Raw genomic sequence first — 72,089 nt, forward strand, 5'->3', positions numbered from 1 at the left:
AGTGATTGTGTGTGTGGTGCAGGTGTTTGAATTGTATTGGCGGGTTATATGGACGGGAGCTAGGAGCTAGCATAACAAACACCCAGGTGTTTGTTATGCGGGATTCATTTGTGGCATATTAAATATAAGCCTGGTTGTGTTGTGGCTAATAGAGTCTTGTGTTTATTTACTGTTGCAGTCATTCCCAACTGAATATCAGGTCCCACCCGCCTCTCACAGCATCTTCCCTATCTGAATCGCTTCCACTCCCCACTAGTCCTTCACTTGCACTTTCCTCATCCACAAATATTTCATCCTCGCTCAAATTAATGGGGAAATCGTAGCTTTCTCGGTCCGAATCGCTCTCACTTCTGGCCGCCATCACTGTAAACAATAGGGAACTTTGCGGAAATGTTCAACTGACTACGTCACGCTACTTTCGGTAGGGGCAAGGCTTTTTTTTGTCAGATACCAAAAGTTGCGATCTTTATCGTCGTCGTTCTCTACTAAATCCTTTCAGCAAAAATATGGCAATATCGCAAAATGATCAAGTATGACACATAGAATAGATCTGCTATCCCCGTTTAAATAAATACAAATCATTTCAGTAGGCATTTAATGCACTGCATTATTGCATAGTTAAAAAGTAATTGATTTTATCTGATGAAAACAAAATTAGCTACAATTAGATTACTACTCGTGCAGGTGAAAGCCACACTTGATAACACACAATACATTTGCCAGAAGCACATGAAAATAAAGACATGTTTGGACATTACTGACCGGTCACAAGAGCAGGCAACAAGGACGCTGAGCAGGTTGTAGATGATGAAGGTGAAGATGACAGCGGTGATGGTGCCACGTGGAATGGAGTAGCTTGGATTTTTTAGATCGCCTAGTATGGGTCAACAGGTCAGTTAGTACGCACATAATGAGTTTGTACAAACTCATGCACATGCTTCCCAAATACCTGACATGTTGGATCCAGCCATGATGCCAGTACAGCCATTAAACATCACAGCAAACACAGTGGCAAAGGTCATCAAATTTCCAGTTGTGTAATCCACAGTGTAGTCAGCTATGTGAAGAGACAATGACAGATTGGTTGTGCTTGAAGCTTCAATAATTTGAGCTAACATTCTACCATTTCAATTTGCACAAAATGTTCACGGTGCAACAGTCAACTGAGATGCAGCTGTTAGTGAAAAAAAAGGAACCTCGTTGTATACTCTGAATTTATGGCAACAAATGATGAATCAGTACACAACAATATTTAAATGATATGCGCAACACTGAATATCATTTTTACTTTTGTAATATGTAGTAGCAATTAGCAGTGACCATTCACATTCGTAGTAGACAACACGACACAAAAAATAAAGCAGTAGCAGCTTTTAACCACGCTTAGACAGAGGAGATTCCGTAAAAAATCTAATTCCACAGGAATTTGAGCAATTGAAAGTGTGAAATATGATTTTGCACATTTACGTACATTTCAGCAAAATGCCTGGTTTGGGTGACATCTGATAGAAACTTACATCTTGTGATCCTACATACATGTAGAAGATATCGTTTTCGAATTTTACAGATTATACATCATACATCATCTCTTGAGCCACCTGAAGGCTTTCCCTCCATGCTGTTCAAATGGCTCTCCGCCTCTTCTCGCCTGTGATGCAGTGTGAAGTGTAGGCTTTGTACAGAGACTGCCCTACAAAACATCTGCACCCTCCTTTTACAGGTAAGCACCTTCCATCCTTCCATCTTTGCTTGTTGCAGTCATTAACTCGGGCCTCATACATCTCCCTCTTCCATTTATATGCCTCCTCCATTTGATCCTCATAGAGCACAGTAAACTCCAGCATGACGGCATCTTTTGTCTTCTCAGAGACCAAGACAATATTAGGTCTGACAGTGGTTTTCACTATGTGTTGAGGTCGCTTGAGTTGCCTGCTCACATTCACAAGCAGCTGCCAATCCTGCAGTGTTGATGAGCCCTGATATAGCATGACATTTTTCTACGCGTCTCTCCTGCTTTGATGAAGCTGATATTGTGCTTCACTGGTTTGGATGTAAATGGCGATGGCACTGAACATGCTCTCTGTGATGGTCTTCAGCACCTTGTTATGCTGTCTGTATCAAGAGCCAAGAGCTTTTGGGCAGCAACTAAAGATATGCCCGAAGCTGCCTTTGCTCTGGCAAAGTGACCATGACTGAGTGTGCTCCAAGTCCCAGCTATGAAGGTTAGAAGGGCTGCGTAGGACATTGTAGACTGTATGGAACAAGAACGTGACGTGGTGTGGCTCTACCTGCTAGAGATCACGACACAAAATCTTTCTCTGCTACTTTGCCTTTACCATTTTGTCTAGGTGCCTTGCTGTTTAATCCCCCACTTCTCTGCTGGAACTCTCCTCGTTCTGGACAAGTGCTGCCTTTCCTTCACCTTTGCCTTGTCATATTGAAGGCTTGGGTTAGTTCCTACAAGGAATCAATAGTGTAGCAGTGACTGCCTGCTCTACGGCAGCCGTAGCTTGTGACTTCCTAACGGTATTCACGGCTCCTAAAAACATTTGGACCTTTTAAACAACAGCACCACTCTTGGAAGCCAGACCTTCAATTGCTCCTTTGTGGATTCAGGGAGAACTTAAGCTTGCATGTGTATGGATGGAGGGTGATGTTGCTCTCAGGTAATAGCGACTGACTCTCCTTTACAGGTTTATATTGTGGTAATAGGGCTGGACGATTATGGCAAAAATAATAATCATGATTATGTTTGATTGATATTTAAATCACGATTAAAAACACAATTATTCATTAATTTGAAAACATGAGTATTTATTGTACCATTAAACCTCAACTTACAATATAATTTAAAAGAACAGCTTTAAATAAGAAATGATAAAACGACAACAAGTAAAATAATAGTAAAAACCATAAAATAAAATAACAAAAACAATACAAAGGAACAATAGAGATCAGTTTTTCCGTTTAAATTTTATTGAATTACGATTTGTACTTTTTATATTTACCGTACAGCGTGTGCTATTTGTGCAATTAATAAAATGTTCATTATTTAAATGCAAAAATCCTCATTTATTGTTGCAATACATCTTTGGACAATCTTGACTCGTATTTTCAGTCAAGTCATAATAATTGTCTAAATGTATCAAGAAGTGTTTTAAGTACGGTACTTTTTGAAAAGTTTATTTTGTTAGCGCAGTCTGACCGGATGTTGAGCACAGCGCTGTTATTGTGAATGGGGGAAGTGTTCTGCTGTTTTGAGCTTGATGACGATTTGAGGCTGTTTAAAAAAAAAAGAAAAGGTGAGCGAAAGCCTTTTAAGCGACTGCTGTCCTGTTTGTACATTTATCTTACGTCGATGATGTCGTTCACAACAACACAACCAGATGAAATGTGTTGTGGGTGTATGGATTGTTCTTGCTAGCTTTAGCTTTGTAGTTTAGTTGCTGTTTCAAGTGGCCGTCTCGACACAGGCCGGTTCACCCCGGATTTCCACTGGATGCGTAACGGCATTAAAACGTTGCTTCCACGGAACTGCGCCGCCATCTGCCATTCTGCAATCCCCACCGTCCTTCTGTTGTTGCTCCGCCGTGCAGCAAAATAGCGCTGACTTTTGCGGGATCTTGCGAATCCGCGCGTAATCACGCGATGAGGGGTTTGTAGTAAAGCGAACACAAACTGTTTATTCTGTCCTTCCAGAGGAGCAGAAGCAAATTAAGTCAGTCCTGCTATTCAAGATACGTAGCGGCTGCTCAACTGCAAAGTGGCACTGACTTGAATGGACTTGGACTGGACTGTAAAAGACAACAGTTTTGCCTTGCAGAGCAACTACTTTTTTTTTTTTTAACAAGCCACAACACAACAGTAACATAGCATATCCCTGGCGAACGTTGTACACACACACACACACACACACACACACACACACACACACACACACACACACACACACACACATCTTATTTAACACTCACAAACCACTCCCCTGCTTTCACCGAGTGTGGGCCATTCAAATAAATTCAAGTTATACTGTACATATTTATCACCACCTGTCCTGCATGGAAATTGGTCAAAAGATATGTTGCAAAATTATCTCTTCATGAAGTAATTTGGCGCAATGCTAAAAAAAAGAGAACAGTGCTGATAAAATAGGATGAAAATTGTTGTCGACATACATACGTACATACATTACAACGTACTCCTTTGCAGTAACACATTCTATTTCAGTTTGTCTTACCCCACAGGTTCCCCAGCAGGGTGTCCAATTTGAAGCCAGTAAAGTTTGCCGTAGTCGGGCCCGTTCCATTTACCACTAGGTCTGATGTGGCAGAACCAGGTAGGATGATGGTGCGAGGACGTACTGCAAAGAAGCTGATGAAGATGGTGCCGAGGACAAAGATGACCACCAGGAAGATAAGGAACGTGGCCTTGGCATAGATGTGAGCACCGACCAGGCACACAAGCAAACAGAGCAGGGCGATAGCTGTGGCGTAAAGAAGAGACCACCAGTAGCCTGATGGCAGGACTTGGTGTGAAGATGCTGCCAGTGACCCATCTAAGGAAAGATCACATGAGAAACGTCGTAATTGAACTTTGACTCATTGTCATACTTACCGTTAATGTATTATAATCACCTAATATGAGCATCATTGTTCAGCAAATATTGTAGAGAGTTTGTGAACGCTGAATGATGGCATGATTACATTCCTGAAGAAAATCTTAAAAATGGGGCAAAAACTGACGAATATGCATTTTTTTGTGCTAATTGATTCCAACAACATTGTAAGACCATCAAAATGCAAAAAAGAAAAAACAGGAGCAGGAGACTAACAATGAAGAGTCTGCAATTTATTGAATAGTGGATTTAAATTTAAAGGCTAAAGATGACCACCAGTGTTATGGGGCGGCATGGCGTAGTGGGTAGAGCAACCGTGCCAGAAACCTGAGGGTTGCAGGTTCGCTCCCCACCTCTTACCATCCAAAAAAAATAAAAAATCGCTGCCGTTGTGACCTTGGGCGGGACACTTAACCCCAGCCACTCACACCGGTAAATTGAATGATGAATGATAGGTGGTGGTCGGAGGGGCCGTTGGCGCAAATTGCAGCCACGCTTCCGTCAGTCTACACCAGGGCAGCTGTGGCTATGAAAGTAGCTTACCACCACCAGGTGTGAATGAATGATGGGTTCTACATGTAAAGTGACTTTGGGTACTTAGAAAAGCGCTATAAAAATCCCAGGTATTATTATTATTATTAAAGGCTGTCATCGTTATGTCTGATGGCACAAGCAAGGCCTCTTGCAATGTGCCATTGCAGACAAAGTTGGACACAGAAAGACCTGGGTGTTACATTTCGTAAAATATTCTGAAGATATTGGTCAAGGGTGGGACTCCCCAAAAAAATTGCTGGTAGATCTAACGGGTTTGTCTGTGAAGACATAGGCTGATGCGCAGCTCAACCCAAATTAAGGCTCGTACTGATGCTGATTGCAGCCCAATAAGACGGCATCTGAGTAGGGCCTAAAGATGGAGCTTCTGGTTGTAAAGTGTCGTACATTGGCGATGTATAACACTCATCATCGATGCAATTACACAGTTTGGAAAAATTGCAAAATTGTCCTGATAAAAGACCCAGGAAACACTGTACAGACTATGGCCAGATGACTTCAAGGACAAACCTGTCGGAACCTCAGGTTTAGCCTAGGTACATTTCTTTGGGTCCACCACTTCACTTTTTTGTCCCATAATCCAACCACAGCAGCAATTGGTTAAAAAAAAGCCAATACCAGACATTCTTTGTCATAAACTTTTGACAGCTGATGAGAAGTCTGTTCAAGTCTTACAGAAAAGTTTCTATTTCTTGTCTTGTTTTTTTTGTTGCATTTTGATGCTGCCCATATATTCTGCTTACAATCTTACACTTTTCTTTTTTTTACCAGTTGATTGTGTATTCCAGTATCTAACATTTAAATGAGAAATGCTGACATTTTCCAACCTTTGATGACAGAACTAGACCAATTATGGCAAAACTTACCCTCTGGCACACCAAAGGTGGCAACAACGGCTTCGACCAAACCCAGGACATAAAAAGCACAAGCACACACATTAGCCAAGAAAAACATGATTCCAATACTGCCTCCGAATTCTGGACCCAACGCTCTGCTGATCATGTCTGAGCAATATTAAGGAAAGGCTGCATGAGACAATGTAAAATCTATTTTAAAACTTGCTTATTGACAGAGACAAAGTCAGGGGTCTCTTCTGCTGTCTAGTCAAGAGTAAGTTGACCATCATTTACCAGATATGGCTCTTCCTAACATTGTCAATGAACATTAAATGTGTAATATTGTATGCCTTACCTAAAAACAGACACAATCAAAAGCTGACAAGCACTGTAAGATAACTTTTACATATTGATACCTTTGACTAAGGGGTACAGATATATGAAATAGAATGGAAATATGATATGCCACTTAAATAACTTCTGCTTTGGTTATTTCTGTGTTTTAATACTTTCTCAGGACATTAATTCCTCTTTACTAATATAAGATAGAAGATAAAATACAACAAAAAAACACCAACATCTGTATTATTGAGAGGACAGACAGTCAAGTGTATGTGTCACATAACAGCATAAATCTGTAGGTGGATACAGTAGGCCCCCCCAGCATCCAGGGCGCCATTAGTGGAGATGGCACACACCGACAGCACAGTCATGCAGATTATGAAGTAGGCCACAATGAACATGGTAATTGCTTGATACAGTCCAGACTGGCCAACCAAGAAACCTGTAGACAAAGCATAGCATGCAAAATTTTATAATTGGGGCCTCAAGTCTGTCAGAGAATAAGAAGACGCAGCAGGAGGGATCAATGATGCCAACTTAGCGACTTTGTCACCATATTTAGTGAGTATTTAGGCCCCTCTAGATACTATTTTTTCCACAAGTGATGAGCAACAAATCTACAGCCTTTTTATGAACTAATTGGAGACTTTTAGTAGACTAAAAAGCACCTATCGCTCTTCTCAACAAGCAGCAGCTGCTGCTGTGGGGCTGGTTCTCCTGCTGCTGTGGGGCTGGTTCTCCCCTCCCCCTGATCCAAAAGCACTCACACTGCAACATTGAAAATACGACAAAAATAAGTGACAGAAGAATAGGGATGATGTTTGATAAGAAATTATCGAGTTCGAGCCTATTATCGAATCCTCTTATCGAACCGATTCCTTATCGTTCTCTTATCGAGTCCAATAGGTTGTTGTATATGGAAAAAAACACACTATATTTGGTTTAACAAAAGCTCACTTTTATTATATAAGAAAAAAATAAAATCTAATAAATAAATAAATATTGACTGTTACCCCCCTAAAAAAATAAAATAAAATAAATAAATATTGACTGTTGTTACCCAAAGTACAGGTATATTAAGTGGGATTTTTCAGAAAAACATATATATGCAGTAACACAAAAACAACCTGTCTCTGTGATAAGTATAGGTGTATAAATAATAATATAGTCCATCCATCCATTTTCTACCGCTTGTCCCTTTTTTGGGTTCGCGGGGGGTCGCTGGAGCCTATCTCAGCTGCATTTGGGCGGAAGGCGGGGTAAATAAAATCAGTCCCTTGGGCACAAAACTGAAAATGATACAGCTCTCCAAAAAGTGCACTTCTGCTGCTATTGGAACATACTAACTACAGCTATTACTCAGGAAAGGGCATAACAGGACTCAGCTGGACCTGCAGAACTTGCTGACACGGAGCCTGACCTTGCTGACCAAGGACTGACAGCAGTGTCCGCGTCACCTGCTGTTGAGAGATTGTCTAGACCTAAGAGACATGCTCAGCCACCTACGAGGCTGATTGAGAGTTGTTAAGAACTCTTGTTTTTTGAGTTGTTTAAAAAATTAAAAATTAAAAAAAAATTTTTAAAAAAGTTGACATAACTGTTTGTTATGATGCTTTGACATTTTTGCACTTTATTTCTTTATTGAAAGAAAATTCTGTGAAGAGAAAAGTTGTTTGCAAATGTGGTTACAATGCTAAAAAATGAAATAGACTTTATTGAGTTAACATTATTTCTTTAAAGGGGGAAAGATGTGATGTTATGAGCTAGGGATTATAACTACACTACCCAGCATGCAACGGGAGTGACGAGCATGCACGGTAGCCCCGAAAAGTGTTGTTGCATGTCGCCATGCCGGCAGCTAAGAATGAGGTTATGAGCACGCTGTGAAAGTAAACGTCAAGAACTCAGCCAACACGCCTCGTCTGCATTATTTATAATTAGACAGACAACACATATACAGTGTGATTTTGTTTTGTTTACAAGGAAAGAAAAACAAAAGTTAAAAAAGAGAGATGTCATATATGTTGTAAAAATATGTATGTGCTGTGGTTGCTTTAAGAACGTTGCGACAGCTGCCGTAAAGGAGGTGCGTTGCTAGCCTGGTTGCTGTGACAATCATTGGTACTTTAACTTTAACTTAACTTAACTATGTTTCCGGTTGGTCGTAAAAGTGTTCGTCGTCATGCGTTTGTACCCTGCTCAAATCTCTCAGTAAAGTTATTCATTGGATTATACCTTTTCTTTTGAACTTTATTACACCTTGGAGCGCTTTTTCCGGTGCATTTTTTTCCTGCTTTCCCTATCTGCGCCTTATGACTGAGCTACGTGACGTCATTATCATATTATACATATACATGTATATATATATATATATATATATATATATATATATATATATATATATATATATATATATATATATATATATATATATATATATATATATACATATATATACATGTATATATATACATATATATATATATATACATATATATATATATACATGTATATATATACATATATATATATATATATATACATATATATATATATACATATATATATATATACATATATATATATACATATATATATATATATACATATATATATATACATATATATATATATATACATATATATATATATACATATATATATATATACATGTATATATATACATATATATATATATATACATATATATATATATATATATATACATATATATATATATATATATATATATATATATATATATATATATATATATACATATATATATATATATATATATATATACATATATATATATATATATATATATACATATATATATATATATATATATATATATATATATATATATATATATACATATATATATATATATATATACATATATATATATATATATATATATATATATATATATATACACACATGTATATATATACATATATACATATACATATATATATATATATATATATATATATATATATATATATATATATATATATATATATATATATATACACACATATATACACACATATATATATATCGTATACACATACACACGCCCAATTTTTTCTCTCAATGTGGGCCCCCGAGTCAAAATAATTGCCCAGGTCTCGTATAGAATATAGCATCTTGTGATTACAAATGGGATGAACTTGTGATGTAACTTATGACCTGGTTTTGAAGGAGGACTAAGTGAATGCAGAGACCTTTGACTATCAGTTTTACATACAATTGTTTAACATTTAGGTGTGAATAGGGGAATGAAAACAAGGCAAACACATTATGTTCTTCAATAGACTCTTCATCATGGACTTTGCTGAGTCACTGATTTAATCAAATTGATCAAATCCCTGGTTAGCACTATGCTCAGACGAGACCTGTGAAGTCATCATGTCAGCAAACCGTCCCACGTGTGATGTGTGTTTTTAGGCATATTTAAATGTGCTATCATAATGTAATAAAATTAGCGTCGTTAGCATTAGCTAATATGTTTACGAGTGGCTATGTTAGTATTATTAACTTACAGTGGCATTCTTCTTGTAATGTTTCAGTTCCCCAAAATCCTCAGTAAATTCACCAAAACGTCAACGTGGAGTTATTGAGTCTGTTTAGCTGATTGGAGAGCTACCTTCCATAGCTAGGGGGTCCATGACGACGACTTTTGTTTTGATTGATCAGCCATTTTACTGCTGTGTTACAGACACCATTTGGTAACAATTAAGTTATGTAAATAAATAATTACAAAATCTTTCTGTGTAAATAACTCAATTCACCAAATATATTTATGTGGCTTATAGTCCGCTGCGGCTATTATATGGAAAAATAAATTTTCCTTCTAAAATTTAGTGGGTGCAGCATAGACTGGAACGCTCTACAGTCTGGAAAATAGGGTAATTGCATGTGATGTGATGTCAGCCATGTTCTGTGACTATGTGTAGCTATTACATGTGTGTACGTCATGACATACAGTAGTATGACTTAACTACAAAAATCTGTGGGACAGGGATGTTTAATTGAGGGTTGCATTAGGCCTTTATGATAGCACTGTATTTATATGTATGAGTGCACATGTGTTTAACTATGTATTTTGTTTAGGCATTAATAATAAAATTGTGTCATTTAGAACAGTTCATATTGCTCCTAAATTTTTTCTGTGCTGCTTAATTTTTTCATTTAGTGGCACATATGCTCCAAGTCAAAAAGCTAAGCGTACAGCCCTGAAGACATAATCTGGTCTCCTGCAACCTACCACCACAAATAGATTGCGGTCCTTTGGGAAACACTGTTATGCTAAATGTTAAATGTTTGCCTCTGTCTTTCTCCAAAGCTGGAGCTAGCTAGAGCTAATATCCGCGTCTATGACATTTATCTAGAACAGAGACGGGGGAAAAGCCAGTGTGAAATGGATCCATACACTACATTATAGATTGACATGTGTAACAATGATTTTACAACAACGAGGCCATTGTTAATTCCTGTGCAGGCCAACCTGTGACGGAATAGTCTTAAGTCGTACACAGACGCTAGTGTGTGCGCCACACAGCAGCTGACATCTCACGAGACTTGCAGTGGGGGTAAAAAATACCTTGGTGGTAGTACTAGAATACTGACACACAAGCTCAACACACACACCTTTTGTGATGGTTGTCAGAGTCCTTTTCTCTGGCTTTTACAGCAATCATGTTCAACTTTCAAGTGCGTGTCATTTAGAATCGTTTCTATCTTCATACTAGTATTTCAAGTAGAAAACCAATTCCTTACTCACTACATTGATATAAGTATATACATACTTTGCAAACTTGATCAAATATATTAAGTGAAAACATGAAGTAACCCATGTAGCAGCAGATTTGGTAGATGTCTTACACACACACACACACACACACACACACACACACACACACACACACACACACACACACACACACACACACACACACACACACACACACACACACACACACACACACACACACACACATTAAACCCAGTCATAACAGGAAGTACAGGTGTACAGTGAATATGAAATCAAATGGAGCAGATCCTCTTTCTCTATGTACTGTATATGTGACTGGCATATTACTTATAAAGAAAAACATGAAGCGAAGCAACTGACTAAATAGATTAATGGAAATTCCATTTACTTAAATATACCTACAAAGGTAGCTTTTCTTTGCTTACCTACTTTCTTCTTTTTGTATGACAGGTTTTTGCAGAGATTTTCGCAAAAACGCTGCCATTTATCTCGGTTTGTATGTGACAAAGTATTCCATTTGTCTGCGTATCATTGTGTGAAATTGAGTGCCTAAACAAAGAATCCCAAGCGCAAAGAAGATAAGGAAAGTGAGGAACACTATCAAATTAAATAACCCATAAAGCGTGGGTATCCCCGCCACCCCTCCTGCCTCTTTGCTCATCAATGTCTTTGCCAACAAGAGGCCTTAATTAATGTAAAAGTGATGTTAAATGTATATTTATCCATTTCATTCATTATTTGCATGTATTTTTCAATTTTTTCAGCATGTAAAATTATAATATAACCTGCTATCCGGCGCCAGAACGTAGTCATCTGTTCGAGTACCGTAAGCAATCATCTAGCGCTATGTAACCTTGCTCTCTCTCTCTGTGTGTTCGCCACCATCGTGTTTGATTGGTCTTGTGTCTTCCTTCCTGCAGTCTGCATTAGCTGTGCGTAGTGATGGGTTGATGAGGCCTCATGAAGTGTTTCGACACATTGCAAAACTGTATTGATACTGTGTCGATACTGTGTCACTATATACTGACATCTGCTGGACATTAAAAATCCCTACAGGCAACCTATGGACCGACTCAACTGACACTGATTTTATGACCTAGTATATACAATAATATAAACCAAGTCATTGTATTTCATTTATGATTATTTCATATCTTCATTTAAATAAAAATATATTTTTATCTTTTTTAGATACAGTCAAGTAATGTGAACATGTATCGTGACTAGGATGGTAGAAGGTGGAGATTGAACCCCAGTACCAGCAACCCTCCGATTGCTGGCACGGCCACTCCACCAACTTCGCCACGCCGTCATTCCTGTACCTTCTCTAGTAACAGTAGTGATGGGTCCCGCAACACAGATGCATCGGCGCATGCGTCGAGCTCATAGAGCGAAACCCTGTGTCGGTGCGCGTACCGCTTTTAGAAAGTCACGTGACCGATCATGAGCTGCTTTGGTCACGTGACCGATACGCAAACTGTATCGCACTGACGCCTCCTCTGTGCCCTGTGAGCAACGTTCCTTCTAAGGTGCACGCCTGCGCAATTGCGCAGTGCTCAAGTGTCCTCCGCGCACAGCAAATATATGCCGCGCACCAAATCAAACCCATCTGACTTCTAAACAAAATAAACACATTTATTCTGTGTAATTTTGAAATGCAACTTTGAGTGACAGTGACAACAAGCGGCCCTAACGGTGTTCATCAACAACACGCATTGCGCCGCTTCCTAATAAACACAGTTTGGCGCGCAGGCGTCAGTGCGATACAGTTCATGAGCGGCCACGTGACCAGAACAGTTCATGAGCGGCCACGTGACCAGAACAGCTCATGAGCGGTCACGTGACCAAAACAGCTCGTGTTCGGTCACGTGACTTTCTAAAAGCGATACGCGCACCGACACAGGGTATCGCTCTATGAGCTCGACGCATGCGCCGATGCATCGGTGTTGCCGGACCCATCACTAGCTGTGCGTCTCATCTCCCCTGTGTTACCCCTTTGGGTCTCTGGCTGCCCCTTGGATCTCGACCTCCCGCCTGGACACGGACATTCGAGCCTGCCTTTCCCCTCCGGGACTTCCGCATCTCGCTCAACACTCCCGGTAACACACAACAGTTAATTCACACATAGTCGTGCACCATACCCACTGTTGGATGAAGTCACACTCCATACCCTTGTTTATTAATATTATTATTTGTTATTTATATATATATATATAATATATATATATATATATATATATATATATATATATATATATATATATATATGACTCCCTTGTGGTCTGTGCCATCTCCTCCCCCTGTACGAAACATGTATTCTCTTAACCAACAGGGACGGCGTGGCGCGGTTGGGAGAGTGGCTGTGCCAACAACATGAGGGTTCCTGGTTTGATCCCCAGCTTCTACCAACCTAGTCACGTCCGTTGTGTAAAGACACTTCACCCTTGCTCCTGATGGGTCGTGCTTAGGGCCTTGCATGGCAGCACCCGCCATCAGTGTGTGAATGTGTGTGAATGGGTGAATGTGGAAATACTGTCAAAGCGCTTTGAGTACCTTGAAGGTAGAAAAGCGCTCTAGAAGTACAACCCATTTACCATTTGCATTCATTTATCAAAACTATTCTTAATTTACTTGCTAGTTTACTGTTAATATCGGTTTACTTTCTGTTGTAAAATGTATCCATTTACACTTTTGTTGAAATGTAATAGGCACCTATTTTTCTGTTGTCTTTATACTTACATTATTGGCCTAATTATAGACTAATAAAATAGAGCTGCGAGCCAGAAATGGCCCCAGGGTCGCACTTTGGGACCCTTAATTTTATGAAGAGTATTAATCATGAAGTTCAACAAAAATAATAGACTTACCTATTCTCAGAAATACAATCACGCTGAACATCGACAGCAAGGTGGGGACGACCACACCGAAGAAGGTGGATAGTTTCTTCGGTTGCTTCGAGTGGGAGAACCGGGCCCGGGGACCGGCCGGCGTCTTCTCCCGGGCCAGGCCGGCTGAAGGAGCCCGCCGCTCGGATTCATTGACGCTGGTCAACAGACGGTAGTGGAGGAGCGGAGTCCGCTCTGACATCCTGACTAACTTCGCTCGTATCAAACAATAACACCTGTTTTTCTTCTCAATATGCCATTGAATAATTTCGCAGATAACACGCCTGTAAAACTATCAAATCAGTGACACGTTCTGGTCACTCGTGGCTCAAAAGTACGCTTCCTCCTTGACAACATAGGGACGCCGGGCGGGGGGAGGTTTTTGCAAATAAATAAATTGAGAAAACTCGGTTTCTATAGTTAACTCTAACTAATTTCAGCGACCTTTACAAATACTTTAAAAGTCAGGTCCAAGTCCGTAAATACTTCAGTTCTGATTCATTTCTCCGCAAAAGTGTCATGTGATGCACAAATCATCAAAACTACGCCATTAGCACGTATTTCCGGATTCGGATTTTCAAATTAAGACCCCTAATAAAAAAAACAACCGGTGTATTATTTTTACTTTAATGATATGTGGCAAATAACGTTTGTTTATACTTTACTTAACGTCATAAATTAGTTTCAATACCAGTGTTAGTACTGGACTAACATTAACAATTATTTTCGGGATGAAACGACAATTTCCGGGTGCAGTTGTTGTATTTTGTGATACTTTACTAGAGTTTAAAATCCTTGTGTTGTCAATGGCAAGAGTGTTTTGAACCATTTTCTCGCAATCACATGTTTCGTTCTAACCAATCAAAACACAGTATTTGGGACGCCTTGTCCTAAATACATTTTAAATTTGAATTAATACCGTAACCAATACCATAAACATTTTGTAAAAAAAAGACTAAAATAAAACAGTATGGATAGAAATAAATGGGTAATTTAGATCAAAATTTCACATTTGCGCCAGATTGTGCCTTTTGATCTATTTCAGGGGTGTCCAAACTTTTTCCACTGAGGGCCGCACACGGAAAAATTTAAGCATGCAGGGGCCATTTTGATATTTTCCATTTTCAAACCATAACAAAATATATGGATTTTTTTAACCTTTAGGGCTCCCGGTGACCATAAAGGGTCTCAGTCATTAAAATGTTAAAAATAAGTCAAATTATTATTATTATGTTTTATTTAACGCTTACAGTAAATCTCTATATCAACTTCAGGTTGATAAAAAGTTTTTTAAAAAAAAGGTTTTATGCCTTTTCTGTCAAAGACAACTTTGTTTTTTATAGTAAAACTGGAAATATGCAGTATTTAGTAATTAGAGCTCTAAAAGATCAATAATGCAGGACACCGTTGATTTTAATTTAATGTTTTTGAGTAATCACAGTGAAAATATTAATAAAATCCCACTAAATATATTTGGGATCCAAAAGGTCCCCCACTCATAAAGTGATACATTTTTATTAGGTTTTATTTACTTTCAACACTTAAGTTACAAGATCAACTTCAGATATATCTGTCGATTTTACGTTTAAACTATTATTTTGTTTGTTTTTATACTCTTTTGTGTCAAAGAAAACATTGATGTTTTTATATGGCAACCACACAATATATGCAATATTTTTTCCACATAAAAAATTTTAAAATGAAATTTTTGAAGTAATTGGAGCCATGAATAGGTCAATAATTCATTATAACATAGATTTTTTGTCTTTTTTTTTTTTTGAGCAACGGCAAAAAAATGAAAAATAAAGAAAGACAAAAGAAACAAAAACAGCCTGCATGGCAGCTTTGTGTCAACGTTGCAACTTTTTCTCGTTAGATTTCACCTCATTCCACTTTTTTAAATGTTTATTTTTATTTTTGCAATACTATCAATTTTGCAATTTTTGCATAATGTGTGGCGGGCCGGTAAACAATTAGCTGCGGGCCGCAAATGGCCCCCGGGCCGCACTTTGGACACCACTGATCTATTTGTATAATCACATGTTTCGTTCTAACCAATCAAACCACAGTATTTGGGACGCCTGCCGCTTCCCTTGTCCTGAAGACATTTTAAATTTGAATTAATACCATAATCACTACCATAAACATTTTGTAAAAAGGCTAAAATAAAACATTATGGATAAAAATAAATGTGTAATTTGGATAAAAAGTTCAGATTTGCGCCAGATTGTGTCTTTTGCTCTATTTGTATAATGTTTCTGTTGTTGTTGTTGTTGTTTTTGTTTATTGTGATTTCTCAATGAGCAGGAGTCATGATCATTGAATAATTATGTCACGAGTGCAAAATAAGGACAAAAAACAACAATGTATCACAACTTGTAGAGTTGCTATAACAAAATGTGTGGTTTTTAAAACTTTCATTCTATTTGTGAAAATCAATAAACCATTTTTTGGGCATCTCCAGATTAGTCCAGGTCTAGATTAAAAAACGCTATGTAAAGTTTTCAAAACTACAAAAAACTAGATTACCCCACAGTCCCTGAAGGTTCATTAAAACACAGTTTGTAATTTACCTACAACTAAAAATGGTTAAATGTGCCTTTATTGTGTTTAAAAAATATATATAATAAAGGTTTCACAAATCACAAACTGTTTTTATGAATATTCAGGGTCTGTGAGGTAATCTAGTCTAGATTTAAGAGCCTTAAATACATCTATCCATTTATCCGTTTTCTACCTCTTGACCCTCTTGGGGTCACGGAGGGCTGAGGCTTATCATAGTTGTAGTCAGGCAGAAGGCGGGGTACACCCTGGACAAGTCGCCACCTCATCGTATGGCCAACACATATAGACAGACAACATTCACACTCACATTCACACTCGAGGGCCAATTTAGTGTTGCCAATCAACCTATCCCCAGGTGCATGTCTTTGGAGGTGGGAGGAAGCCGGAGTACCCGGAGGGAACCCACGCAGTCATGCAAACTTCACACAGAAAGACCCAGACCCCTTGGATGGAATCCAGGATATATAGTAGTTTTTCATCTGGACCTAACTAAACTGGTCTATGTGCAAATGGGTTAAATTCGTCTTTATTTTAATTATCATTAACAGGTAAAGGTTTCATAAACCATAAACTTTGTTGTATTGACTCCATACAAAACATTTACTAATATTTTGGTTAAATTGTTGTTTTTTAACTTCACATGCTGTGTGTGCCCCTCGATCCGTAGGGTCCAGTTTTGCTAAAAAGTGCATTTAAATTCTCACTTAATAAATGACAAGGCACTTAATATTAGACATATTCCTAGTCCCTTCCTGCTTATTCACTGATAAGAATATGGTGGCGCACAGTATTGGTGCTACATGGTATCATAAGACAGATGTGGAACTAGAGCCCCACTTGGAGTTGTTTCAGGAAAGGTTACAAATGTATGTATTAATTATGTTAAATTTATTATTTTGTGATTCTACTTACTGAAAAACCTTGTCCATTTGTCAAAGGAGAGTCAACGAGAATGTGGGCTCCCGTGGATGTAATATAAAAGGTAGCGTGTGCCTTGTATTACCTGGCCGTCGAGGGAAAACTACGGAAAACAGCGAATGCATTTGGACTGGCAAAGCAGACGATATCAGTTATTGTCCGCCATGTATGTTGCGGACTCAACGTCTAGGTCCAGAGTATATAAAGTCACCAAAAACGAATGGACAATGAAGGTGAAGGCAAAAGAGTGAGGAGTGTCCTGACCAGATATCTACATCCATATTTTGATTGATGTAAAATGTTATTTATGACATTGTTTACGTTTCTAATAAAGATTTGATTATTTTATGATGGCTGAGGTGTGATTCACTACAATAGGGCCCCACAGCGCACTGGATTCCAGTAAATTGAAATACCACAACACTGGATATTGTTCAGATAAGTTAAATTTAGGAACTTGCACACAAAGCAACACTGGAGGTGACTATGACGTGTGTTGCGCCGGCGGACGGAGGGAGGATGGGTGGCATTGTTGTGTGTGGACACGGATAAGGTTAGGTGGGATTTACCCTGGATAACCTTAGTGTAAATGGGGGCCAAATTATCCATAGTCCATTGTCCATAGGTGTGAATGGTTCTTTGTCTACATGTGTCCAGCTGGGATTGGCATCTGCTCACTAATGACCCTAATAAAGAACAACTGTACAGAAACTGGATGGGTAAAAGTACTTTAGTTGTGATTTGGTTGTGAATCGATTGTGTTGAGTTAACTAATCCTATAATTCGTATGCTTCTGTTTTGTATCATGTTCATCTTTTATGACCATGGGTGAACTGACCATCAGTGAGTTTTGCCGGCAGGCCGATCAATATTGGACGATTTTTTTGCGATTATTTTGTTGTCGTTTCTTTTACTGCGCCTTGCATTGGGAACTATGGTAACTGTCCCGTCCCAGGATCGGGGTCATGCCGCTGCAGACAACAGATAACAGAGGCAGATAGGTGGAGATGTATTGGCTCAGTCAATGGCTTGACTGTCAGGACTACCTAGCCCAATGGTCCCATGTGAGAGGCTCAGGGGCGGATTAAGAAATTTTGGCCCCCTGGGCCTGACATGGTCTTGGCCCCTCAACCCCCCGCGCGTGTGGGCGCACACACACGCACGCACTATGCAAGAAATACTGTATACTGTGAACAGACATGCACACTGTACTGTACAGAAGAGTGCACATACTGCACACACACTATTAGGTATACCACACAGACACTGACAAGCACAGGTTTCACACAGACACAGGGGGAGGGGATAAATGGCCTAAAAATAAACATTTTTGAAAATGATTACGCCCACTTCAGTGATGGTGCATTGGGTCATTTGAGAGATATTATGTATTGGAAGTTGGTAGCTATCATGAAATAAACCCCCCAACCCACCCAAAAAACTAAATCGACATGATTTTTGCCCCCTTTTCCTCCCTTCTATCATTAAAAATAAAATAATATCTTAGGAAAACACATTGGCATAACGGCAGCTGTGCAGCAAATTGAGGCTCAAAGTCTGTATCTATTTGTGGTTAAGCTTGAGGAGAAGGAGAAAGGTAAAATGATAACATGCATCGGAGAGCACCACAAAGAAAGGTGTAGGCCAGTTCATGGTACAAGGGCTGCATGCAGGTCAAGATAGCCCATTTCCAAGAATGCTATAGTGGCTGGACAGGCACTGGACATGTCCTGAACTCAGTGTCAGACGTGGCTGCCGAATACTTGGATGAAGTGAAGCAGCTGACAGATCTCATGCTGCCCCATCTGAAGACTGTCCTGGCCAGGCAGAGGATGGATGAGGAGACCTTCCCAATGGACCCTGTCAGTGAACAGACTAGTAACATTGATGGCACCCCTGTGCACAACATTGGGATGGAGAGACAATGTGGCAAGGTGGACTACAAACTGAAGAAGTTGGGCACACTGAACGCAGTCAATAGGTCAATAATTTTACAGAAGAGCCAGGAGCTTCAGAGGTTTCAAGGCAGCAGCACAAGCAAAAAGGGAGGTTGAACTCAACTGGAGTAAATTCATGAAGGCAAAATTCGAGAGTAGGGCAGATGAGAAACAAGAGATGGCTCAAAGAAAGGAGAGTAAGAGACTAGACATGCTGGACACACTGAAATCTTTTGATGGCCCCTTCACGATAGTGGGGAAGTTGAAAAGTTCCTTGTGGATGAAAGTCTGCACAAGAATGCAAAGCTGCAGAGAATGAAGCTTGAGGTTCAGTTTGCCAGAGAAAGCACCAAGCTTCTGCCTAAAGTCAATCCTATCTTCACAATCCAGGTGACACTTCCCAGAAATGGCAAAAGTGCAATTCTCCAAGTCATAATGGATACTTAGAATTTTATGGTGGTGGTAAGTATTCATGAAAACAGGTAGCCTAACATTAGTGAATGGTGAATTCTGGAAATAACCTAAAAATCTTACACAGTGCACCTTTAAGCAAGGGGTTTCTTTCGTGCTTTCAATTTTGCAAAATCATCCACCACATCATTGAAGTCCAACTCTCTTGTCAGCTCACTCTCAATTGCCATTAGAGATAACGCATTTAATCTTTTCTGAGTCATTCTTGTGCGCAGCTCATTTTTTACTCTTGACAAAAGAGAGAATGAGCGTTCTCCCTCACAGTTACTGACCGGTAGAGTGAGAAAAATCTGTAGCGCAATGTATGTATTAGGAAACGTAGGCTGTAGTCCAAAATGTATTATTGTTTTGAGCAGTCCTGAAGGGGTCCTCTCCTCATCAGTGTTGTTGAGCTGTATAAAAGATTTGAACTGTATAAGCTCCTGTCCAAGACTTTCATTGAGGTCAGATGGGTATGATTCAGTGAGAATCTTGGCCTTGTGAAGGACTGAAGCATTGGACTCTGTATCCAAAGAGAAAAGGACACTGAACAAATTGTTCAGATGTTTTGTAGGCCTCCAGACGGTGATTAAGGCTTGAACTCAGTTGATCAATAGAGGCAATAAATGTCTCTATTTGAAACAGTTGCCTTCCCTCAAGCACAACATCTGGGGATGCTGATTCATCAGCAAACTTTTTACGTTTCCTCGTCCGTTCAGCCCTGTAAGATGGGGTGCCACCCAACATGTTTAAGGCTTTCTGCTCAAAATGATCAAATAGATCTCTTTGGGAGAGAACAAAGGTGCGCAGAGATTCCAGCAATCTAACTGCTGTACCAAGGTCCATGTCTGCTTTTTGAAGTTGCAGACTTGTGGCCTGAAATCTGGACAGAACAGTGTCCCAAAAGCCTGCCATGAAGGCCATCTCAAGTGAATCCAGCTTCCGCACTAGACTGTCAGCTTCAGTTCGTGTGTCTCGTTTCTCTGTGTCATCAGTGGAAATAACCTGTAGTGCTGCTTTATTTTACTGTAGTTCTGCCACAGTGCTTTGGTAGATTCTGCACGGCAACTCCAACGCGTGTTGGATAAAGCTTTAAGTGTGAGATCTATGTTGGAATTGCCAAATACCCTGTCCCATCGGTGTGTGGATGCAGTTGTGAAGTTGTAAATAGACTGAATCAAGTCAAAATACTTAGAGACTTCATTTCCACATCTGTCAATGTTGTTGACTCCCACCAAATTCAAAGAGTGAGCTGCACATGGAATATAGTGTATTAATGGGTTGCTTTTCTTTAAGTGAGCCTGCAACCCATTATACCTCCCTGACATGTTGCTGGCATTATCATAAGCCTGCCCCCTGCAATTTGACAGCTCTAACCCTAGATTTTCCAACACAGACATGACACAGTTAGCCAAACTTTCACCTGTATGGCTAGTAATGGGCTCAAAACCCACAAAGCGTTCAACAACACTGCCCTCTTTGCTAACAAAACGGAATATGAATGTCAATTGGTCCACATGAGATAAATCTGGGGTTGAATCCACAATGATAGAGTAGTATTTGCTTGCTTGCAGTTCATCTGCTATAGCCTGTTTGGTTTTTGCACCCATCAATTCAATGAATTCCTCACAAATGGTGGAGGACAGATATGAGGTATTACCTCGACCCATCTGCCCAAACTTTCTGATGTGATCCTTTAGAAAGGGATCAAATTCAGCCAGGACCTCCAGAATACCAAGGTAGTTCCCATTGAGAGGAGACCCTAACGATTCATTTTTACCCCTAAATGCAAGGCCCCTTTCTGCAAGGAATTTAATGACTGCAACAACTCTTTGTAACACCTGCCTCCAATAGCTGCTCTCTGCCTGAAACTGTTTGAACAGGTCTGCATCAACTGTGGCACCTTTGGCGCGGTTCAAGACTGCTTGCATGCAGGTTATGTGCTCAGCACTTCGCTCATGTTCACCAAATCTTTCTGAGTGTTTCCAATCACAATAGCCTGTCACAAAAGAATGCGTTTTTGGGGAAAACAGTTTGCATGCAAAGCAGTAAACATTACCAGTAGAGGGAGAGTACATCAGCCACTCTCTTTGTACTCGTTGTCCATTGGGCAAGTGTGAAGTAAAATGTTCATTGTTTAGGCATCGGGTTTTGCCTCCTAGCCCACTGTTCCTCACAGAAGCTGGATAATGGCTGTGACGGTTGTGAAATGATTTTGCACCTCTTTGAATAAGAACTTCCTTCATTGACTCAGTGAGGGTCTCAGCCCATTTAGCGGGATCACTAGGTAGAGTTGTCACTGTAGATGGTGTTGAAGAAAGATTCAGCTCATTTTCTATGCTGTCCAGAGGTGCAGTGACCTCACATTCATCCGAGCAACTGGCTACTGCTGAATTGGTTGAATCATAAGCATCAGAAGCATTTGGTTCAGTGTCTACACTTGTAGTGGTCTCAGGATCTTGGGAGCTACATGCTAGCTCAGGTGCATTGCTAACCTTAGCTGAATTTGCAGTAGCATTTATAGAATTGCTTTCAGCAGATGTCTTTGTACTGAAGAAGCTGGAGATATTTGGAACACTCTCAAGTAAAACTGATTCCTTTTTTTTCTTTTCTTGCTGAATTTTTTTTCTAGCTCCTCCACTTAAACGTTTATGATCCATATTTCCCTTCTTTCTTTGCACATTGGCTCTTTGCCTATCACAACAGATAAACCAACTATGTGTGTGTGTGTGTGTGTGTGTGTGTGTGTGTGTGTGTGTGTGTGTGTGTGTGTGTGTGTGTGTGTGTGTGTGTGTGTGAGTTTGTTTGTGTGTTTATGATCGGTGCTGCTTCCTTCAAGTGTGTGAGGTGATTTAGAAAACTAGCAACCCAGCATCAACACTCCAAAGCAGAGAATAACAGCTTACTAGCATAGACAATTGAGAGCAGAGAATCAACTGATTCGTCTGATAGACAGCAGGAGAGCAGAGTGGTCAGTGATGATCGAATCAAGAAAATGTCTAAATGGCAAGGGAACAGACTGATTTGTACTGAGGAGAAAGAGAGAGAGAGCCAATTACAGTGAAATATATTCCAAAAGAGCCAAGTGACTAGCTGAAGGCAGGGACAAATGCCTTGGAGTGACAACAACAAGAGTGCAAAGTACCAAATGGCAAAATGTGGAAAGACCAACAGGCAGATCTGCTTTTACCTCTTATCTTCACAACCAAAAAGTTGCTAAATGATGTTTTCAGTCGCTAGCCAGGTATGGCCAAAAGACGCGAAATCTAGCGGCAAAGTCGGTCAATCACACTGACAGTGAAACAAATATTTTGAAAAGATAATAATTGTACACCTTTGTGCACTTTAGTCTTCTATCTAAATATTTTCACAAAGGACACCAAGGCAGCTTGCTAGCTATGATGGGAGCAACAATGTCTGATAGACAGCAGGAGAGCAGAGTGGTCAGTGATGATCCAATCAAAAAAATGTCTAAATGGCAAGGGAACAGACTGATTTGTACTGAGGAGAAAGAGAGAGCCAAGTACAGTTAAATATATTCCAGAGCCAAGTGACTAACTGAAGGCAAAGACAACAGCCAGATACCTTAGCAGAGACCAACAAGAATTCAAAGTGCCTAATAGCAAGATGGCGAGACCAACACAATAAATTGTATTAGGATTTAATTTATTAACGTTAATCTTAACAGCCAAAAAGTTGCTGAATAATGTTTGTAGTCGCTAGCCAGGTATGCCCAAAACAAGAGTCGCTAAACCTAGCAGCAAAGTTGCTTAATTGCAACACACTCTAGGATTCAGGGGAATTAAGGATAATAAAGATATTAATTGTACAACTTTTTGTACTTTTTTTCTAGTTTTTTGAGTCGCCAGCCATGTATGGCCAAAAGTCGCTAATTGAATGCCAACGTTGCTTAATCGCCAACACACTGGGACTCACTGAAGGACTGACTGAATAAAAAAGATAATTAAGATAATTGTGTACTTTTCTCTTCTGATATTTTCTCTAAGGACCCCAAGCTATCTGCAAGCAGCAATAATGTCTGACAGACAGGAGAGCAGAGTGGTCAGTGATGAATGGCAAGGGAACAGGCTGATTTGTACTGAGGAGAAAGAGAGAGAGAGAGCCAATTACAGTGAAATATATTCCAAAAGAGCCAAGTGACTAGCTGAAGGCAGGGACAAATGCCTTGGAGTGACCAAGAAGAGTGCAAAGTACCAAATGGCAAAATGTGGGAAGACCAACAGGAAGATCTGCTTTTACCACTTATCTTCACAACCAAAAAGTCCGCTAAATGATGTTTTTAGTCGCTAGCCAGGTATGGCCAAAAGACGCAAAATCTAGCGGCAAAGTCGGTCAATCACACAGTGAAACAAATAATTTTAAAAAGATAGTAATCGTACAATGTCTTGTACTTTTGTCTTCTTTCTTAATATTTCTCAAAGGACACCAAAATGTCGCTATCTGCAGGCAGCTTGCTAGCTATGATGGCAGCAACAATGTACCTTAGAGTGACTGACCAACAAGAGCTCAAAGTACCTAATGGCAAAATGTGGAGAGACAGACACAATAAATTGCATTAAGATGAAGAGAACTGTTGCTATTATTAATCTTAACATCAACCAGAAAGTCGCTAAATGTCACCAGCCAGGTATGGCCAAAAGTCGCTTAATTGGCCACACACAGTAACAGAGAAACTAACAAAAAAAAGATCATAAAGATAATAGTTGTACAACTGTGTGTACTTTTGTCTTCTTTCTAAATATTTTCCCAAAGGACACCAAAATGTTGCTATCTGCAGGCGGGAGCGTGCCTATGTTCCCCGGGTCCTATGTTCCCCGGGTCCTATGTTCCCCGGTTGTTCCTGGGTCTTTGTATGCGACCGGGGAACTTAGGACCCTTTTTCTAAAAAAGGGTCCTATGTTCCCTGCATTGTATCTGGCGAAATTGCGAAATTGTGCCCTGACCAAAACCATCCCTAAACCTAACCTGTCACAGGGCGTTGTGGAGCACTTTTTTTTGGCGAAATTGTGCCCTGACCAAAACTATCCCTAAACCTAACCTGTCACAGGGCGTTGTGGAGCACTTTTTTGGCGAAATTGTGCCCTGACCAAAACCATCCCTAAACCTAACCTGTCACAGGGCGTGCGGCAGCAGATAGAGCAACTCAAACGCGAACTTCCTTCCTTCGACAACTTAAACGCGTCTCTGTCATGCGTGTCTGCGTGCGTCTTAGTCGCGCATTGGAAGCAGCGGGGAACATAGAACCCTTTTCTGGAAAAAGTGTTGTACGTTCCCCGCAGCGGGGAACATAGAACCCTTTTTTTTAAAAAGGGTCCTTAGTTCCCCGGTAGAGGGGAACATAGGACCCGGGTAACATAGGGACGGGGAACATAGGGATGACCCGCTGCAGGCAGCTTGCTAGCTATGATGGCAGCAACGATGTCTGCCAGACAGGAGAGAGTGGTCAGTGACGATCGAATCGAGAAAATGACAAAATGGGTCAAAGACCAAAAAGTTATTAACTGACAGCAGTGACAAATGTCAGACTGTAAACTTTCTCGAAAGAAAAGGACAAAATGGGAAGATGCTGATAATAACAGCAAAATGGAAAATATAAGAATTTCCAAGTAATGCTCAACTCAAGTGTGTGTGTGTGTGTGTGTGCGCGCGTTAAACTTCTTGTTGAATGATTTCAAATTATCTCTGAGTCTGAACTGAGGGAAAGGAAACCAAATTTTGAGCAGTCTCTCACGAGTTCAAAATACCAAATGAGGAGATTCTAAAAGAACAGACCGGTTTATGAAAGACTTGATGGGGGAGGGGCACAGCTAAGAATACTTGAGTGAGATTCTGTGATCCAAATTCGAGATAGAGCTTTTTGATAATGATAATTTGTCAGAGTAAGGTTGTGTAATCAAAATTTGAGAATGAGCTTTGTCAATCAATCAAGAATATTTGCATTAAGTTCTGTGATCAAAATTCAGAAACAACCTTTAATAATTGATAAAGAATATGTGAGTGAGGTTGTGTGATCCATCCAATTTGAGAATTAGCTTTGATAATAATGATTGAGAGCCTCTGGCCCTCTGTGGATCATGGCCGCGGGGCCAATTTTGCCTGGCCCCTTGGGGCCTCTGTGGGTCGTGGCCGCGGGGCCAAGTTGGCCTGGCCCCTTGGGGCCTCTGACCCTCTATGGATCGGGGCCAAGTTGGCCTGACCCCTCGGGGCCTCTGGCCCTCTATGGATCATGGCCGCGGGGCCAAGTTGGCCTGACCCCTTAGGACCTCAGGCCCTCTGTGGGTCGCGGCCGCGGGGCCAAGTTGACTTGGCCCCTTGGGGCCTCTTACCCTCTATGGATCGTGGCCGCGGGGCCAAGTTGACCTGGCCCCTTGGGGCCTCTGGCCTTCTGTGGCTCGCGGCCGCGGGGCCAAGTTGGCCTGGCCCTTTGGGGCCTCTGGCCTTCTGTGGGTCGTGGCCGCGGGGCCAAGTTGGCCTGGCCCCTTGGGGCCTCTGACCGTCTATGGATCGTGGCCGCGGGGCCAAGTTGACCTGGCCCCCTGGGGCCTCTGACCCTCTATGGATCGTGGCCGCGGGGCCAAGTTGGCCTGGCCCCTTGGGGCCTCTGACCGTCTATGGATCATGGCCGCGGGGCCATGTTGGCCTGGCCCCTTGGGGCCTCTGGCCCTCTGTGGGTCGCGGCCGCGGGGCCAAGTTGACCTGGCCCCTTGGGGCCTCTTACCCTCTATGGATCATGGCCGCGGGGCCAAGTTGGCCTGGCCCCTTGGGGCTTAAGATTATTATTTTTGCAAAAGAAGTTTTGCTTGGGTCGCGGCCGCGGGGCCAAGTTGGCCTGGCCCCTTGGGGCCTCTGGCCCCCTGGGCCTGGGCCCGGTAGGCCCGGTCATTAATCCACCTATGGAGAGGCTACAGAGGCCCAGGAATCAATAATTGATGCATCTTTTGTCGTTTTCCTCGTATGGAGCTTTCCAGTGTGTGATTTGTGAGTGACCTGCAGTACTTGGCTGTCAGCCTGCCAATGCCATGATAGTTGCATTATTGTACCTCTTTGAGTGTATGATAAACAGTCCTGAATCTCAAATCCTTACTCAAGTAACCTTCTTAAGAGCGAGTGATAAAAGCACGGTGAAGTGATTTATTCATTTAGGGTTCCAGGATATAAAGACACTGTTCAGTAAAGTGGTGTTATTAAGGGTTTATGTGTTTGGATGTACATCAATGGGGCGATTTGGCGTATACCTGCGTGCGGATTGTAGTGGGTATTTCTAAACCAAAAAGCCCGGGGCTAAATTTTAATCCGAGTTCCTCTTTGTTCATGAATTTGGTTCCGCATAAGCTCCTATGTTATGTAATTGTTGTCGTAGACTAAGGGGCTACAATCAATCAATCAAATTTCACGATTGTGGCTGCCACAATCAAACGAGGGTGATCATCTGTGATGTTAACATTTACAAACCCCGTTTCCATATGAGTTGGGAAATTGTGTTAGATGTAAATATAAACGGAATACAATGATTTGCAAATCATTTTCAACCCATATTCAGTTGAATATGCTACAAAGACAACATATTTGATGTTCAAACTGATAATCTTTTTTTTTGTTGCAAATAATCATTAACTATAGAATTTGATACCAGCAACACGTGACAAAGAAGTTGGGAAAGGTGGCAATAAATACTGATAAAGTTGAGGAATGCTCATCAAACACTTATTTGGAACATCCCACAGGTGAACAGGCAAATTGGGAACAGGTGGGTGCCATGATTGGGTATAAAAGTAGATTCCATGAAATGCTCCGTCATTCACAAACAAGGATGGGGCGAGGGTCCCCACTTTGTCATCAAATGCGTGAGCAAATTGTTGAACAGTTTAAGAAAAACCTTTCTCAACCAGCTATTGCAAGGAATTTAGGGATTTCACCATCTACAGTCCGTAATATCATCAAAGGGTTCAGAGAATCTGGAGAAATCACTGCACGTAAGCAGCTAAGCCCGTGACCTTCGATCCCTCAGGCTGTACTGCATCAACAAGCGACATCAGTGTGTAAAGGATATCACCACATGGGCTCAGGAACACTTCAGAAACCCACTGTCAGTAACTACAGTTGGTCGCTACATCTGTAAGTGCAAGTTAAAACTCTCCTATGCAAGGAGAAAACCGTTTATCAAAAACACCCAGAAACGCCGTCGGCTTCGCTGGGCCTGAGCTCATCTAAGATGGACTGATACAAAGTGGAAAAGTGTTCTGTGGTCTGACGAGTCCACATTTCAAATTGTTTTTGGAAACTGTGGACGTCGTGTCCTCCGGACCAAAGAGGAAAAGAACCATCCGGATTGTTATAGGCGCAAAGTTGAAAAGCCAGCATCTGTGATGGTATGGGGGTGTATTAGTGCCCAAGACATGGGTAACTTACACATCTGTGAAGGCTCCATTAATGCTGAAAGGTACATACAGGTTTTGGAGCAACATATGTTGCCATCCAAGCAACGTTACCATGGACGCCCCTGCTTATTTCAGCAAGACAATGCCAAGCCACGTGTTACATCAATGTGGCTTCATAGTAAAGAGTGCGGGTACTAGACTGGCCTGCCTGTAGTCCAGACCTGTCTCTCATTGAAAATGTGTGGCGCATTATGAAGCCTAAAATACCACAACAGAGACCCCCGGACTGTTGAACAACTTAAGCTGTACATCAAGCAAGAATGGGAAAGAATTCCACCTGAGAAGCTTAAAAAGTGTGTCTCCTCAGTTCCCAAATGTTTACTGAGTGTTGTTAAAAGGAAAGGCCATGTAGCACAGTGGAGAACATGCCCTTTCCCAACTACTTTGGCACGTGTTGCAGCCATGAAATTCTAAGTTAAATATTTTTTGCAAAAAAAAAAAAAAGTTTATGAGTTTGAACATCAAATATCTTGTCTTTGTAGTGCATTCAATTGAATATGGGTTGAAAAGGATTTGCAAATCATTGTATTCCGTTTATATTTACATCTAACACAATTTCCCAACTCATATGGAAACGGGGTTTGTAAAAAGTAGACTCTGCTGCATATCAAATCAAGAAAAAGAGCAACAGCGGTTCATCTTGAAGCATTGTGAAACGGATATGCCCATGCCACAGGCGATTCTGTATGCGCACAGAGCTCCATGACCACACCGTTCCCCCTCTGGCATTAACAATCTTTTTTCTGGCCTGCTGCAGTGGGTCGCCTGTTTTACTTCCGTCGAGTCCTCCGCTTGCATTAAAGACTGCACTTGTCACGCTGAAGCATTGCGATTGTTTGCAAAACCCCGGAATGTAGAGACAGCATGCAAAGTGCAGGTGTACAATGAGTCAGGCGGCTCTGGCAAATAAAGCTTCCTATAATTGTAACAGGAGACTGTGGTGAGGAAGAACTCCTTTTTCCCTTAGTTGCTACTTCCTGTGGAAGCACTGAAAATGGGAACAATCACAGTAAAGACACAACACAAAACCTGCAGTCATGAAGGATCATGACAGGATGCAGCCCCAATATGACAGATTCCAGATGTTGTAAATTACCGTATTTTTCGGGCTATAAGTCGCAGTTTTTTTCATAGTTTGGCCGGGGGTGCGACTTATACTCAGGAGCAACTTATGTGTGAAATTTTTAACACATTACCGTAAAATATCAAATAATATTATTTAGCTCATTCACGTAAGAGACTAGACGTATAAGATTTCATGGGATTTAGCGATTAGGAGTGACAGATTGTTTGGTAAACGTATAGCATGTTCTATATGTTATAGTTATTTGAATGACTCTTACCATAATATGTTACGTTAACATACCAGGCACGTTCTCAGTTGGTTATTTATGCGTCATATAACGTACACTTATTCAGCCTGCTGTTCACTATTCTTTATTTATTTTAAATTGCCTTTCAAATGTCTATTCTTGGTGTTGGGTTTTACCAAATAAATGTCCCCAAAAAATGCGACTTATACTCCAGTGCAACTTATATATGTTTAGTGCAACTTATATATGTTTTTTTCCTTCTTTATTATGCATTTTCGGCCGGTGCGACTTATACTCCAGTGCGACTTATACTCCGAAAAATACAGTAAGTCCTAGATGTAAAACAAAAATTCCCAAATCAGGGAGGGAGGACTGGCGTAGGGCCTGATTAAAACGGCAACAGGTGGCACCTGCACAACACGCTGTTTTGCTAATAAAGTCTGGAGAAACTTTTCCATTGAGTGTCACACCAGCAAGACTTCCTACCCATTAGAATTCATGGGCCGTCTGCATCTGTGCAACATAAAAAGGGATAAATAGGGATAGGGATACATGCTACTGTTAGTGATAATATTGAACAAAACACCTTTTGTCATGGATAACATTTATTTAGCTCTTTTAATGGACACTTTTACAACAAATGACTTTTCATTGACCTATCAAAGGCTTATGATACTGTTAAACATGCTATTAGAAATAAAAGACTAATTTGTTCAGGATTGTCCAAGGAGGCAGTTGCTTGGTTTTCTAATTATTTCTGTATGAGAACTAACAGCATTAAATATGACGGACATGCGTCAGACTTTGTGACAATCCACAGTATTGCGGGGCTTGTGTTGGAAAACTTATTTTGTTTATTAGTTGTATGAATGACCTGGGGCTTTATCTGCCGAATGCTAATATGCATTTGTATGGCCATGACAGTTCTTTATTGTTGTGGATCCACTCTTGTCCGAGCCATTGGGATTGTTCCTCGTTAAATAATGGTTAAATAAATAAAATTGTGCCACGTTCACGCGTGCCCACTCGATGGCTTGCCGAATGTAAAAGTTCAGTCACACTTTTCTAGCAGATATATTTCTCATATTCAACTCACTTTTCTCAGATTTAACTAACTTTTCTCACATTTAGCTAATTTTCATCACATTTAAGTTTAAATTAAATGTTTACTCTACATATATCTAAATATTAAATATACTTTTGTAAGTCTAAATGTTAAATTTAAATCTAAATGTTAGATCTAAACCTAAATTTTAGATATAAATCTATATGTTAACTCTAAATGTTGAATCTAAACCTAAATGTTAAATGTGAGAAATATATCTGCTAGAAAGGTGTGACTGGCCTTTTACATTCGGCACCCCTTACCACCTAGTTAACACATAGCATTAAAAGAATGTTAGGTTAGGGTTCTCCAATGGGGAGTTAGAACCCTTACGGTTAAACAGAAACCTAGCAAAGCCTAACGCTCACCAAATATTCAGACAACAAAACAACCCAAACGTTATACTGTGGTTAAACGGTTACCTCTGCACAACAATTGTATTAGACAGCTCCATTTTTGTTTCATCTGACATCACATGGACAAAGATAAGACCTTCTGGAGGAAAGTTCTGTGGTCAGATGAAACAAAAATTTAGCTGTTTGGCCACAATACCCAGCAATATGTTTGGAGGAGAAAAGGTGAGGCCTTTAATCCCAGGAACACCGTACCTACCGCCAAGCATGGTGGTGGTAGTATTATGCTCAGGGCCTGTTTTGCTGCCAATGGAACTGGTGCTTTACAGAAAGTAAATGGGACAATGAAAAAGGAGGATTACCTCCAAATTCTTCAGGACAACCTAAAATCATCAGCCCTGAGGTTGGGTCTTGGTCGCAGTTGGTTGTTCCAAAAGGACAATGACCCAAAACACACGTCAAAAGTGGTAAAGGAATGGAAAGGAATGGCTAAATCAGGCTATAATTAAGGTTTTAGAGTGGCCTTCCAAAGTCCTGACTTAAACGTGTGGACAATGTTAAAGAAACAAGTCCATGTCAGGAAAACCAACAAATTTAGCTGAACTGCACCAATTTTGTCAAGAGGAGTGGTCAAAAATTCAACCAGAAGCTTGCCAGAAGCTTGTAGATGGCTACCAAAAGTGCCTTATTGCAGTGAAACTTTGCTAAGGGACATGTAACCAAATATTAACATTGCTGTATGTATACTTTTGACCCCAGCAGATTTTGGTCACATTTTCAGTAGACCCATAATAAATTCATAAAAGAACCAAACTTCATGAATGTTTTTTTGTGACAAACAAGTATGTTGCTTCAATCACTCTATCACAAAAAAATAAGAGTTGTAGAAATGATTGGAAACTCAAGACAGCCATGACTTATGTTCTTTACAAGTGTATTTAAACTTTTGACCACAACTATATATATATATATATATATATATATATATATATATATATATATATATATATATATATATATATATATATATTTATTGGGAAGGACTATGTCTCCCAGCTGGCCTGGGAATGCCTCGGGATCCCCCGGGAAGAGCTGGAAGAAGTTGCTGGGGAGAGGGAAGTCTGGGCTTCCTGCTTAGGCTGCTGACCCCCCGCGACCCGACCTCAGATAAGCGGAAGAAGATGGATGGATGGATGGATATATATATATATATATATATATATATATATATATATATATATATATAATATATTATATATATATATAATATATATATATATATATATATATATATATATATATATAATATATATATAATATATATATAGCCCTTTGAGACTTCTGTGATTTAGGGCTGTATAAATAAACATTGATTGATTGATTCATATTACAAGTAAACGTTCCAGGAAACAATAAACTGCTTGCCTTTTGAAGCAAGGAGTAACGAAAAAGCTAACCAAAGGCCACCCAATTAGGGTGGCTTTTGGTTAGCTTTATTTCCCAAGAAGCTAACGTAATCAAAACCGTTTTGGAAACCAAAAATGGTTAGGAGTGGTAACAACCCGCATTGCCTTTTGGTTACCATCTTGGGGTACCTGTTAGGGTAAAATATCATGTGGGGTCAAAATAAATTGCATGATTAATCTGTATATATACATGATTAATGCACATTTTTTGGTGATTAATCACATGAATTAATATAACTCATTATTTTTTTACATCCCTGCAAAAAAATTGATATTTGTAAAAATACGATTTTTGATTGTATCATGCTAGTATCAGTCCTATATTAATACTAACCTTGGTATCCATACAATTCAAATCAATTCAACCAATCCACCTATTGTTCAAACCATGGCAGGAATCCGTGCAATATTTAAACAATAGACTGTCTTATTTTGTTCTATCAGCAAAAACGGCTCTGATTGAATACACAATCTAAGGTAATAATGCTCATTTAAACTATATATGCTCACACACCCACCCAAATAAGATTTTTGCGAGAAAAGAGATCCTTGCAGCACACAATTTTGTATGGCGGCCCTTCTCTATGGGAAGATCAGTTACCGTAGCAACACCAAGCAGTAAGTGCCTTTCAAAGGCTGCACTCCTCTGTCACGACCACCCCCTTCTTATTCTCTTTTATCAGCTCTCATTCTACCTAATGCAGCCACAACAGAGGAGTTAGCACAACATTGGGACGTCTTCTTTGCATCCTTCAGTTTTAAGTCTTCTGCAGAGGTATGAAAGTGAATTTTGTCTCTCTTTTTTTTTGCCTTCAGCGGGATATCTGTCCTGCACACCAAAAGATCTGACCAAAAAGGATGAAAAGCTGATGCCTGAGGCCTGGAGACATTTACAAACAGCCACGCTTTCAAACAGTAAATGGAATTATTGTATTTTTTCATGTTTTGAATTATTTCCAAACGTCACATGGGGAGAAACATACTTTTAATTCCAACACTGTTGACAGACAAAGATATGAGGGAGTGGAATTTTTTTCATTATCATAATGTCAGAACTGGCTTTTTTGTCCCAGAAGAAATTGAAAAAAGAAAATAAACGTATTTACGGGAGTGACAATAAGGACACAGATTGTTTGCAGGAGCTGTCCGGGTGTCCTGCTTGTAAAAGACCCAATAATGTTACCCTGATCCTGCCATGCTCTCACACCATGTGTGTGCACTGTATGTCTGCCCAAGAGGCCAAGCGGTCTGGTCGATCCCACCGACATAATTTGAGCTGCTCTGTGTTGTGTCCACTGTGTGGCTACCATGTGGAGCTGCCCTGCGAGACGTGGTCGTCTGCTTTGTCCTGTCTCCCGCGATATCCCACCCTGAAGTTCACACGTGCCAGCCAGGATGACATTGGCAGACGGGAGATGGCTTCTGAACCACATCAACTGCAAGTAAGAGTTCTCAAATCTATTGAAGCACATTGGGTATTTTGATTCTATATATTGCCCCACTGTCCTCTGTCAGGGGGAAACCTACTCTCTGGTTGCAAATGAAGACACAGCGCAATGTGAGTTTATGTAAGCAATACTTGCACCTTTCATACATTACTACATCATGAATGTTTCACTAACTCCATGGACAGTTGTCTTGTTTTACCTGGTTTATTTCGGATATAAGCACGCCATTTATGTCGAAATAGCTTGTCTCCAAATTCCACATTTTGCAGCTTCGCGTCGCTGAAAAAACAAGCCCATAGTTGCTTTTAAATACTTTGATCTTTGCGCTATCTCTCCGAAAATAATACTCATTCATTTTGTGGTTAGCCATGACTAGAAGTAAACCGACAACATGCTTTTTACTGTACATTGTTCGTAGATGCAATGCAGCGAACTTAAGCGAACGCTTAACAGGCAACAGCTAAGAAATGCTACATGTAAAAGAGAATAAAACATGCTTTGATTCAAATTAACCAAGCTGAATATGCCGTAAACACACCAACATGTGCCAGGGGATGGCATTAAAAGGGATGTTTGTCATTTTGTAGGGCTGATATATTCCAGGCATTCGCTGCCTGTTTCTTTGCTCACTAACCAAAGCTTTGCTTTCGTGCTGGAAATGAGTCAAAACTCCTTCCAATGAGGAAGCAGTGCCTGGGGACTCTCTAGTGGTAGCCAAGGTAGTTAAAAAACTCCTTGTTGCCTGGGCCCCGGGGGTGGATGAGATCCGCCCGGAGTTCCTTAAGGCTCTGGATGCTGTGGGACTGTCTTGGTTGACAAGATTCTGAAGCATTGCTTAAACATCGGGTTCCTCTATTTAAAAAGGGCAACGAGAAAGTGTGTTTAAACTATCCCGGGATCACACTCCTCAGTCTTCCCAGTAAGGTATACTGAAGAGAAGGCTACGCTGTATAGTCCAACCTCGGATTCAGGGGGAGCAGTGGGGTTTTGGCCCTGGTCGTGGAACTGTGGACCAGGTCTATACTCTCGGCAAGATCCTTGAGGGTGCGTGGGAGTTTGCCCAACCAGTGTACATGTGTTTTGTGGACTTGGAGAAGGGATGCAACCGTGTCCCTCGGGAAGTCCTGTGGAGAGTGCTAAGAGAATATCAGTGTCAAAGCCTCGTCCGCATTGCAGGCAGTAAATCAGACCCGTTTCCAGTGAGGGTAGGATTTCGCCAGGGCTGCTCTTTTTCATCGATTCTGTTCATAACATTTATGGACAGAATTTGTAGGCGCAACCAAGTAGCTGAGGAAATCCAGTTTGGTGGCTGCAGGATTAGGTCTCTGCTTTTTGCAGATGATGTGGTCCTGCTGTCTTCATCTGGCCCGGATCTTCAGCTTTCACTGGATCGGTTTGTGGCCGAGTGTGAAGCGACCGGGATGAAAATTAGTACCTCTAAGTCCGAGTCCACGGTTTTCGCCCGTAAAAGGGTTGAGTGCCATTCACGGGGTCAGGAAGGCGTTCTTGCCCCAACTGAAGGAGTTCCAGTACCTCGTAGTCTTGTTCACAAGTGAGGCAAGAGTGGATCGTAAGATCGACAGGCGGATAGTTCGGCATCTGCAGTGAGGCAGACCCTGTATCCATCAGTTGTGGTGAAGAAGGAGTTGAGCCCCAAAGCAGAGCTCTCAATTTACCGGTCCTTCTACTTACTCATCCTCATCTATGGTCATGAGCTTTGGAATATGACCAGAAGGACTGGATCACGAGTCCAAGTGGCCGAAATTAGTTTCCTCTTTCGAGTGGCGGGGTACTCCCTTAGAGATAGGTTAAAAATCTATGTCATTCAGGAGGAGCTCAGAGTAAAGCCGCTGCTCCTCCACATTGAGTGGAAATATTGTGTAAATTATTTTATAACATGTTCTGGCTGAAACACCTCAATTATATAATTTTTAACAGGCTGAATATTACAATGTATTAATAAATAGAGAAGGTTAAGACACATTCATGCAGATTACATTACCAAACATCTTTGAAAGTCAAAACATGATCGTAACAATCCACATACTTTATTGTGTTAGTAATGCGTGAAGCTGGTATCTAAACATAGTGTAGCTCCTCTGAATGCAAGGACTTGCACAGCAGGAATAAAAAATTGTGTATTACTCCAAAATACAAAATCAACGTACTGCAGATTTATTTTAATTTTTATGGTCATTAAATGCATGTTATTTCCATTTTGTGTTCAGCTGTTTAAAAAGCACAAAGTTTAAAACACATTTCATTAAAGCTAACTAACTGTCCAGTCATGATATTAAACACTGGAAAATTATCCGTCGAGGATACACTTTTTAATGATGAAAAATTATATCAATCTTTAATTGCGAATAACTATTTTAAACGTTTGACAGCCCTATATATATATACATATATATCTCTACATATACAGTATATGCATTTAGACTTACACTTGGACTTAGACTTCCTTTTATTGTCATTCAAATTTGAACTTTACAGTACAGATAAGAACAACATTTTGTTGCATTAGCTCGTTGTAGTGCAGGATAAAAGAGCAATAAGGTGCAAATATAAATAAATAGATTACTGTACAAATAAATATATTGCACTTTTGCATATGCATCCACGTTTATGGATGTATGTTGTATTGTCCTTATATTCCAGCGAGTTAATCCATTTTGGGGGGGAATTGAGGGGATTATTATGATGCGTTCAAGAGTTTTATGGCCTGAGGGAAGAAGCTGTTACAGAACCTGGAGGTTCTGCTACGGAGGCTGCAGAACCTCTTTCTAGAGTCCAGCTGTGAAGAGTGGAGTGTGGCTGGACTGAAGTCGACGATGATCTCTTTGATCTTGTCGACATTCAGGACCAGGTTTTTGGTTCTGCACCAGTCAACCAGATATTTCACCTCCTCCTTGTAGTCCATGTTGTTGTCACAGATAAGGCCCACTACTGTTGTGTCGTCCGCATACTTCACAATGTGGTTAGTAGTGGACCTGGCGCGGCAGTCATGGGTCATCAACGTGAACAGCAGTGGACTAAGGACGCAGCCCTGGGGGGAGCCGGTGCTCAGGGAGATGACACTGGAGGTGTTGTCGCCCACTCTCACAGACTGTGGTCTGTCTGTGAGGAAGTCAAGCAGCTAGTTGCATAGGGGAGTACTGAATCCAAGGGGGGCCAGTTTGCTCACCAAGTGCTGCGGGATGATTGTGTTGAACGCCGAGCTGAAGTCCAGAAACAACATCTGCACGTGTGTGTCCTTTCCTTCCAGATGTTCTAAGCTCAGGTGGAGTGCAGAGGAGATGGTGTCCTCTGTGGAGCGGTTAGGGCGATAAGCAAACTGGTATGGGTCGAATGTGGGGGGAAGTCTAGAGACAATATGTTCCTTTACCAGCCTCTCAAAGCACTATATTTATATATATATATATATATATATATATATATATATATATATATATATATATATATATATATATATATATATATATATATATATATATATATATATAAATATTGTCATGTCTGTTGATCATGTTTTTGTTTAGTTATGTTCTGCTTGGTTTTTGGACACTTTTTAGTTCCTGCTTTCACTCCCTTGCCTTGTCACCATGACTACTCATTAGTTTCACCTGTCTCACGTTTTGCACTCGCGCACCTGTCACAAATCATGTCTGTATTATTTAAGCCCATTGTTGCCAGGAAGTCAGCCTGGCAACATTAACTCTGATACCTCCATGATTACGCGTCCATGCCCAGTGTTGGGACTAACGCGTTACTTAGTAACTTAGTTACTGTAACGCCGTTAGTTTCGGCGGTAACTAGTAATCTAACGTGTTATTTTTTTATATACAGTAACTCAGTTACCGTTACTGCATGATGCGTTACTGCGTTATTTTACGTTATTTTTATGTAGTATCGGCCAGAAACCGAAGATCTGAGTGTGTTTTATTGGAGCGCTCCGGTGGAAAAGAAGAGGCGTGCTTTCCCCCACCCACAGAAAGCACGCGTCCCCGCAGGGGAGACGTTCCTCCAGAGCCGTACTTCGGGTCTAACAACCTTCACTTTACCCGGAAGAGGGTCTTTACAGCTGAGGGTGAATGACGAACCCGGCGGTTTGTTGCAACTTTGTGACTTTATTGCACGCAGCCATCCACCAAGCTAGAGCACCTACACACACTCACTGTCGCCGCTCCCTCACCTCTCTTGCCCACTCACTCACTGACGTCACTCACCTCTCATGCTGTCATATCTTAAAGGGCCACACACACACACACACACATACGCTACTCTCATAACAACTAACAAGACATCATGGCGAAGCCAGAAGTCGAGTTTTTTAACATGGAGACATTCTCAATACTTTTCTTTTGTCGAGCGCAAAGAAAATAACATTTTAGTTAAATGTAAGTTGTGTCTTGGATCAAAGATCCTATCTACGTAGAGTTAAAGTTAAAGTGCCATTATGTTGCAGCTATTTAAAATAGTTTTGTCAATTTTTTCTGGCCTGAAATAAATTGGCCCTTTGAAACATATCTTTGTCTTTGTGTGTTGTATGTAGACCACATTGCTTTCTGAGTTCAGTGATGCAAATGCATGTCAAGTTGATCAACAGATTGTATTATTCTCCAGTGCAATAACAGTACTGAAATGAAGGCTAAAAGGGCATTAATGGGAGCCTTAAAAAAAGGGGGGGAAAAAGAAGTAACTAAATAGTTACTTTTCACAGTAACGCATTACTTTTTGGTGTAAGTAACTGAGTTAGTAACTGAGTTACTTTTGAAATAAAGTAACTAGTAATTGTAACTAGTTACTGGTTTTCAGTAACTAACCCAACACTGTCCATGCCATAGTTCTATGATCTTTCCATGCTTGACCAAGTAAGTTTTGTTTCATGTCCTTAGTCTGTTTATGTGTTAATTTTGTTCATAGCCAAGTTTGTTCTCCGCCTTTGTGCGCGCCTTTAGTTTGTTCTTTTTGTTAGTGTTAAAATAAATAATGTCCTTACCGTCACGCCTTGCCCGCTCCAACTTTCCTTTGCATTCCGGGAAAACAACACACCCCAAAGTCCACGTCTTGACAAATATATACAGTGATGGGCAGAAAAAAGCTACATGTAGCTAAGCTACATAGCTTAACTACATTTTCCAGAAGCTTGGCAGTAGTTTAGCTACTTTTTTAACAAGTAGCTTTTCCTGTCGTTTAGCTACTTTTAGAACCACGTTGCTAGGTAGTTTACATCAAATCTACAAGCTACAAAGAGAGAAAATGGACTGCAAATCCAAGACTAAAAAATATGGAGAAAATACAATGACCTGGATAAATGACAACATCGATATATACCATGGGTGCCAAATGTGGCCCGCTGTGTAATTTCATTTGGCCCTTGAGGCAATATCAAATTAACATTAGAGCTGGCCCGCCGGTATTATACAGCGACGGTGCCGCTCTAACACCGCATTCACCGCTAATACTCATACTTGCCAACCCTCCCGATTTTCAGTGCCCCTCTCGAAAGTCTCCCGGGGCAACCATTCTCCCGAATTTTTCCCGATTTTCACCCGGACAACAATATTGGGGGCGTGCCTTAAAGACACTGTCTTTAGCGTTCTCTACAACCTGTCGTCACGTCTGCTTTTCCTCCATACAAACAGCGTGTCGTCCCTTGTCACATGATATATGCGGCTTCTACACACACATAAGTGAATGCAAAGCATACTTGATCAAAAGCCATACGGGTCACACTGAGGGTGGCCACATACACAACTTTAACACTGTTACAAATATGCGCCACACTGTGAACCCACACCAAACAAGAATGACAAACACATTTCGGGACAACATCCGCACCGTAACACAACATAAACACAACAGAACAAATACCCAGAACCCCTTGCAGCACTAACTCTTCCGGGACGCTACAATATACACCCCCCGCTACCACCAAACTTTCCATATCAAATTTTATTTGATATGCCATTGATATTTTTGAATTATTATTATTATTATTTGAAACTCGATTTTGCATGTCACTATAAAGTTATATAAGCCTTGCTTGTTCAATGTTCAATGCAAAACTGTCATGATCCGTGGTCCGGATCATGTTTTGTTTAGTTATGTTCTGTTAGTTTTGGACTTCCTAAGTTGTTTTGTGCACTTCAGGAGTTTGTTTTGGTTGTCATGGTCTCTCTTTGTGTGCACCTGTCTCTGATAAATGCTTGCCCGCTCACCTGCTTCCCGAGCGCTAATCAGAGGCATTATTTAAGTTGCCTTTGCCAGTCACTCGTCCTGCTTTCGTTGTGTTTGGTCCATGCAATTGTCACGTGAGTTTTTGAGTTCCTTGTCTTTTGCCTATGCTAAGAAATAGTTCCTTAGCTTCCCGTGCGCTCGGCACGCATCCTTGTTGTTTTGTTTATTGGATGATTTATGAGAAATAAATCACTTCCTACCTTACGCCTTCGTCCGGAGCCGTTCCTTTGCATTGGGAGAACAACCGCGCAGCAAGCGCACCACCTCATTGTGACAGAACGAAAGCAGCATCGTTCTTCCGCAGACGGGCCACGAGGAGATGGAGACGCGCTGGCGAGGACGGAAGCCAGCCAGAAAGGCTTCTTTTCGCCGTCATGACGCGTCGCTCCCGCAAGCTCCTCCCCCGGACCGAAGCAAATTGCAGCCAGACCAGTATTCCTTGCCGCCAAAATTAGGTAATCCCATCACACATTTTGCTAAGCAATTCACCGATTGGGCTGTCAGTCAGCTGGAGACCCGCACGAATGACGTCATCCCGCCCACTGTGGATGACGTCAGAGACGAAGATTTTTTTTTAAATTCTTCTGACTCTTTCTGTCAGCAACCTCCTAGAGACTTTAATTCTAAAATTAAACATTATCAGGACATTCTTTTGAAATTTAGATGTCAGCCACAGTCTCCTTCTGAGTGCCAAGCTCCGCCCCCTAGGACTCTAGCCCCGCCCACGTCAGTGACTTTTTCCTCTCATCCTCCCAAAAGACCTCAGGTGGGGGATGGGAAAAGACATTTTGGACAATTTAGAGGGGAGGATTTTGCCCCCCTCCTGACCTCCCGCCACCCACCCTTAAAAACTGTTCCAGACCGCAAGGAGCGCGTCTGGTATCCGCCCCTTGAGGGGGGGGGGGCTGGGGCCGGGAGCTGTGCTGGTGGGGCTGCTCGGCTGCGCCCAGCCAGGCAGAAACCTCCATCCCGGCCGCCACCACCAGTCTTTCGGCCTGCCAAGCCGCAACCTCCAGCCCGTCCTCCACCACCAGTCCTTCGGCATGCTAAGCCGCTACCCCCGGCTAGACCACCTCTGCCATGCTCATGGCTAACCTCTGCCCGGGTGGGCCTGCGGACGCCACCATCTTGTCCGGTGGGCCTGCAGACGCCACCATCTTGTCCGGTGGGCCTGCAGACGCCACCATCTTGTCCGGTGGGCCTGCAGATGCCACCATCATCTCCGGTGGGCCTGCAGACGCCACCATCATCTCCGGTGGGCCTGCAGACGCCACCATCATCTCCGGTGGGTCTGCAGACGCCACCATCTCCGGTGGGCCTGCAGACGCCACCATCTCCAGTTCCTGTACCTGCTCTTCGGCTGGCACCTGTACCTGCTCCTCGGCTGGCACCTGTACCTGCTCCCCGGCTGGCACCCGTGCCTGCTCCCCGGCTGGCACCCGTGCCTGCACCCCGGCTGGCACCAGTGCCTGCACCCCGGCTGGCACCAGTGCCTGCACCCCGGCTGGCACCAGTACCCGCACCCCGCCTGGAACCAGTACCCTCACCCCGGCTGGCACCAGTACCCGCACCTCGCCAGACGCCTGCACCTGCACCTCGCCAGACGCCTGCACCTGCTCCTCGCCAGACGCCTGCACCTGCTCCTCGCCAGGCGCCTGCACCTGCTCCTCGCCAGGCGCCTGTACCTGCTCCTCGCCAGGTGCCTGCACCTGCTCCTCGCCAGGCGCCTGTACTGGCGTCCAAGCCTGCTATGAAGGCGCCGACGTGCCCACCTCCCCGTCGACCACGGATGTGGCCGCTCCCTGGTCGTCCGCCTCGCCAAGTGCGCCCACCTCCCCGTCGGCCATGAATGTGGCCATTCCCTGGTCGCCCGCCTCGCCTGCTGCAGCGGCGTTCCACTCGCCGCCGCCGCTTGACTTTGCCTCGGTGGATTCGGGGACAGTTGGCCTGGCGACCTACCGCCATGTCCTCCCTCCGCCCTCCCGTGACTTTTGACCCTGCTGGTGTTTTGTTCTTGTGTTTTTTTGGACATCTATAATCTGTCCTTAAGGGGGAGGCTCTGTCATGATCCGTGGTCCGGATCATGTTTTGTTTAGTTATGTTCTGTTAGTTTTGGACTTCCTAAGTTGTTTTGTGCACTTCAGGAGTTTGTTTTGGTTGTCATGGTCTCTCTTTGTGTGCACCTGTCTCTGATTAGTGCTCGCCCGCTCACCTGCTTCCCGAGCGCTAATCAGAGGCATTATTTAAGTTGCCTTTGCCAGTCACTCGTCCTGCTTTCGTTGTGTTTGCTCCATGCAATTGTCACGTGAGTTTTTGAGTTCCTTGTCTTTTGCCTATGCTAAGAAATAGTTCCTTAGCTTCCCGTGCGCTCGGCACGCATCCTTGTTGTTTTGTTTATTGGATGATTTATGAGAAATAAATCACTTCCTACCTTACGCCTTCGTCCGGAGCCGTTCCTTTGCATTGGGAGAACAACCGCGCAGCAAGCGCACCCCCTCATTGTGACAAAAACTTGTTTGGGTCCCTATTAAAAGGTTAATTTTTTCAACCTTGGCCCGCGGCTTTGTTCAGTTTTAAATTTTGGCCCACTCTGTATTTGAGTTTGACACCCCTGATATATACGGAGAAAAACCATGATTGATTGGTTGGTGTTTGTATGATGAGTCACAATTGACTAAGTTTAGGGCAAAACATTACGGACTGGCCAATCAGAGGCAAGATAAGGCGGGTCATCAAAACTAGTAAGCAAAATCATAACAGTCACGCACTCATGTCACACGACGACGAGGTAGTCGGAGACAGAGGGATGCTTCAAGCGGACGACTCAAAAAAAAAGAAACATACTTGAAAGTGGCATAGGGATTCTCTCCCCCAGATTAGATTGTTCCTTTAGTGATGAAGATGACGTGCTGGAAACCCACAATAATGCGCGTCCTTGGCCATGTTTACACAAATGTATGTGTTTAGAGAAAACAATGCCCAAAACCTTAGTTTTTAGTTGTTTACGCTTTAAACCAAAATCATAACTGTTCTCTTCATCTAAGACGTCCAACACAAATTTAGGAACACACATTAAGCAAGAAATTTTTACTGAATGAACAAATAAACAGACAAAACAGATTTTCCTTTGCAGAATAAACATTAAATGACTAATTAATGACTACAGGCCGGTTGCGCTGACGTCTGTGGTCATGAAGTCCTTTGAGCGCTTGGTCCTGCCCCACCTCAAGGACACCACCGCCCCCCTCCTGGACCCACTGCAGTTCGCCTACAGAGCCAACAGGTCTGTGGATGATGCAGTGAACCTGGCCCTCCACTTCATCCTGGAGCATCTGGACTCCCCAGGAACCTACGCTAGGATCCTGTTTGTGGACTTCAGCTCTGCCTTCAACACCATCCTCCCTGGACTGCTACGAGACAAGCTCTACCAGCTCAGCGTGCCCGGCTCCCTCTGCAGTTGGATCAATGACTTCCTGACAGACCGAAGACAGCACGTGCGGCTGGGGAAGATTGTCTCGGACAGTCGAACCACTAACACTGGTACTCCTCACGACTGTGTACTCTTCCCCTGGCTCTTCTCCCTGTATACAAACTGCTGCACCTCCAGTCACCAGTCCGTAAAACTGCTCAAGTTTGCGGATGACACTACCCTCATCGGGCTCATCTCAGATGGTGATGAGTCCGCCTACAGGAGAGAGGTGGACCGGCTGGCGTCCTGGTGCAGCCTCAACAACCTGGAGCTGAACGCCCAGAAAACAGTGGAGATGATCATGGACTTCAGGAAAGTCACAGCCCCACCATCCCCCCTCACCCTTATTGACTCTCCCACCCCTGTCTCCATTGTGGACTCCTTCCGTTTTTTGGGCACCACTATCACCCAAGACCTCAAGTGGGAGCCAACCATCAGCTCCCTTATCAAGAAGGCCCAGCAGAGGATGTACTTCCTGCGGCAGCTGAGGAAACTTAAGGTGCCGTCCGAGATGCTGGTGCAGTTTTACTCAGCCATCATAGAGTCCATCCTGACCTCCTCCATCACCGTGTGGTTCCCCGGCGCCACAGTCCAGGATAAGCATAGACTGCAGCGCATCGTACGTGCTGCTGAGAAGGTGATTGGCTGCAAGCTCCCATCCCTCCAGGACATGCTCTCCTCCAGGACCAGGAGGCGTGTGGGTCGGATAACAGCTGACTCTTCTCACCTTGGACACAAACTATTCTCCCCTCTCCCCTCAGGCAGGAGACTACGCTCCATCCAGACCCACACCTCCCGCCACCTGAACAGTTTTTTCCCCTCGGCCATCAGGCACATGAACAATAACTCCTAACAGTAGCTCCTTGAATTCCTTGAATTCCTTCTAAGTCTATAACAAGATCTGATAGCTCAGTTACAGCTCTTTTTATTACCAAATATGTGTTATATGTGTTTTATGTTGCACGATTGCACCAAGAAAAATTCCTAGTTTGTGAACCCGTTGTCAAAGAATGGCAATAAAACAATTCTGATTCTGATTGTAAATATTATTCTGGCTTTTTGAAAGCCCTATTATTGTTATTGTAGTTTTTAAACATGTTCTATATATCTTCACTTCCGGTTTATGCAACGTTACGTGAGTTATTTTCCTATTGTAAACACATCCATTTATGGATCTTCATATTTACCACTCTATCTTAGGACAGAATACATTGTTACTTGTGTTCATGTTAGCATTTGAAATAGATGGTGATCAGCAGACTAATTGCCAGCTTGCGATCAGCGCGCTAGCTGCTACCCCAGGAAAAGAGCAGTACCAACATGCAGAGTGCAGTAATCATGGTTTTTTAGATAATTAACATTTGAAAAGCTAATACTAACAATTGGGAGTCTTACCGCGGTTTGTCATTAATACCGGTAATCGTTGTCTCTAGAATGTACTACAATGTGCATTCGATAAACATTACAAAACAATTTTTTGAGGGGATAACTTTTTGGAAGGGGGTCACGGCCCCTGTGTCCCACTGATATTTTTGACCTACCACCTCATTGCAACAGACTGGCAGTTCACCAGTAAGTCCAACATATGGAATGTTTATCTTTCTGTTTAATATATTTCATCGCTGACTTAAGCACAACATGTATGTGCATACGCTCTTGGGACCCAGAAAACAAATGCAGTTCATTTGCATATATGTATATCTATTTTTTGCAAGGTTCTTTGCAGTGGCCATCATATCATAAATGAGACTGCAAAAAATATTTTTCCTCTAACACACATGCATTCCTGCATTTTTTACATCAGCCATCTATATCTGTTTATATGACAACATAGGGGTAGTATGTCCACCACAGAGCACATTGGAAATAACAATACATTACTCATTAACAATGTGGATGGTTCTGCTTTATACAGTTATGGATGTGGATAATTCTGACTGTGAATAATGTTCAGGTTCCAGTGCTTGCAGTTTCACTATACCACCAGCTGGGAGCAATGTGGATCTACAGGAGGAGGAGATAGAGAGGTCTGTTTTTGGTAAGAAAGCATGATTCCCAAACTTAGAAAAGAGTCTATGTACAGTAAATGGATGTTAAATATGTTTTATTAGCATTAACTGAAGGAAAAAAATAGTATACTGTGTTTCTGCTTCATTTTTGACATCTGACACTTTCTTTAGGTTTGCGCTTTGCTTTGGACCCATTAACTGCCCCCACCTCTCTCCACCTTTCCAACTCCTTGCTCATTGTCACTTACCGAGGAATAAGCCCTACTTGTTCACTTCCAAAAGTCAGGAGGTTGATGATGACCTCTGACCTTGGCGTGACGCAGGACCTCCCTCAGGTTTGCGCTGATGTCATCATTGCTCAGGGCCAATATTACTGGGAGGTAGATGTCTACAACAGCTCCATCTATAAAATTGGTAAGAATGTTTATCATCATTATTATTAGTATTATTATTATTGTCATGCCATCCATAGACCTTTATAGACAAGATACATTAAATTAAAACTACTTTTAATTCATTCAAGATGCTTTTAAAAATGCAATTTCTGCATATTAGATTAGATTAAAATAGATTAGATCAATTGTTCTCAATCTTTTGTTTGCCAAGTACCACCTGAGAAAATGCTTGGTTCTCTCTCAGTACCACCACCAATATTAAAAGAAGCGTAGTAGACCTAAGTATTCATTAAAAAAAATAAGGCAGAAGTTTTATTTAACAAGTGCATTTAATATTTTTGGCCATTATAACATTACACACAGTTTGAACAGTAACGCTGTTTATTCCATCACTAATAGAGTATGCAATTCTACAATGTCTTATAGTTTTAATAATCCTGACCTAATGAAGAGTGGATTTGTGTGGTCTCTATATCCTACTTTAAAAATAATATGAATTTCTCTTTTCTGTAAAATAAATAAAGGCATTATGTTGCTGTGATGTGTATTTCCCCATATTTCTGCACAATAATTGAAATAAGGTAGAATAATTAAGCAATATAACATTCTCATTATGTTATACGGGAAACTGTATTTAACCTTGTTCAAAATAAATACATTTTAGGTACCTTATTTATCCACAGACATGGTCAGACACTGGCGAGCCAATCAAAGGCACACTAGGGAGGGTCATATAGTGGATTAAATGAATGGGTAAGTAATAACTAGTATTGATAACTGTTTCAGGTGTGTTGTAGTAGTGTCATGGTTGTATCCACTAGCTAGTTTAGTCAGTCACTCAGCTTTTACAGGTGTTGATATGACGACGACGTCTGGCAACATCCAACATATCTAACGAAGTAAAAGTGGAAGTAGGAGAAAAAAAAGATCCTCCAGTAATGTACAGATACAGCATTTCAGTACTGCTACTACTAGTGAAGTAGGCCTTAATAGCCTTGGCCTTAGCTCTACTTTGCTAGCTGCTGTCTGGCTAACGTTGCAGACATCGTTGTCACATCAACACCTGTAAAAGCTGAGTGACTGACTAAACTATCTAGTAGATACAACCATGGCACTACTACGACGGCGTTGCGCGGTTGGAAGAGTGGCCGTGCCAGCAACCTGAGGGTTCCTGGTTCAATCCCTACCTTCTACCAACCTCGTCATGTCCGTTGTGTCCTTGAGCAAGACACTTCACCCTTGCTCCTGGTGGGTGGTTGTTAGGGCCTTGCATGGCAGCTCCCGCCATCAGTGTGTGAATGTGTGTGTGAATGGGTGAATGTGGAAATAGTGTCAAAAGCGCTTTGAGTACCTTGAAGGTAGAAAAGCGCTATACAAGTATAACCCATTTACCCTTTTACTACAACACACCTGAAACAGTTATCAATACTAGTTATTACTTACCCATCCATTTAATCCACTATATGACCCTCCCTAGTGTGCCTCTGATTGGCTTGCCAGTGTCTGACCATGTCTGTGACCCAGACCGCTCTGGCTGCAGTGCCCTCTGTTAGTTGTTCAGGGGAGTGTGTAACTCCACATTTATTTGTGCATCTGGTTTATGGTAGGAATGTCTCATCGACACAAAAGCAAAAAAGCGATTCACATATGCAAATTCAATACAAATACAAATACAAAATCAAGCATATTTATATTCAAATCTCAAAAATATATTTACAAATACACGTTTATTTATACAAATTATTGATTTATTTGTATGTCACATTTTTATATTTATAAATTTTATTTGTATATATTTTCAAATCTCAAAAATATATTTACAAATACGCATTTAATTATACAAATTATTTATTTATTTGTATATCACATTTGTATTTGTATATTTATTAATATATACATATGTATTAATATCATATTGATATATATAAGTTGATGTGAGACAATTCTACTTCCATACTTATAGCATTTTTCAGCATTCTCTATTCTTGATTTGATAAACTCTTTATAAAGTCTATTTTTATTTTTACATGCATTTTTCAAACTGTTTGTCATCCAAGGTGCATTATTTTGCCTTTGTTTAGATCTGCATGGAACCTCAGGACAATGCTTGTTATACAGAGTAATATAATGTTTAAGAAAATAATCATAGGCAGTGTTTATATCATCTGTGTACACCTTTTTCCACTCTTGTTTTAATAGGTCATTCCTGAATTTGTTAATATGATTGACACTTATTTTCCTCTTAAGTATTTGATGGTATGCTCTTTTAGGCAATTGATAGTCCAATATTGCAAATATAGGCAGATGATCACTTATGTCATTTATCACTAACCCAGTAGTAATGCGAATCCCTAAAACATTTTGTAAAGATATTATCTATTAAGGTTGCACTAGTTGTGGTTATTCTGCTAGGCTTTGTAATTAATGGGTACAGCCCTATTTCATATAATATCTCTAAAAAATCTGAGGTTTGTTCATGTGAATCTACCTTTAGAAGATCAATATTATAATCTCCACAAATTACGAGAGTTATTTTTTCATTTAGACCATTATTCATTTCCTCTACTTTTGATCCTGGTTTTCTATATACACATGCAACAACAATGTTTCTGTTTTGTTCTAATTCTATCTCAACAGCTACACACTCCATTAAATCATTTATGGCCATTGTTGTTCTGGTCGTCCGTTCATCCGGATGAAAACTTTTCCATTTCTGGTCCAGGTCGATTGGATTTTATTTTGCTTTTTGAGGATCCGGCTGGTCCAAGCAATTTCGGCATTTTTCTTTGTGAAGTGCTCATTTAGATAAACTCCAGTGCCTTTCAGTTTCTTAGCTTACTTCAGAATTTCCACCTTGTGCTTTCTATTTGCAAACTTGATGATGACTTTAGGCTTGGTTTTTTTGTCCTTACTTGGAAGAATTTGACATGCCGATATTTGCTGACTGTCCAGAGGAATATGTTTACTCTTCATGTAGCATACCACTTGTTGCTCCAGGGTGTCAAGCTCCTCAGATGGTGCATCCTCACCATGCTGGTCATCAGGTGGGCCAGCAACCCGGGCATAACTCCGATGCCTGGTCTCCTGGCCGGTGACCACAAGATCATCAGCCCTGGAATACTGTTCCAAGTCATCCACCCTTTGTTCTAGGAGCTCAATCAGTTCATTCTTTTGTTGGATGATAGCCTTTAGCTGCCTGATCTCCTCCATGAGGCCTGTCAGTTCCCTCTGTTGTTCCACCACTTTACTAAGTTCCCTTGACATAAAGTTTAGGGAATCTTTAATTCCCGCCATTTCAGCTGCTAACTTTGCATTGGTAGTCATTGTTCTTCGAGCAATCTTGACTTTTGTTGGATGTCAGTGCATTTAGATGATTTTAGTGGATTTCATTAGGCCTTTCAGCAGAGAGAAACAGTTGCAGCCATCTTGCAAGAAATATAGAAACATAAAACACTGTACTTTATTCAAGTGATTATTTGGCGTACGACTAGATGGATCCAGCATACTGTCATGTCTGTGTGATCATGTTTTTGTTTTGGCCATGTGTTTGTTTTTTGGACTCTTTTTAGTTCCTGGTTGCGCTTCCTTGTTTGTTTGTTTCCATAGCAACTCATTAGTTTTCACCTGTCCTGTCACGCACCTGTTTCACGTTTTGAGTCACGCACCTGTTTTCACTGATCATGTCACTATTTAAATCTGTCATTTTCTGTTGTTCGTCCTGGCGACATCACATTCATGCTCCACATTTATGCTCTGCACACTTTTTCATCACGCTTCTTCATGCCATGTTCACAGTTCCTTGTCAAGTAAGTTTTTGTTTAATGTCTATAGTTCTCCGCCTTTGTGTGCGCCTTTTGTTTTCATAGTCAAGTTTTCTACCTCCACTGTGAGCGCCTTTTGTTTGTACTTTTTTTGAGTTAGAATTAAAAATGTATTTAAATTCACGTCTCGCACGCGCCGATTTTCCGTTGCCTTCTGGGAGAACAAACCACGCCAAGGACCCAGTCCTGACAGTATGTCGCCAGCAGAAAAATTCTCCCGCAAGAAAATTGGACGTTTTGGAGGAGGCAGCGTGGCAGGTCCTCCGCGCCATGGAGGAGGAAACGCTGCGCTACTCCTTCGTGGAGTACAGAGACTCCATTTGGTCCGAGGATGGCGCTGCGTCACCGCAGTCCCGGAAGCGCCGCTCCAGACGAAGGACGTCTGGGAAGACTTCTCCGAGTGGGAAGGACGCATCGTTCCCGCAAGCTCCTCCCTCGAGCTGCAGCCAGCCCGGCTTCCCCAGGACGACGTCACGCCGCTGCCAGTGGGTGACGTCATGGATTTTTTTTCCCTGAACTCTTTTTCTTGTCAGCCACATCCAACCAAAGACTCTAAATCAATGATTAAATATTACCAAGACATGTTTTTAGAAATCAGATCCTATCAATCACAGTCACCCAGTTTTCATGCCCCGCCCCCCAAGACTCAAGCCACGCCCACGTCACAACATGTTTCTTTTTTTTCACCCACTCAATCACATGTAGAAAAAAAAGGACATTTTGGACAATTTAGAGGGGAGGCTTCTGCCCCCCTCCTGACCTCCCTCCACCCACCCCAAAAGACGGTTCCAGACCACGGGGAGCGCGTCTGGGATCTGCTCCTTGAGGGGGGGGCGGCTAGGGCTGGGAATTGTTCAGGTGGGGTGGGTCAGCATCGCCATGCCAAGCCACAGCCTCCAGCTCGGCCACCACCACCTGTCTTTTGTCACGCCAAGCCACAGCTACCAGCATGGCCGCCACCACCAGTCTTTCGACCTGCCAAGCCACAACCTCCAGCTAGGCCACCTCCACCTGCTCCACGTCCTGCTCCAAGGCTATCAACATGCCTAGCAGCTCCACCATGCCCAGCTCCACGCCAAGCGCCACCAGTCGCAGCTCCACGCCAAGCGCCACCAGTCGCAGCTCCACGCCAAGCGCCACCAGTCGCAGCTCCACGCCACCAAGTGCCGCCAGTAGTAGCACCACGCCAAGCTCCGTTACCTGCTCCACGACGCCAAGTGCCGCCAGTCGCAGCTCCACGACGCCAAGTGCCGCCAGTCGCAGCTCCACGACGCCAAGTGCTGCCAGTCGCAGATCCACGACGCCAAGTGCCGCCAGTCGCAGCTCCACGCCAAGACCCCTCAAGCCAAGACCAAGACCCCTCAAGCCTAGACCAAGACCCCCCACGCCAAGACCAAGACCAAGCACCCCCACGCCAAGACCAAGACCAAGCACCCCCACGCCAAGACCAAGACACACCATGCCAAGACCAAGACCAACCACGCCAAGACCAAGACCAAGACCAACCATGCCAAGACCAAGACCAAGACCCACCATGCCAAGACCAAGACCCACCACGCCAAGACCAAGTCCAAGACCCACCACGCCAAGACCAAGTCCAAGACACACCATGCCAAGACCAAGTCCAAGACCAACCATGCCAAGACCAAGACCAAGACACACCATGCCAAGACCAAGTCCAAGACACACCATGCCAAGACCAAGTCCAAGACACACCATGCTAAGACCAAGACCAACCATGGCCACGACAGGCTTCGCCACGACAAGCTTCGCCACGCCAAGACGTGCCACGCCAAGACGCGCCACGCCAAGCTTCGCCACCTGACCCGCCACGCCAAGCTTCGCCGCCTGACCTGCCACGCCAAGCTTCGCCGCCTGACGCGCCACGCCAAGCTTCGCCGCCTGCCACGATGACGACGCATCCACCTCCTAGTCAGCCACGGATGTGGCCATTCCATGGGCGTCCGCCACGCCAGGTTCGCCGACCTCCTCGTCGGCCACGAATGTGGCCATTCCCAGGTCGCCCACCTCGTCTGGTACAGCGGCGCTCTACGCGTCGCCGCCACCTAACTCTGCCCCGGTGGATACGGGGACACGGGGTCTGGCGACCCACCGCCATGTCCCCCTCCCGCCCTTCCATGACTCTTGATCTTGTTTTTGTTGGTTGTTTTTGGACATCTGGGATCTGTCCGTAAGGGGGGGGGCTCTGTCATGTCTGTGTGATCATGTTTTTGTTTTGGCCATGTGTTTGTTTTTTGGACTCTTTTTAGTTCCTGGTTGCGCTTCCTTGTTTGTTTGTTTCCATAGCAACTCATTAGTTTTCACCTGTCCTGCCACGCACCTGTTTCACGTTTTGAGTCACGCACCTGTTTTCACTGATCATGTCACTATTTAAATCTGTCATTTTCTGTTGTTCGTCCTGGTGACATCACATTCATGCTCCACATTTATGCTCTGCACACTTTTTCATCACGCTTCTTCATGCCATGTTCACAGTTCCTTGTCAAGTAAGTTTTTGTTTAATGTCTATAGTTCTCCGCCTTTGTGCGCGCCTTTTGTTTTCATAGTCAAGTTTTTTACCTCCGCTGTGAGCGCCTTTTGTTTGTACTTTTTTTTAGTTAGAATTAAAAATGTATTTAAATTCATGTCTCGCACGCGCCAATTTTCCGTTGCCTTCTGGGAGAACAAACCACGCCAAGGACCCAGTCCGAAATTAGAGAATCACTGATATTATATATTATTATTTTCTGTTAAACTCCCCATAGGAAGAAAACATTTTGCATCACCCCCACCCCCACTATCCACCGCAACTATGAATAGTATCATTGGTCGATAAAATTGTAATAAGTACAACTCTGCATAACACTGTATCCTTATTAATATTGAATAAAACCTAACATGAAAGAAGTATAGATTACATTACAACAAATAATTATTTAACATGCATCAATTTTTCTGAAATAAAAAAAATATATATATTTTTTTTTTAAACTATAGATATTTTTGAAATGTAGTATTAAAACTCAATAACAACAAATTTAAATTAATCAGCCACACTTTGGAGCACAATTTATAAAATATTTTAACCTACATAACAAAAATGAATACAACAATGTGTGCAATTTATTTAGCTGAAAAAGACAAACATGTTTTTGAAACGTTGTGTGGGGAAGAATGGGGCTGGTTGTCACACTCATTATATCTCTCCATCAGAGGGTGCTGTCTATCACATTAAAGTATGGCATTTTATATAATTGGGATCAGCGCTCACCTACATAGTTTTCTCTGGTGTAAAAAGTTTGTGTTTTAGTGTCCAATTGTAAATATTCAGCTTCTCAGTATTTCTCAACATGGCTTTTATACAACACACACATTTGTTAGCCTGTAAAAGTGTGACGGGAAAGCTAGAGCTCTCCCCTACATAGCATATATTACTGTAACAGTATTGGTAACTGTCTGAGGCTTTGAAGGTAAAAATATATATATATAATAACTACCAATAATTGACTACATTTATATTTGCTGTTTGCTAAATTTAAGTGCATGAGTTTTCGAATCATACATTTTATAATTGCATTGTAAGTTATAAGAAGGGTTCATTACACATTTACACATACATATGCTCACGCACACGTACGACGACACACACACACACACACACACACACACACACACACACACACACACACACACACACACACACAAACACAAACACGGCATAAATTAGCTGTAAGGCCTGATGTGTTAATATAATATGCTCAAATGGAAAAATACTGTCACACGTGAGGTTGTATTGGAAAAATAGGAAAGCAAGGCAAGATAAACAATTTTTATGGCGCGATATAAAGGTAAAGACAAATGTATTTAAAAATACAAAAAAACTACATCATACTCCTAAGGGTTGAATCATCTCATTGTTATTGAATTGATTAAAAAAGCAACATCTGTACACAATGAGAAACACTTGCAGGCCTACTTCATATGGTCATGTGACAGGGATGGGGAGTTAGTAGGGTTATTTTGCAGTAACACTCGATAAAAAGACCAGGGCAAGGGATTATTTGTTTACACATACGATTTTGCAGAATTATAAGCAAGCAAATGGAATACAAACTTAATTGGTTCTTGAACAGGGTTTGTAAATAGAAAAGTTTGTATATTGAAGCCAATGTATCGATAAGAAACAATGTAAATTGGAATAATGGATTACTGCATCGACAAAAGTCCACATTTTAGTAAAAGTTTGTACTTTGAACAAAATATAAAGTGCTATACTGAACTCTATATCAAACAAACATAGGAAGGGGCTGGTGAATCAACTTTCTATTTAATAACAAAGCCAATACAACAACTAGCTAAAATGTCCTCATTCACAGCCGCCCTGCTGACACGCGCACACACTGTCACTAGCCCTGTGGTGCACTTAGCTTGAAATCACAAAACTCCTTAACTTGAACAGCCAGGTTGCTACAATGATAGGAGTAAAAACACTTTACATTGTCAATTAGTCTTCCTGCCATGAAGCAGAAGGGAGTGGAAGGCGGGGTAAGCAGTGTAAACTGTGGATACCTCTTGAATTTTTCAACCACATATCTTTGTTGATTTCTTTAGACTCATATTGAACCAGCAAATTGAGAAAATGTCTTAAAAAGGCTTTTGAATAGCATTAAAAGTAGCACAGTAACTAACAGCAGAATTTTGGATATGGATCAGCTCACCCACGTTCGCTGTGCAGCCAGACACAAAATGGCGGCGCTGTAAGACAATACAATGGGTGAATAAAACGTTTATACACTGAGACAAGGTACGAACACCATAGCATATTCGGTCTGTGGTTCGTAAATTTACAAAGATTGATTCGTAAATTGAGGTTCCGCTGAATTATTATTTAGCCTTGTCCTCCGGTTATTATTATCACTTGTAAGAAATATACTGTACTATATTTGTCGCAATAGCGGATTATTGATTTAGAGGAGCGGCCCCACACAGTGTATGGAGATACACAGTAAAAGCTTCTTTGAGCATAGAAAATATGAATTGTCATTTAAAAATGTTGACGGTTCCGAGAGAATCGGAATGTCAGTGGCCTTGTGGTTAGAGTGTCTGCCCTGAGATCGGTAGGTTGTCAGTTCAAACCCCGGCAGAGTCATACCAAAGACTATAAAAGAATGGGACCCATTACCTCCCTGCTTGGCACTCAGCATCAAGGGTTGGAATTGGGGGTTAAATCACCAAAATGATTCCCGGGCGCGGCCACGGCTGCTGCTCACTGCTCCCCTCACCTCCCAGAGGGTGAACAAGGGGATGGGTCAAATGCAGAGGACACATTTCACCACACCTAGTGTGTGTGTAACAATATTTGGTACTTTAAACTTTCATTTTAAGACCAGGTTCTCATCGACGTCCAACCCTACCTCTGTTTTAAGGATTCATACTGATGCACTATCCTGTCTGTTTCAGGTGTGAGCTCACTGCACAATTCTAAAGGCTGGTGGCTGGAAAGACATGGTTTGTCGTTTTGCGCCGTTTACGATGGTTGCAGGGAGCCGCTTGTAACAGTCCCTCCTCAGATCAAAACTCTCGGACTCTTCCTTAACTTTGGAGGGGGGACTCTTAGCTTCTACAACCTTGTGACCCAAGAGCACCTCGTCACCCTGCCTACGTGTTTCAATGCCTCGGGAGTTCTTCCTACTCTGGGCCTCGGTCAGGGCTGGCTACGGTTGCGTTGCGGCCTCCCGCCTCCCCCCTATGTGTTCCTCAGTAAAAACTCAACCTACAGACACCCTTGTGGGTCCAGTAGAGGCCGATGGCAAAGGGATATCACCTTCCGATCAGTGGGTAAAGTGATTCAGAAGTTTGAGGAGATGTCTGCAGCAAACTCCAGTTCGATGCCTGGTTTTGGATCACATTGCTCCTGTGGACACCGGGGGACAAATCCCTCTGGGCTTGCAGAACAGGAAACCGGGCCTAAATAAGACAATCCTTCTCTACAATGGAAACATCCACTGACTGACAGACTCACAAATCCCCAGAAAGGTTTGATCTATGGCTGCAATTTGAAAGGCAAATGTTCCATCTTGAAGGACTTGCGGATTCCTCCTTCCATTCTCGGTGTGACCCCCGCTGATCGGGGCTTGGGCTGGAATGAGTCCTATATTGTAAAGTGTGAGGAATGGGTGGGCTTCTAACAGCGGGACGCCTTGATTTGTCTCAGTGTGACGGTTGTCAGACGGTAGGGGTCCTCACACTATATCAGCACGTCCTCGTATACTTGGGTATGAGCACTAAAACCATAAGTGCAGACTTTTGCCAAGCTGCGGGAATAAGGTATAATCAGTAGGGGGTGAGATAGTGAGGTGCGAGTACAGTAACACCGGTGGCGTTGACTTAGAGCAGCAGAGACAGGTGGTACCACATGTTTGCCCCATGCGCTGCCTTTCGATAGGACAGTGGGGCTGCCCTTTTTTGACCCTTTGAAAACCACAGGGCTCCCGAAAACTTCAAAAGGGACAGCAGAGAGCAAGCGAACCGGGAGTGGGGGAAAGAGAAAACAGCATGCATGAATTAAAGACAGCAGGTGACGGTAAAAAGAAATGAGCTGAGGGAGCTTTCAAGCCAAAAAATCCCTGAATAGATCAAATGTCTTCTGAAGCCGAGAATTGATTTAAAACCAGCACTGTGCCACATAAGCCACCGTCTACTTTTGTACATTTGTAATTGTCTCGTGATTTTCTTTTTGTCTGCATTATTTTAATCTCAGGCTTATTTTGTTGCCACATTTCACAGGTTCAAGTGTTTTGTTAAAATTAAACAATAAAGTGTTAAAAATATACTATTCAAGCAAGAGGGTGTCCATAGTGTGGCGTTTTGCAGCCCACGTACAGTCCAAAAATATAATTATATAAAAATTTTAAAAAGAGCAGAAACATCGAAGAAAATAGTGAAAAACTTGGGATCTTACGATCAGGGTTTCATGCTCCCGATTCCGATACTGATCATCAGTGAGTGAGATCGGAAGATTCCAATACTGATCACATGTATTAACTGTACATTGTTCAATGTATTTATGGTGACAACAGAAAATCAACACAATATTTAATCTAGTTCCTTATTGTCTTTCAATACACATAATTGTTTGAGGATAACAGTACAAAATACCTAAACAAAAGCAGAAACTACAATCTACTTCTCATTTAAATCCTTTTGGGTTTTGCTCTCAAAGTCTCCCCCTAGTCCAGGAGCTTAATCCCTAAGTATGAAGACATTAACGAAACCGACAAAAAAATATTTTGAAAAAACAGCAATATCAACCTCATCACTCTAGTATGGATCGTATACTGATACTACCCTGGGTATCGACACAACCAATTTATGGATCCATCCCCCCTCCTCCTATGTGTTGTGCACTGACTGTGACAATGCTGACACACCAACAATTGCCGTAATATTATCCTCACTCTAGACCTGGGGTCTTAAAGTCTCAACCCGCAGGCCGATAAAAAGTTGCCCTCATTCATTCACTTAATTTCATGGCTGGCTATTAGTTAAATATAATATGGCAATCAGTGGTGGGCTGTGCATTGCACAACTAAGCCTTCAGTGATTACCTACTTAGTCCGACTTAGTCCGATTACCTCTCATGACGGTAAGTGGAAGAATGGGTGGGCTTTCTCCAGCTGTGGTCTCTACAGGACCACAGCTGGAGAAATACTATACAACAGTCAATCAATCTATCAATCAATGAATCTAACTTTATCTATAAAGCACTTTTCATGCATGAAAAATGCAACACAAAGTGCTTTACAGACTTAAAAACAATGCTCGATGACCCACCTCCCTCATCACCGATTGCATACAGACACACACACACACAGTTGAATGCATGGCTGAGTACAGAGGAACCAGGTGAAGAAGCACTATCACAGGAGCCGTCTGTACCAGGAGGTCATCAAGCCAAGGCCACCAGGATGCTGACACAAAGCATTCCCACAGCCATGGCCGATATATTCCCTAAAGCAGAGGGTTCCCTCTGAGGAACGCTGAGAAGTGAAAACAATAAAACATGCAAAATAGTAAGAACAATGAGTAGGAATAACGAATAAAATCAAGGAAAACATATTATGAAGATAGAAAATACATATATACAGTAAACATACAATACATAAATGGAACTAAATAAAATCTAGCATAACTAATAATAAATGTAAAGGAAAGTATGAATGACTACGCGCTGTTTGGAGACACATCCTTCGCTGCTAGCCGGTTGTCCGTCTAAAAATGAATATAATAAATATTGACGATTGTGATCGGGATTGAAATGTCATGGCCCCGGGGCACCTAAGTGCGCATTCATCTGTGCGCTGGGCGCACCTCCAAGAGCGCCCAAGGCGCGCGCCACTCTGGCTGCAGCAGACGGCTGCATTCAATCGGCTCAATCAGCAATCTACACACCTGTCGCTGAAGAGCTTCCATGCCTTCTTAAGCCAGTGCAAACCTGCGTTCCGGGCCAGAACATAGCGATCTGTTCCAGTACAGTCAGCTGACTCATCAAGTTCGATACACAAACTCTCTCTGTGTTTTCTCCCCCTCCGTGTTCATTTGTCTCGTGTTCCCTTGTCGTCTTCCAGCAGCCTTTCTCTGTTTCCGCGTCACAAGCTGTGTGTCTCGTCTCCCCGTATTCCCTCTGCTTCCCTGGCTGCTGCTTGGATCTCGACCTCGCGCCTGGACACGGGCTTTCACGCCTCGCCCCTGCCCTTGACCTCACGCCAGCCCACAGACCTCCGAGCCTGCCTTGCGACCTCTGGGATTTCCGCACCTCGCTCAACACTACCGGTAACACACTACAGTTAATCTCTACACTTAGTCACACACCACACACATTTGGGATTAGTTCACACACTCCATTTCTATTGTAATTATAATAAATATAGAGTTAACGACGTCCCCGCTGTTTGTGCCGTCTTCTTTTCCTGTACACACATAACATTAAAGGCATTAAGGGGCTACTGAAACCCACTACTACCGACCACACAGTCTGATAGTTTATATATCAATGATGAAATCTTAACATTGCAACACATGCTAATACGGCCGGGTTAACTTATAAAGTGCATTTTTAAATTTCCCGCGAAACTTCCGGTTGAAAACGTCTATGTATGATGACGTTTGCGCGTGACGTTGATGGTTGAAACGGAAGTATTCGGACACATTGTATCCCAATACAAACAGCTCTGTTTTCATCGCAAAATTCCACAGTATTCTGGACATCTGTGTTGGTGAATCTTTTGCAATTTGTTTAATGAACAATGGAGACTGCAAAGAAGAAAGCTGTAGGTGGGATCGGTGTATTAGCGGCTGGCTGCAGTAACACAACCAGGAGGACTTTGACTTGGATAGCAGACGCGCTATCCGACGCTAGCCGCCGACCGCATCGATGATCGGGTGAAGTCTTTCGTCGCGCAGTCGATCGCTGGAACGCAGGTGAGCACAGGTGTTGATGAGCAGATGAGAGCTGGCGTAGGTGGAGCACTAATGTTTATATCATAGCTCTGACGAGGTCCCGTAGGTAAGTTAGCTTCAATGGCGTCGTTAGCAACAGCATTGCTAGGCTTCGACAGGCGGCACAGCATTAACCGTGTAGTTACAGGTCCAATGTTTGGTTCGGTGTCTCTTGATAGTAGTATTGTTGATCTTCTGTCTATCCTTCCAGTCAGGGGCTTATTTATTGTGTTTCTATCTGCAGTTAAGCACGATGCTATCACGTTAGCTCCGTAGCTAAAGTGCTTCACCGATGTATTGTCGTGGAGATAAAAGTCACTCTGAATGTCCATTTCACGTTCTCGACTCTCATTTTCAAGAGGATATAGTATCCGAGGTGGTTTAAAATACAAATCCGTGATCCACAATAGAAAAAGGAGAAAGTGTGGAATCCATCCATCCATCCATTTTCTACCGCTTATTCCCTTCGGGGTCGCGGGGGGCGCTGGAGCCTATCTCAGCTACAATCGGGCCCTTTTACCTAAGTTACGGTCAGAGCGAAAAAAGATACCTCCTGCACTGCACTCTAGTCCTTCACTCTAACGTTCCTCATCCACAAATCTTTCATCCTCGCTCAAATTAATGGGGTAATCGTCGCTTTCTCGGTCCGAATCGCTCTCGCTGCTGGTGTAAACAATGAGCAAATGTGAGGAGCCTTTCAACCTGCGACGTCACGCTACTTCCGGTACAGGCAAGGCTTTTTTTATCAGCGACCAAAAGTTGCGAACTTTATCGTCGATGTTCTCTACTAAATCATTTCAGCAAAAATATGGCAATATCGCAAAATGATCAAGTATGACACATAGAATGGATCTGCTATCCCCGTTTAAATAAAAAAAAATCATTTCAGTAGGCCTTTAATCGCAATGTAAATCACATAATTTTTCACAAAAATCAGTCGATACTAATCAATCAGCGACAAAAAGCATAAAGGCATAAGTAGAAAAGGCTGAAATGTGGATGTGTACAACAAAAATCTGACACAGAGGCTGTTTCTTGACATATCCACATGGCTCACAAAATTTAGGGATACTTTCAGGATGAAGCTAAATGCCCTTCTGTCACTTTTTAATGGCTGTGTTTTTGCCGTTTCAATTAAATTACAACGCTGTGATGCAATGAACACATTTTTGGTTTGAATCAAAGGTAGAAGCTGAGAAAAAAAATATTGGCCACTTTTCAGCTGAACATAATTCAGTTTGTGCGCACGCCAGCAGACTGAATAACAGTCAATGAGTCAAAGAGGTTCTTATAAGACCAAAACAAAATGCAATTATATTATTAAAAAGTCTCGCCACTTGAAAGGCCTTTTTTTTCATGCTGAGATGTGGAGAGATGACAAATTTACTTGATAAATCTTTAGTTTGTCATTTTAAGTGAGTGTTTACCCCATTACATCATCTCATCCTCAATTATGGCTTCAAGTGTGTGTGATAATTGTCGTTATTGTCATACATCAATACCCCATAATTGGATCATCAACATCAGCAACAGTTTAAATGCAGCCCATTGGCATCAAGACAAGCAGATGTGACAAAAGACACATGAAAGTAACCTCTTCTTTTGTTCTCTCACAGAAAAGACCACCTGATTGAATGCGTTTACATAAAAGTTCACTTTTAACTTTGGCATTTTGAATCTGAAAGAAACCTCCATTTGTCATGTCCTTCCTCATTAATGAAATAAATATATTCCATTATTAGTGTTGATTGTATTATATGCCAACTGTAGATCTTAACTAAGTGGTGTTACAACAGGGGTGTCAAAAGTGGGGCCCGGGGGTCGCTTTTTATTGGACCGCAGCACTTTGTAAAAGGAAATTTAGCCCCAAAAAAACAACAAAACCTGTAAAAAATCAGTGCAAAAAGACAACATTTAACCTCCTGCGGACCTGTGATTTTAATTATATTCAAAGCCAAACAGTCCTTAAGTTTTGAAGGTGGTGAAAAAAATTGTATTTATATATTTTTTGCTGAAAAGTCTCAATAAACTTAAGTCCAAAACTAAAATATCAAAAATCTAATTTTTTTTTACCCTTTGAAGGCTTTTTGATCAGAAAATGTAACAGGTTTAAATTAGTAAAATAACTCATGTTTTGCAATTGTACAGTATACAGTATATAATTGAAAGCTGTGACATCATTTGATCAAAAGGCCTTCAAAGAGGTAAATAAAAAATGTTTGGTATTTTTGTTTAGGGTGGAAATTGATGGGGAAAAAAACATATATATATATATATATATATATATATATATATATATATATATATATATATATATATATATATATATATATATATATATATATATATATAAATCTCCTGATGATTGAGGAAACCCCCCATGAAACAGGCCTGTAGAGATGAAGTAGTCTTGTGATTTTTTTTTCCACACATACATATATATATATACAGTATATATATATATATATATATATATATATATATATATATATATATATATATATATATATATATATATATATATATATATATATATATATACAGTATATATATATATATATATATACACTACCGTTCAAAAGTTTGGAGTCACATTGAAATGTCCTTATTTTTGAAGGAAAAGCACTGTACTTTTCAATGAAGATAACTTTAAACTAGTCTTAACCTTAAAGAAATACACTCTATACATTGCTAATGTGGTAAATGACTATTCTAGCCGCAAATGTCTGGTTTTTGGTGCAATATCTACATAGGTGTATAGAGGCCCATTTCCAGCAACTATCACTCCAGTGTTCTAATGGTACAATGTGTTTGCTCATTGGCTCAGAAGGCTAATTGATGATTAGAAAACCCTTGTGCAATCATGCTCACACATCTGAAAACAGTTTAGCTCGTTACAGAAGCTACAAAACTGACCTTCCTTTGAGCAGATTGAGTTTCTGGAGCATCACATTTGTGGGGTCAATTAAACGCTCAAAATGGCCAGAAAAAGAGAACTTTCATCTGAAACTCGACAGTCTATTTGTCATGTCTGTGTTCATGTTTTTGTTTGGCCATGTGCTGTTTTGTTTTTTGGACACTTCCTTAGTTCCTGGTTTCACTTCCTGGTTTTGTTTTGTTTTGTTTCCATGGTTACTCATTAGTTTCACCTGTTCCACGTTTGGACTCACACACACCTGTCTCACGTTTTCACATTGTCATGTCACGCACCTGTTCAGTTAGTCACGCACCTGTTTTCACTTATCATGTCACTATATAGGCTTTTCTGTTTCTGTTGTTCGTGCTGGCGACATCACACATTCATGCCATGTTCACAGTTCCTTGTCACGTTAGTTCTTGTTTCATCTCATACCAAGTAAGTTTTGTTTATTGTTCATAGTTTTGTGCCCACGTGCATGTCTTTTGTTTCATAGTCTAGTTTTCTACTTCCGCCTTTGTGCGCGCTTTTTGTTTTGTCATAGCCAAGTTTGTTACCTCCTCTGTGAGCGCCTTTTGTTTGTACTTTGTAGTTTATAGTTATAATTAAACTATGTCTTTACCTGCACGCCACGTCCGTTCCAATTCTTTTGCACCACGGGAGAGCAAACCACGCCAAAGACCGAGTTATGACACTATTCTTGTTCTTAGAAATGAAGGCTATTCCACAAAATTGTTTGGGTGACCCCAAACTTTTGAACGGTAGTGTATATCCATCTATCCATTTTCTACCGCTTATTCCCTTCGGGAACGCGGGGGGTGCTGTAGCCTATCTCAGCTACAATCGGGCGGAAGGTGGGGTACACCCTGAAAGAGTTGCCACCTCATCACAGGGCCAACACATAGACAGACAACATTCACACTCACATTCACACACTAGGGCCAATTTAGACTTGCCAATCAACCTATCCCCAGGTGCATGTCTTTGGAAGTGGTAGAAAGCCGTAGTACCCGGAGGGAACCCACGCAGACACGGGGAGGACATGCAAACTCCACACAGAAAGATATATATATATATATATATATATATGAGTCCAAAATGATTGCATGTCCTGTTTGGCTGTGGAGTATTGCCCATAACTGCCAGTGCATCGTACACCCATGAAAAAATTTGACATTTGAATATAAAAATCTTACGTGAAAAAAACCTTGAAGAAAAAATTAATGCGTAATGAAGGAAAACAACAAAAATGATGGCCAAAAATACAGCACAAATTTACTGAAAGCAAAAAAAAGTCAGCTTTTGCAAGATGAGGGATAATAAGAAAAAGCTGAAATCATTCATATTAATTAATAAACTATATATATATATATATATATATATATATATATATATATATATATATATATATATATATATATATATATATATATATATATATATATATATGCTGTATATATACATATATATGCTGTATATGAAAATTATATACATATATAAAGATATCAAAGAAGCATTCTAAAATTTTTCAGTTTGGACATCCCTATGTTAGAATAAACAAAGCAACACGAAGACAAAACTGTTTATTTGTGTCCATTTGACACCACTAGTTATTAATGGTATTATTTCAAATAGCACTGACCTGCAAATTAACTTTACTGTATATATAGAAGATACTATACAGTAGATCTAATTCTATTGGCCAGGGGTGTCCGAACCTCTTTCACAAGGATAGTTTGATAGTTTGGATTTTGTACTATAACATACTTGTGACGCGACCTCTGTATCGGGTTCTTCTGGGACCACAGGAAAGGGAACAACACTCTGCTGCAGCGGGTTACAATCGTTTTAATTATGTTGCACACACGTGTCCGGTGGCTTTTCAGCTCCTCCTTGGTCCTCGCCTCTGCTTTTCAGCACCGCTTTCGTGGTGTCGCTCTCGTGCTCTCCAGCCCACACCCCCCCCCCCCCCCACACCTCCCCCTCATGGTCTCCAACGCTGCTAATAAAGGAACAGGTGATTAGATAACTCGTTCCAGCTGAGATATCCACTCACCTGTCTGCCGCTTCATGGCCGGCCCCTGCACACACCCCGCCCGCAGGGAACGCGTGCACCACGCCCCTCTCCACATGCCTCCACCGCTAGACTCAGGCCGGGCAGCCGTCCGGCCGCGCCCACTCCTCCCCACACCCCCCCATAGCGGGGCGAGAGAGGAAGTCGGCCACGGCCATCCGCGCACCCGGCCTGTGGACCACCCGGAAGTTGTAGGGCTGTAATGCCAGATACCACCGGGTGATCCGCGCGTTGGCGTCCTTCATGCGGTGGAGCCACTGGAGCGGTTTGTGGTCCAAGCAGAGACTGAAGGCACGCCCCAACAGGTAGTAGCGGAGGGCCCCGACCGCCCACCGGATGGCAAGGCACTCCCTCTCCACCGTGCTGTACCTTGCCTCCCGGTCCGAGAGTTTCCGGCTGATGTACAGCACGGGGCGGTCGACGTCCCCACCCGCTGCGACAGCACCGCCCCCAGCCCCCGGCCCGACGCGTCCGCCTGCAGACAGAAAGGGATGTCAAAGTTAGGCATGTGCAGCACCGGCTCCTCGCAGAGTGCTGTTTTTACCTTCTTAAACCCCGCTGGCACTGCTCCGGCCACTGGACCAGTTCTGGAGCACCCTTTCGGGTGAGGTCAGTCAGTGGGCCGGTCAAGTCCGCGACCCGGGGAATGAACCGGCGGTAGTAGCCCGCCAGTCCCAAAAACTGCCTCACCTCATTTTTTGTCTTGGGGGGTGGACAGGCCGCGATTGCCGCTGTTTTGTCTACCTGGGGCCGCACCTGCTCCCCCCCAAGTGGTACCCTAGATACTGTACCTCCCTCCGGCCAACTGCGCACTTCGCCGGGTTGGCGGTGAGCCCCACCCGCCTCAGGGACTCGAGCACCGCCCCCACCCGCCGCACGTGTTCTTCCCAGCTGCCACTCTGGATGATGACATCATCCAGGTATGCAGCCGCGTATGCAGCCGCGTATGCAGCCGCGTATGCAGCGTGGGGGCGCAGCACGCGGTCCATGAGACGCTGGAACGTGGCGGGCGCACCGAACAAGCCAAAAGGAAGTGTCACGAATTGGTACAAACCTTCCGGAGTGGAGAAGGCCGTTTTTTCTCGGGACTCTGGTGACAAGGGAATCTGCCAGTAGCCCTTGGTCAAATCCAGTGTCGTGAAAAAACGAGCAGTGCCCAGCCGATCTAGGAGCTCGTCGACCCGAGGCATTGGGTACGCGTCAAAACGTGATATTTCATTCACCCTGCGGTAATCCACACAGAACCGCACAGTCCCATCCTTCTTCCCAACCAGAACAACGGGACTGCACCACGCGCTGTGGGATTCTTCTATTACCCCCAACTCAAGCATGGTTTTTAATTCCTCCCGAACCACTTTGCGCTTGTGTTCGGGAAGCCGATATGGCCGAGACCGCACCGTAACCCCCGGGCTGGTCTCAATATGATGTCGGATGAGATCCGTGCGCCCGGGCCGCGAGGAGAACACATCAGAGTAGTGCCGCTGTAACTCAGCAACCTCCGCTCTCTGCGCCAATGTGAGCTGGTCATCACAGGACAACTGAGGGGCCGGGCCAGAGCGCGGGATCTCCGGCCCCAACTCCTCCTCCTCCCTCACCACTGTCACCATGGAAACAGGCTCCGCCTCTCTCCATGCCATCAGCAGGTTCAGATGATAGATCTGAGTGTCTCCGCGTCGGTCCGAGCGCCGAACCTCGTAATCGACATCACCCACTTGCCGTGTGACCTCAAAGGGTCCCTGCCACTTTGCAAGTAATTTGGAGCTTGAGGTTGGAAGCAATACAAGTACTTTTTCTCCCGGTGTGAATTTGCGTAGTTGGGTCCCCCTGTTATACGTGCGCCGCTGACGCTCTTGGGCACGGAGCAAATTCTCACGTGACAAGTGCCCCACCTTGTGGAGTTTTGCTCGCATGTCCATGACGTACTGAATTTCATTTTTGCTGGAGCTTGGACCCTCCTCCCAGCTTTCTTTAATGACGTCCAGCACTCCGCGAGGCCTCCGGCCGTACAATAACTCGAACGGTGCAAAACCAACTGAGGCCTGAGGTACCTCCCGCATCGCAAACATTAGGGGGTCCAACCATTTATCCCAATTCTATTTGTCCTCGTGCATAAATTTACGGATCATGGTTTTCAGCGTTTTATTTAATCTCTCCACCAGCCCATCCGTTTGCGGATGGTACACGCTGGTGCGGATCGCTTTAATTCCCAGTAACCCGTAAAGTTCCTTTATCGTGCGTGACATAAAGGACGTGCCCTGGTCAGTCAGAATCTCTTTCGGGATTCCAACTCGGGAGATGACCTGAAACAGCGCTTGCGCAACACTCTTGGCAGAGATAGAGCGCAAGGGCACTGCTTCGGGATAACCCGTTGCGTAATCCACCAGGACTAACACAAAGCGGTATCCCCGTGTGCTCGGGTGAAATGGTTCGATGAGGTCCATCCCAATTCTCTCGAACGGGACCTCCATGAGCGGTAATGGGCGCAAGGGCGCTTTTGGGGTGGCCGCTGGGTTCACCAGCTGGCAGTCCGGGCAAGCAGCGCACCAACGGCGCACATCTGCCTGGAGGCCCGGCCAATAGAAACGGACCATGACCCGATTAAGTGTTTTATCATACCCTAAGTGGCCAGACATGGGATTAAAATGCGCCGCCTGGAAAACCATTTCCCGGCGGCGTTTTGGCACCAACAACTGGGTGCGTTCCTCCCCTGTTTGAGTGTCACGGCTCACTCGGTATAATCTATCCCGAATAATTGAAAAATGGGGGAATACCCGCGCTTTCCCCGGGCGCACCAGCTGACCGTCAATGTAATCCACCTGGTCCCAGGCCTCGCGCAAGGTTTCATCACGGGACTGCTCGAGGGGAAAGTCCTCAGTAGGTTGCCACCGGGGGGCCGGGGGGGCCTCCCGCGAAGCCCCCCACCGGTTCCCGCTCGGCAGTACCCGATGAAGTCGCGTCGCCGCTGAGAACCGCGCGGATAGCCCCCTCGCCGACTGCCCGTGAACGCACCCCCATACATTGTGTCACCAAATGGTTAAATCCCGGCCAATTTGTCCCTAAAATTACGGGGTGCGTAAGGTGCGCGCTTACGGCAACCTTGACTTTATGCTTTTGTCCCTCATATAAAATTTGCACTGGCACAATGGGGTACTCGTGCACATCCCCATGAATACACCTAATTTTCACCCATGTCGCCCGCTTCAACACCCAGGTTTTGGTGGACCATGGACTGTTTTCAGCCCGAATCCACCATTGCCCGATATGTACCCCCTTGTACCCTTACCGGGACACAGCACGTCTCCCTTAGATCGGGGGCGTGTGCTGGAGGCCCGACAACCCGCATCACCTGCCCCACCTCCATCATGGAGCACTCCCGGCGCACGTGCCCGGGCTGTCCGCACCTCCAGCACACCGGCCCTGGTGTTTGAGGTGCCATCTGCGAGGGAAGCCCTCTCCCCGCAGCGCCGGTATCCTGGAATGCACAAATTGTAGAGTTATTATCACCCCGTGTCCCCCCCCTTGTCGTGTGTCTCTGGGTGCGTGTGGGTGTGTGTTCTTTTTTTATGTCCATGTGGGGAACCTGTTCGCTGGCTCCCGGTGGCTCAGGCTGGCGTGGTCGTCGCTGCGGAGGTTCCCCCTCCAACCCCCCCCATCGCGGGGCGAGTCGCCGGCGGGGTCCTGGGGTGGGCCCCTCGGCCTTCTTGGTTGCCATCTCCCGCTGGACAACCAGGTGTTCCTCCGCCAGTTTCACAGCAGCTTTGACGTCTGTGGGGCTGTGGTAGCGTACCCACGCGGATGTCCTGGCCGGGATGGCCTCCACGAATCGCTCCAGCACGATTGCCTCCAGCATTTTTGGATCCAGCCCGTTGGGCTGGAGCCAACGGGTTGCTGCGTCTTGTAGCTGGAACGTCAGCACGAAGGGCCGGTCCCCTGGCCCCAACATCATGGCCCGGAACTTCCGGCGATGGTCTTCGGGGCTGCTGCCGACCCGGTCCAGTATTGCGCAGCGCAAATTTGCATACTGCATGCGGGCGGTCGCCGGGAGACTCACCGCCACCCGCTGCTCCTCCCCCACCAGGAGCGGCAGCAGCTTCGCGCCCCATTCCTCCTCCGGCCACCTGCACGATGTTGCCGTGGCCTCGAAGACATCGAGGAATGTCTGGGGGTCCTCCCCCTCCACCATGCGCTTCATGGAGGACATTCCTCCCGCCGCCTCTGCTCTGTCCATCAGTGCCTGCAGCACCTGTGTCTGCTGCCAGCTTGCCGTTGACACCTCGGCCAGTACTTGGCCCAGCGCCTCCAGCGGGGATGTTGTCGACATCTCTGTGGTCCGCCTTGTTGGGTTCCACTGTGACGCGACCTCTGTATCAGGTTCTTCTGGGACCACAGGAAAGGGAACAACACTCTGCTGCAGCGGGTTACAATCGTTTTAATTATGTTGCACACACGTGTCCGGTGGCTTTTCAGCTCCACCTTGGTCCTCGCCTCTGCTTTTCAGCACCGCTTTCGTGGTGTCGCTCTCGTGCTCTCCAGCCCACACACCCCCCCTCATGGTCTCCAACGCTGCTAATAAAGGAACAGGTGATTAGATAACTCGTTCCAGCTGAGATATCCACTCACCTGTCTGCCGCTTCATGGCCGGCCCCTGCACACACCCCGCCCGCAGGGAACGCGTGCACCACGCCCCTCTCCACAATACTGTAAATATGTTAATAACGCAAACACATTCAAAGAAAAAACTGTGTGTATAGTAGAGGTGAGCGAATCAATCCAATTATCAAATCATACTGAGGTTGTATCAGTAGCTGTGCTCTTTTATAATTATTTTCATCCATCCACCCTTGTCCCTCTCGGGGTCGCTGGGGTGGCTGGAGTCTACCCCAGCTGCATTCGGGCGGAAGGCGGGGTACACCCTGGTCAAGTCGCCACCTCATCACAAGGCCAACACAGATAGACAGACAACCTCCACCATCAAATCATTCCTCTAAATTGGGACAACAAAAGTTATTCTGTTTTTTTTCGTACAAAATTCTCGGATTTCCCGAAATTCCAGGAATTCCGAAAAATATCCATTTTCAATTCAAACTGTTACTACGTCAACATTTTTCAACCGATTCTGAAAAATACCAACAACAACCCAATCATATCTAGTATCATGCTAGTATCAATATTTGCAAAGATTCCTGGTTTTCCCAATATTCCCAAATTTCCAGAATATTCCCATTCAATTTATGAATGGACGTATTCATAGTTCTACAATGGTTTAAATGCTAAAAAAAAAAAAAAATTACAAAATTTTAAAACCCAATTACGACCATTCAACCATCCACCCATACTTCTCTTTCCATATATCGAGGGCAAAACATGATTTCCGTTTCCCAAAATGTCTGTTTTCCCCGAAGTCACTGTAATTTTCTCCCCATTGCCAATGAATGGGAAATACACAATCGACTGCATATCCCACATTTCACAAATATGTTTTTTATTGTATACAGTACACTGTAAGTAGGAGGTGTGTCAAAAAATCACATTCTTAGTAAGGGGCATTGAGTTCTTGCCACTACTCAAAGATTAACCAGCACTTCTACATACAGTAAGCAGCTGCCACACATTTTAATGGATAACTGTTCTGCTTCAGTATGGTGTACAGTACACTAGCAGTGCTACAATACAACTGCTTAACCAAGTTGGCTTGTCGGTCATGGTATTTTTTGAAATATTTATTTTATTTATTCAATAAATATCATCCGCCTCTGCATCACTGTCCTTCACACTCACTTACTCACTCACAGATTATCCTTGAATCTCAGTAAAAATAAAATAATGCTATTTGGTAACAGTAGAAAAGAAAATCAACAACAAATACGAACAGACGAGGTAAACATTGAAAGAGTAAAATAAATCATATGTTTAGGTATTTTAGTAGATGATAAAAAAAAAAATTAGAAATCTCATATACAAATATACAACACAAGGTGGCAAGCAATACCTCAATAATGAATAAAGCATATTACTGTATGTCCTAGACCACAAATCCCTTTATATTCTCTACTGCTCACTAGTGTTACCATATCTGAGTTATTTATTGTGTAGACATATGTGGAAATAACTATAAAAGTACACGTCATTCACTCACCGTTTAACAAAAAAAGATCAGTTAGAATAATACGTGATGTTGGACACACAAACCCATTTTTATCAAAAAATATTGAAACTTATTGATCTGGTGCATTTGCAAACAGCTAAAATGATGCACAAAGCAAACTACTGTATAACCTGTGACCCAATAATGTACAACAATTCTTCTCAACAAAAGAGGAGAAATATAACCTTACAGAAAAATCGAATCAAAACATTAGTATCCACGCACAACACTTGAAACCTTCAGTATATATCAGTATGTAGAATTAAATTATGGAATGGTTTAAGCAAAGAAGTCAAACAATGTACTAATATGATCCAGTTTAAGAAACTGTTCAAACTCCAAAGTGTTTACAAAGTACAAGGAAGAAGAATTTTAATAAAAACATCTTGAACCTTACTGAAAATGAGATAATCTTATTGATCTCATTATGTAAATCATAACTGACTTGGCGGTTTATTTAAGAGAACATTTGTATATATTATTCATTGATTTAAATTATGTCACAAAATGAGAACAGGAAGTGAACAAATATGTAAGTAATTGCTATGAAATGGAATAGGGATAGAATTAAATAAGCTCTGCTTCTTCCTACTCCTTTTCGGACATGTTGTAAGGAGAAAAGGATAATCAGTGAAATATGTGACACATCATATTGTACCTGTATGCATGGTCAATATAAACTTAAACCATAACCACCACTTTCTTCCTTCCCATGGTTGGAAAAACTAAGTACCGTATTTTTCGGACTATAAGGCGCACTTAAAATCCTTTGATTTTCTCAAAATGTACGGAATAATTTTGGTTGTGCTTACCAACCTCAAAGCTATTTTATTTGGTACAAGTATGACCAGTAGATGGCAGTGACACATAAGAGATAAGTGTAGTTTGCAATATGACTCAAGTAAACAACACCAACATTGTATATGTTCCATTGAAAATATACAACATTACACACGGCGCTCAAAAATCTATCAAAATGTTTTAGTACGATGTTTTAGTACGACTTTGGTAAGCCAAAAAAACGCACCGCTTGATGGATTGTACTGTGCTTCAACATACGAGTATTATACAGCCCTTTGAGACACTTGTGATTTAGGGCTATATAAATAAACGTTGATTGATTGATTGATTGATTATGGTGTGTGTATATGGTAAGACATATTACCTGGCGTTTTGTTTCGCAATATTATGCAAAAGCAACATTTCTTACCTTCTGGTACCTGCTGATCTGTATTTGAGATCTGTGTAAATCCTGAAAATGTGTGCACGTCCACCTTTGTAGTTCTTGCCGACACCGTAGTCGATAAGCTTCTTCTTTTGTGTCTATCTTCTTGTTATGTGACATTTATCCTCCGCTGTTGCCATTTCTAATATAAAGTAGCGTAAAGTTCTTACTTATATCTGTCAGTAAACTTTGCCATGAAAGCACCAAAACATACCGGTATAGTGAGTTTACATTATTCACCCAAGGAACTTTAGTTATTAGAG

The 72,089-nt window shown here is 42.5% G+C and overlaps 2 protein-coding genes across 2 annotated transcripts in view; one reads left to right on the top strand and one right to left on the bottom strand.

Annotated features, from left to right (window-relative positions):
- LOC133663456 (solute carrier family 12 member 9-like) overlaps positions 1–14,638 on the bottom strand; it is a 135,314-nt gene extending 120,676 nt beyond the window's left edge. The window contains exons 1-6 of the mRNA XM_062067934.1: positions 13,999–14,638; positions 6,653–6,787; positions 6,034–6,171; positions 4,238–4,555; positions 950–1,057; positions 763–874 (exon numbers count right to left, since the gene is read on the bottom strand). Coding sequence (XP_061923918.1) covers positions 763–874; positions 950–1,057; positions 4,238–4,555; positions 6,034–6,171; positions 6,653–6,787; positions 13,999–14,218 — 1,031 coding nt within the window. The 5' untranslated portion in view covers positions 14,219–14,638. The remainder of the gene's footprint in view (positions 1–762; positions 875–949; positions 1,058–4,237; positions 4,556–6,033; positions 6,172–6,652; positions 6,788–13,998) is intronic.
- A 19,062-nt stretch (positions 14,639–33,700) lies between these two features.
- On the top strand, positions 33,701–56,024 carry LOC133663457 (tripartite motif-containing protein 72-like). Its single transcript, XM_062067935.1, has 5 exons — positions 33,701–34,024; positions 34,098–34,140; positions 45,697–45,780; positions 45,923–46,165; positions 55,428–56,024. The coding sequence occupies exons 1-5, from the start codon at positions 33,791–33,793 to the stop codon at positions 55,940–55,942; spliced, it is 1,119 nt and encodes a 372-aa protein (XP_061923919.1). The 5' UTR covers positions 33,701–33,790; the 3' UTR covers positions 55,943–56,024.
- The last annotated feature ends 16,065 nt before the right edge of the window (positions 56,025–72,089 follow it).

The sequence above is a fragment of the Entelurus aequoreus genome, linkage group LG13 (assembly GCF_033978785.1).
Source record: "Entelurus aequoreus isolate RoL-2023_Sb linkage group LG13, RoL_Eaeq_v1.1, whole genome shotgun sequence".
NCBI lineage: Eukaryota > Metazoa > Chordata > Actinopteri > Syngnathiformes > Syngnathidae > Entelurus > Entelurus aequoreus.

Coding starts and splice junctions, on each gene's coding strand:
- LOC133663457 (XM_062067935.1), top strand. CDS start 33,791: ATGTGTGTGCACTGTATGTCTGCCCAAGAGGCCAAGCGGTCTGGTCGA. Junction 34,025..34,097: donor CTGAACCACATCAACTGCAA/GTAAGAGTTCTC, acceptor GTCCTCTGTCAG/GGGGAAACCTACTCTCTGGT. Junction 46,166..55,427: donor CAGCTCCATCTATAAAATTG/GTAAGAATGTTT, acceptor TGTCTGTTTCAG/GTGTGAGCTCACTGCACAAT.